This window comes from Triturus cristatus, chromosome 9 (assembly GCF_964204655.1).
Source record: "Triturus cristatus chromosome 9, aTriCri1.1, whole genome shotgun sequence".
NCBI lineage: Eukaryota > Metazoa > Chordata > Amphibia > Caudata > Salamandridae > Triturus > Triturus cristatus.
This window is the reverse complement of record NC_140592.1, coordinates 873,261,247-873,333,335: the sequence shown is the minus strand read 5'-3', so window position 1 is coordinate 873,333,335 and position 72,089 is coordinate 873,261,247.

The window sequence follows — 72,089 nt, the reverse complement described above, 5'->3', positions numbered from 1 at the left end:
GAGATGGCTCTTTGATGGAGAGTCCAGCAAACCACATATATGTTACACTTGGTACATTCAGTGATGTGTCCTTGTCAGATTGGGCAGTGACTGTGCAGGCCAGGTGGGATCACACTGAGGTCCAACGTGGGGCATCAGAAATGTCACATGAAGGGACAATTTGTGAGCGTAAACAGTGCCTACACATGCCAGTCAGTGCACATGCTGGTGGAAATGGAAGGGGCTGTGTACAAAAGTACGACAATCTGCTGTGTCATAGGTGAATGACCACCAAGAGTGTCACCCTCTGTTATTAAAGCCCTGAGCATAGTGTTGAGCCATGGATGATGCAAATTTTTAGTCAGATACAATTCCATCCCTACCCTCTGGATGTAAACCCTTGCTAAAGCCACAGATGAGCCTGTGAAGGACATCAGGGACCCCCACATCCATTCACACAAGCAATTACTGTCCTGACTCCTGCATAACCAACTTGCTGCGTCACTGTATGGCTGACAAGTCAATACATGTCCCTCCAATCTTGATGTGCCGGCACGGAAACGTGTGAAATAGGCTACACACTCCTTACCCCTGGAGACAGCATGCTAGGCAGTGCATGACACAACCCAACACTCTCAGGCACATACTGCAGCAGATCACCTTCATGTGTTCCCCCCTGCACTCACACTTCCACTCTGAAACACTTACCACGACATTTGGATTACCATATAGCCTCGCCTACTGTGTGAGCACCTCGTCCACCAGGACCTCCAGCTCCTCGGTGGTGAAGGAACTGGCCCGGATCTCCTCAGTCCTCGCCATCACTGTGTCCAGGAGACAGGAGCAGCAGCAGTTGGTGTTGAGGGGTGGCAGGCAGCAGGCCCTGGAGACAGCAGCAGCAGTTGGTGGTGAGGGGTGGCAGGCAGCAGGCCCTGGATACAGCAGCAGCAGTTGGTGGTGAGGGGTGGCAGGCAGCAGGCCCTGGAGACAGCAGCAGCAGCAGTTGGTAGTGAGGGGTGGCTGGCAGCAGGCCCTGGAGACAGCAGCAGTTGGTGGTGAGGGGTCACAGGCAGCACGCTCTGTGAGCTGTGGAAATGTGAGGCTCCCTCCCACACATATATAGCCCCCTGGGGTAGTTGCAGTGGTGCTAAGCTGCTGCAATTGGTGTTCCAGGTTAGCCTTTTTGAAATGCATCAAATGACCGGCTCCACAGTGGTGGAGCACTCCTACCCCAATTTTCAAAATTGCATTAGTCTACAGCGATTGTGGCTCCCATTGGCTGTAAGGGCATGGGCCATGGCGGTGACACACCGCAGGGGATGGCCGGTTGCTACCGTGGTTGTGAATCTTGTCATTGCATCCAATGACTGGCCCCGCGGTGGTCGAGCACGCCTACCGCGATTTTCAAAATTGCATTAGTCTACCACGATTGCGGTTCCCATTGGCTGTAAGGGCATGGGCCATGGCGGTGGCACACCACAGGGGCCAGGCGGTTGCTACCGCAGTCGTGCATCTTTCAATTGCATCTGAAGACCGGTCCTGCGGTGGCGGAGCACGCCTACCGCGATTTTCAAAAGTGCATTAGTCTACGTGATTGCAGTTCCCATTGGCTGTAAGGGCATGGGCCATGGCAGTGATACACTGCAGGGGCCAGGCGGTAGCTGCCTCGATATTTGTGCCTTATATTGCTATGATTGACTGTGATTTGGGTGGCGGAGCATGCCAACCACCATTTGACCATGTGTATAAGCCTATCAGTACCGCGATTGTGTTTTGGGCATTGGGGGTGACACACCGCAGGGCCCAGGCGGTAGCTACCGTGATATGTGTGCCATACATTGATATGAATGGCCATGATTTGGGTGGCGGACCATGCCAACCGCCATTTCACCATGTGTATATACCTATCAGTACCGCACTTGTGTTTTGGGCATTGGCAGTGACACATCGCAGGGGCCAGGCGGTAGCTACCGCAATATGTGTGCCATACATTGCTATGATTGACCGTGATTTGGGAGGGTGGCAGTGCATGCCAACCACCATTTGACCATGTGTATTTGCCTGTCACTACCGCAATTGTGTTTTGGTCATTGGCGGTGACACATCGCAGGGGCCAGGCTGTAGCTACTGTGATATGTGTGCCATACCTTGCTATGAATGACCGTGATTTGGGTGGCAGATCACCTTGACAGCACCTATAGACACGTCATGCAGTGTGAATGGCCAATTGCCAGTTCTCAACAGTGCACAGTAGACACATGATTCATGGCAGAAGATTGTACACTCAATGCCAATTTAACCTTTACCCCACTTCTGACTGCACATGCCATGTTGTTGAATATGATTAGAAACATTGGCATGTACTCACTCACATGACACTTGTGATTTAGCTGGGCATGTACACAGAACAGTGTTGTGATGAACTCTCCAATGGGTACACATGTCAAAGTGTGAAAGGGCTAAGCAACTCACAATGATGAATGTCTTATTGCACAATGTGCAGATTTGACTGTCTACTTTTCTTGGCTCATGCACATACTTTTCAATAAATACACAGTCTTGGGTCATTGTATGGTTGATGTGTGCCCTCTGTGACTTATGCCAGAAGGTGTGGCAGGTACAGCAGCTAGGTAGGAGACAGTAGTGTGGCAGTTTCAGACGTATGCTGTTGGTACTACTCTCAGGGCTGCCCATGCAAGATGTGTCCATATCCCTTTGGGCATTCGCATTGTCGGATGTTGTTTGTGAGATGCTAGCTGTGTGAAAAGTGGACAGGTGTACATACGGTGTAGCTGAAGGTGTCCCTACAAGTAAGTTGTGCTGTAAACTGATCTGTGATGCAAGTCATTGTTACCATTGTGTCAGTCAAAACGTAAGATTCCGGACACATCTCCTGGTGGATTGCATTGACCTGTGTCCGCTTTCATCTCACCTAGGAGGAGACCAAATGTGCATCGTCCCTTCACAGTGCTGGCAGACATGGAGGATGAGGAGGTCATACGGAAATTCCATCTGGATCGAGACATCCTCCAGGACCTATGTGCCATTTTGGAGCCCCACCTGCAGCCTCGCAGGACATATCCAGGTGCTTTCACACCAACGTCTAAGGTGATGGCGGCCCTGCATTTTTTTGCTTTTGGATCATTCCAGTACATGGTGTCCAGCGCAGGTGGGATGTCGCAACCTATGTTCAGCATGGTGCTATGTGATGTCCTGCCTGCTGTGATGATCTACACGGACAGATATATCCATTTCCCCAGGAGGCATGAATTGGTGGCTGTGAAGGGAGATTTTTATGCACTTGGGCACATCCCCAATGTTGTTGATGCCATTGACTGCACACATGTTGGCCTGGTTCCACCACGGGCACGTGAGCACATCTACAGGAACAGGAAGCATTTCCATTCCTTTAATGTGCAAGTGGCGTGCCAGGCGGATATGATCATCTGACACGTCTGTGCCAAATTCCCAGGCTCGGCCCATGACTCGTACATCATGCGTAACAGCATTGTGCCATGACTGATGGGTAATCTGCTTCCGGAGCATGCATGGATTGTGGGTGAGTACGAATAGTCCAGTAGCGTGCAGTGTGTGTGACATGCTGTCCTCTGCCCCAGTTACACTGCAAAGTTTCTCTGTGTTTCTCATACCTAGGTGATTCAGCATATCCCAACCGTCCTTGGTTGCTGAGCCCACTTCAGTATCCCAGGACACCAGCTGAAGTCTGCTACAATGATGGCCATGGGAGGACACTTTGTGTGGTGAAGTGTACTTTTGGTCTCCTGAAGTCACGTTTCCGTTGCCTGGACAAGATCGGAGGTGCACTGATGTACTTGCCCAAGAAGGTGTGTGAGATTGTAGTTGCATGCTGCATGCTCCTGAACCTGGCCTTGTGCAAGGAGATCCTCCTGCTCCTGGATGCTGATGATCAGCCAAGGCTCCTGCCTGCAAACCAACCCATGTCCAGTGACGAGGATAGTGGAGAGGAGGAAGGTGTCGACCTGTGTCATCAACCGCTACTTCACTTGAAGGTGAGTGACAATGTACAATGGAGCCATTGTTTGCTGATGTCATTGTTGTTGGCAAGGTGTATGTGAGCTTTGTGACTGCAGCCTGTTGTTGACTTAGTGCTGGCTGCCAATGTTTCTGGGACAGGGTAGTTTGGCAAATCTACAGGATGTTTATGTCAGTACTGTTACTCATTGTAATGCGTGCAGATCAGAGTACCTTGATGCCAAGTGTTATGTGATGTCTGTGATGCCAACACCGGACTATTGACTATTATTCTGTTGTGTTTTCCTAGGTCCCTTCAGCCTCTCCTTGCCTACATACATTCCATACTCCAGGTACATTGTAATCATGTTGAAGACTGCACATCCTGGAATAAACACGGAGCAGACACAACGACATGTGTGTGTAAGGAGTGTTTATTTAAATTGAGAACATGTGACAGGGGGGTGAATATTTACAATAAGGTGATTAGTGAAGCAGTGAGTTGTCAGTGATGGTACATGAGACAAAAGAGTAGCCACCACATTGATGTGGTGACCCAGTCCAACAGATGGATGCCATTCAAAGGGCAGTGTGGGGAAGAACAGTCCAGAAAGTCAATGCAATAGTGAAGCGTGCTGCCATCATGGCTGGCTCAGTGGCATTTGGCAGGTGCTTTGCCACAGGATCCTCCCTGGGATTTCCTGGGACGGCCTCTTGATCATTTGGCTGGGGATGCTCTGCTGCAGGCCAGTGGGGTCTGAGGACTCCCCCCTCTCTGTGGCCACAGGGGAGCATCGTGAACTGTCATCCTGCAGGCCACCAGAGAGAGGTGGAGGTGTTGGTTGTGGCGGAGGCCTGTCCCTTAGTACGGCTACTAGCTGGCCCAAGAGGTCCATAATTAGGCCCATGCGGGTGTCCATGGACCTCATCAGCAGAAGAAGCTCACGTGAATCTTCCTCAGTCCGGCCTGTTCGTCCCTGTGCCCGTTCATAGGCCCCAAGGACTCTGTTGATGTTGTCCAGGGCTTCAGTCACAGTGTCCTGTTGTCTGTGACTGACCCTTGCCCTCCCAACTGCCCTGCTGCCACAGACCTGTTGCCTCACCACCTGCATCCTCTCCCTGTCCTCCTCAGTTGTTGGTGTGGGGTGGTCATCCTCTGGGGCAGGGAGAGTGTTGCAGGCAGCACTGGTGGTGGTGGTGGAGCCTGTGCAGGCCGTTACAGCAGGGGTCTGCGTAGATGTTTGTGTTGCTGCAGATGTGGAGATACATGCATTACTTGTCCATGGTGTGCCATTCAATACATACCATGCGCCACGTGCATATTTTGTGATTACAAGGACATGTTGTCATCTAACGACTCAGGGGTTGGACAGGGGGCCTGGTGTGAGTTGTTGTGCAGGCTTCCCTCCCCCAAAAGAGCCCTCCCTGGGAAGATGGCTACCTACCTGTTAGGTGAGGGTGAACTATACAATGGCTGACACATGCTGCTGGGTGTGGGGAGTGCTACATCCTGCTCAGGGGTGGGACAGAGGGGCCTGGTGACAGTTGTAGTGCTGGTTGCCTGGACACATACAACCCTGTAAATGTTGGCTAACTTGGGGTGATTCAAATGGAGTGAACGCTACATCTGTGTGACCTGTGTTGGGTATTGTGGTGCAGATGAATGTACTTGGGCCTCGGATATGTAGCTTTGAAGTTGTGTAAGACAGTACATGGCAGTGTAATGGTTTACATTTGTTTGTCCTTACCAGCCGGCACTCCCCCCGGCTATTCCTGTGAGACTCTCTGGATGCAGTATGGCAAGCACCGTCTCCTCCCATGCAGTGAATGTTCTTGGTGGAATGGGAGGGCCACCACCAGTCCTCTGAGCCAGCTCATGGTTCTTGTTCCTCTTCTTTTTGACAACACTCTTCAGGTCATGCCACCGCTTTATGATTTCCCATTTGTTGCGAGGGGTGGTCCCTACTGCATTGACCTTGTCAACTATCCTCACCCACATTTGATTTCTGATGGCTAATGGTGTCTGTTGGACCAGGTTACCAAACAATTGTGGTTCTACTCTGAATATCTCATCTACCATGACTGACAACTCACTCTCTGTGAATTTGGGCATTTTCTGTGGTGCCATGGAGTGTGGTGTGCTAATGTTTTGGGGTGCAGTTGTGAGGGTAGTGGGCTGGTGTAGGTGGTGTGTGTGTGTGTGTCTGTGCTGGTGTGATGTGTGCAGGTTCGCCTCTCCTTTGTGCTCTGGTGTTGGGCCCTTCAATTGTGGAGTATTGCAAATGATTTTGATCAGGGAAGGGGCTGGTTTTATGCTCAGCTATGTGGGTGTGTGTTCTGCTTGGGTTTTCGGATCAGATAGAACCCGCTCATCAGAGCCTCACTAACCCAGCCAGAACGTTACCCCCTCCCTAGGGCCTATTTACAATAGTGCAACCACATATATCTACCTCCTAAGGACAGGGAATTCCTACTATACATACCAAGACCTCTTATAATCGGCGGCCTCGCGATCCCATACGGATCCAGACCTCTCTGCCCATACGACAGTATCACAAGTGGCGGCCTCGCGATCCCATACGAATCCAGACCTCTCTGCCCATACGACAGTATCACAAGTGGCGGCCTCGCGATCCCATACGAATCCAGACCTCTCTGCCCATACGACAGTATCACAAGTGGCGGCCTCGCGATCCCATACGAATCCAGACCTCTCTACCCAGACGGCAGTATCACAAGTGGCGGCCTCGCGATCCCATACGAATCCAGACCTCTCTACCCAGACGGCAGTCTCAGCACAATCGGCGGCCTCGCGATCCCATACGAATCCAGACCTCTCTTCCCAGACGGCAGTATCACAAGTGGCGGCCTCGCGATCCCATACGAATCCAGACCTCTCTGCCCATACGACAGTATCACAAGTGGCGGCCTCGCGATCCCATACGAATCCAGACCTCTCTACCTAGACGGCAGTCTCAGCACAATCGGCGGCCTCGCGATCCCATACGAATCCAGACCTCTCTGCCCATACGACAGTATCACAAGTGGCGGCCTCGCGATCCCATACGAATCCAGACCTCTCTACCCAGACGGCAGTCTCACAAGTGGCGGCCTCGCGATCCTATACGAATCCAGACCTCTCTACCTAGACGGCAGTCTCATACGACAGTTCATCCTATGATCACCATAACATACAAAAAGGGAATCAGTCTCACTATTCATCAGATCACACAAGGATTGCCAGTTCGAGCATAGCCTGTTCTCAGGTTCGAGGGGCTCCTCTTTCCCTTATGCAGTTACTACTTACCTGATCAGGGTTAACATCTGTTCATGTAGCCGCAGCTGACTAGAAGAATAGGCTACCCTCTCATACAAGAACACGCAGCACATGTTGGTTCACTACAAACTGGGTACTTTATTACTCATTACATACACAATCACATAACATTACGATATAACACATAACCTGCAAAGAAAAGTGAAAGATTAAGTTGTACACTCTAATAAGAAAGGGTCGACATCACCTTAGTAGTATGTAGCCTGCACTCAGTGGTCATCTAGGTTCCCTTCTCGTCTGTGCCTCTGCTCGCCTGGAAGTCACACCTCCGCAGTCACGGATACATGTCTGCACCACTATGCGCTGTTCTCTTCACCCTTCTCTGAGTCACTGGGACCTCTTCCTTCTCGGCTACTCTCTCCTCTCTGGCTATTCTGCTAGGAGAGTATCTGTCTCTCGGTTCTTTTCCGCCTTCAAGATGGCGTCTGTCTTCCCTGGAATAAGTAGTAGCTTTACTGCTAACGGCTAGATGCCGCCTACGGACTGAACATGTAACTGCCTCAGACTTTCACTAATATAGTGGTGCGTTTCCTCATGGAAAATTCCGGCCTGTAACCTGCCGCCCACCAAATTCTTGTACCTCCCCGTACCAAGGACACGTTCCCAGCCGGCCGGCCTGATGTAGTGTCTTCGGCATGAAGAAAAATACAATCCTTCGATAAGGGCCGGCCTGAACCGGTTCTCTCCAAGCGAATAACACCTCATAACTAAAACATTACATTTGACCTAGAAGCATCCCAAGCTGCCGGAGCAGAAAGAAAGATGGAGTCTCTCCCGTTTGAGGCCTACCAGGCCTGAATTCAGCACAGCTCCATGAAATACCCTCACTACAGGACAGGTTATCCCTAATACTAACGAATCTATCCCCTAGGCTATATGTGCAAGCCCTGATCTATGGGGAAGAGCACAGAATCATGTCGAAGTGCCTAGTAAATAGGCTCCATTCACTACTCTAACCCTTAGACTTGAATGATAAGAGACTGAAGTCACATTCCATCATTGTTCCTCACAAGAAGGCCGGGAAAATCGAGCAGAACATTTCACCCTTGACTTCAGTCTATTATACATTCATTAAACAGAACTAATATCTGTGGAAGAATAATATGAAACAAGACTAACTGATCTATGTCTAGTACCAGGTGTGCAGAATTGAAGTAGTGAAGGAATACACTGAATAAAGCAACAGATAGAAATCAAAATGCCGATAGTAATCAGAATACCTCCTAATATCTGCCGTAACATATGCAAATCAGGTAACCAATTAAAGAGCCAGTCAAACCAGCCCTGGTCAATGTGTTTTCTAACTTCTTCTGTCAAGTCATGTAGTTTCTTGAATGGATTTTGTATGATCCGACAAGTTAAAACAACAAAGACCCTCAAAATCAGCCATGTTTAAGCAAAAGATAATCAATGGCCGCTCGATTTTGCAAGATAGCCCTACGTTCACCCTGGGCGTCTAATAGCATGTCAGACAGGACTGTAGAAGTATGATTGATGGATTTTACCATCCAGCAGGCCATTTTCCCAATAGATTTGGCATTATAAACTGCCAAAGCAGGAACACCAACAATTGAAATAGCCAGGCTAAGGTATTCAGACTTGGAATATAAATGCAAAGATGAGTCACAATCCTCCTGTAACCTCACTGTATCTCGAATCACACGAGAGTTGGCATTCGGATGTGATGAGAACATTAACAAGCTCAGTCTAGTAATGGCACAAGGGCCTCCAGAAATATTTGCGGGAATATATGGCCAGCAAGTATTACCACATGAGAAAAGCCATCCGGCAGGTAGTAACATTGTGCGATAATGACTGGGGGTAACTACCAAACTCTTGCAAGTCATGTTATTCTGAACAGAAGTACATGTTTTCGGTGTCCTTTGAAGGCACAAAGTTCGTTCATGAGCGGTGAATGAAGTGGCACCTTTCAATCTTAAACGCATACATTCAGAAATCGCACTAGGATCACAAGTAAGGAAAAAACACAAATCACCCTGTGTGATATTATAGGTAACTATTTGGGACTGGATGGGGGGTATCGGGTCTGACAGTACAGTACACAAGGGGCAATACTCATGGGCAGCAAAATCGCCCAGAAGAACATTGGGGCGAGCATTCGATATATTAAAAATATGAGTCAAAGTCTCCAATGAAGCAGGGACAGCAACTAAACAAGTCGCTAGAATGTCCGTCACCGATCTCATCGGTGTCAAGCAGAAATGAGGGGCTTTAGTCACTTGTTTGGCTAATGTAATCCAAAAGTTCGACGACGAATCCCACGCAGCGAAGGAACGCGACACTCGGGTTCTCAACTCAGCCCGGGTTGATGGGATCCCTCCTCTCTCGTCGTACCAGCCCAAAAGGAGTCCAACGCCGACAAATCCTGCAGCAACAGTCCAAAGAATGATCTGAAAGAGAATCAAATACAAGCATTATTCATTCTCGCAAGTAACATTTGTCAGCCGGGACTGCTTCCCAGCTATCTTTCCCTGGTCTCATAACTAAAATGGTGTTGTCTTGACCGGTTGCAATGACTTCTGCTTGCTCAGGGGGATTCTTAGGCGACTGCACCCAAACTCTGGCCCCAGGATTATCTGTGGAGCCAAAACCTTTCTGGCCTCGTACAGTTAGCAACGTTGGGGCAGTGCCTTTTGTGATCTCACCACTGAAAACAGGCATTATTAGCAATTGAGCCACTCGGTCAGTTTGATGTATCAGTAAGTCAACCTCACTGCTATTCAGCAGGAGCACCTTAATCTCTCCCTGATAATCACTATCAATGATTCCTCCAAGCACCTGAATGCCTTTTACAGCCAGCCCCGATCTAGGGGCGATTAATCCGAAATTTCCAGTTGGTATATGAACACCAACACCAGTTTCAATGATGACTCGATCCTTACTTTTTATAACGGTGTCATCCATGGCATGCAAGTCTAAACCTGCCGACCCTGGGGTCGCTCTACATGGAGCCAAAGCTCCGGGAGTAATCTCCCAGTACATCACAGTCTCTCTGATTTCATTGGGCTTAGCATCAACATTCGGAGGAAACAAACGCATAAGTGGGGATTCAGCATTTAGAAATGGACGGTTATTCAAAATCAATAGCGCTTGAGGCAAAAAGTCTCGCCAATTTTTATACTTGTCATCTGTTAATTTACGTAGCTGATCTTTCAGCAGGCCATTCAACCTCTCCACAAGACCCGAGGCCTGTGGATAATATGGTATATGAAACACCCATTCAATATTGTTTTCCACACAGAATTCCTGTACCAATCTTCCACGAAAATGGGATGCATTATCAGATTGAATTTGGAATGGCACACCATAATACATCATAATCAATTCCACTGTTTTAATAGTATTCAATTGGGTAGCTTGCTTACAGGGAAGGGCCACCAACAGGCCACTGTATGTATCAACAATAGTGCAAACATATTGACAATTCCTACTCATAGGAAGTGGACCGATGTAATCAATCTGCCAAATTTGAGCGGGCAATTTCCCGCGATGTAAATGACCTTTAACAGTTTGGGGCACTTTGCGCTGCCTGATATGCTGACAAATGGGACAATGTAGAATAACATTTTTATTAAATCTAGGGGAATATAAATTCCTCGATCAGCAGCCCACCTGCTAGTGGCTTTCTCTCCAAAGTGTCCTGCTTTCTGGTGGGCCCATTTCGCCAATCCCGCAATTTCAGAATCTTGCCTGTCCACCACTGCCTCAGCAATTTTAGATTTCTCATCTGCAATGTTATGAAAGAATTTGTCAAGAGAGTCTATCGGGGTATGAGCATCCACATGGAAGATTGTAACAGTACTCTGTGGGAGCATTTCCCAAATCTCCTGCCATAATTCTTTTCCCCACAGTTCTTTTGAATGGATTCTCCAACTATGGGAATGCCAAGTCGGTAACCAAACTGCCAGCCCATTGGCAGTAGACCAAGAATCGGTGAAAATATGACATGTGCCAGGTAACTCTTGTTTCAGAACTTGATAAACAGCATAGAGTTCAGCAAATTGACTGCTCTTACCCTCACCAGTTGTACTCAGCAATTTTTGTGTGATCGGATTATAGGACACTGCTTTCCAATGCCGTTTCGTCCCTATGAACCTTGCTGAACCATCCATAAACCAGACATGGTTTCTGTCCTCCGCCGACAAATCATCAAAAGGTCTACCCCACTTAACAGGAGACTCCTGTACTAAAGGTACGGAACATTCACTCTCAGTCTCAGTCGATGGCGCCCGTTGCCACCTGCTCATGCAAAGATGCAACTCCTTTTTGTCCCACACGTGCCCTGTCTTGTATATACCATTTCCATTTAATCACACTCGCCTCTTGAGCGTGTCCAATTCGGTGAGTTTTCGGCGAACTCATAACCCTTCTCAACTCAGGGGATTGATCCCTATCATCTCTACGTCTGCTGTTAACATAATCATCTCTCCCCCTCTCTCTTTCCCCCTCTCTCTCCCTGTCTCTCTCACGACGGGGGGACAAATCACGTACATAAAGTCGATCATCACGACGATCAGAGCGCCCACGGCGGTCGTCATCACCGCTACCGTCAGAAAAACCACGATCACACTCAGTCGTCCGAACACGCCGGGCACCCTCCTTTCGATCCAAGCCACGTTTGCGAAACATTTCCCACAAACGAGAAGTAGTCTCACCGTCAATGTCCTCCTTCCGCACACCATCGGCCATAAGACCAAAAAACATATCACGTCTAGTAAGTTTATTGTCACCAGGAGTACGAGTGTCAGGCCGGGATTGCCGTTCAGGTTTAAACCACTCACCCAACTCACCGAGTTGGCGTACCGATTCCAGCACCATAGACAATACGTTACCAGTCTGATTAATCAATAAAGTCATCATGACCTGCTTATAAGCAACAGGGGAAGAACGAATAATACGATTCCGCACAGAAGATGTCAACAAACCATCAAGCAACCTGTCAGCAGTATTAAAAAAAATTGCCGTTTTCATCACGTCCTCTTTGAGACGTTGTGCAGCATCGCGCAAAGTATACCACGGTTTGTCATTCACAGGCCAATCAGATTCAGTAGGATATTTTTGATTACAACCCTCAGTCGCCAATTGAAGCAAAGAAATTTGACCACCAACATTAAAGTTACGAAAATGATCCTGGATAGTAGAATCCGAACTCAAGGAACAAAACTTCAAACAATCGCCAGCATCCAACATAATGCCAGCAGCGCCCAGTTCATAAAGGCGCACCATCCATGTGAGTAAGGACTCACCAGCTCGCTGCCGAAATCGCTGCAAAATATCACTAATTTCCTGTTGAGTAAAATCCTCCAAAGAGTCTAAAGCAATACCATTCGGAGCACCGGGAGCCTGCTGCAACTTCCGCCGAAAAACTGGATGCACCGAGACCGCGGGACGAGCATCACAAGGAGCACGACCAGTACACATAGAGGAACAATCAGTGTAAGAAGCATCGACCCCACTCGAAGGACGAGCGCAATCATTGGGTGCACCATCAGAGGCGCAAGAAGTAGACTTACAATCACGGCCGGAGCGAGAGGACTCGCGCTTGGCAGACTCCTCACCTGAGGAAGGAGAATCACTCGAGTTCCAGATATTACCATCCCATTCATCAGGATTCCAATCCAGTCCGGCTTTCGCCACGACCAGACGCACCTTTCGCGTCGAAACCCGACCACGCCGATTCTTGTATTTATAACGAGCTAATCGCACAGCCGCCCTCTCGGCAATAGTTTGGTACGTCTCAAGTTTGTCAGCAAGCAACTTATTTTGACACCGCAACAAAGTATGAGCATTCTGAATCTCAACAAAGTTCGCTTCCACATCCTTATGCAATTTTTGTAACTTCAACAACCTCTCATGCAGAATCCTGTACGCAGACAGAACAATCCAACCTCTGCGCCCCAAAACGGGAAGCTCATCACCCTTAGAAACCGGCGCTTTCTGTAAACAAGTAATCACATTAGCCGGCTCCGCCAGCTCCAAAAAAGAATTCCAATTCTCACTCAAACCAGTAGAATCAGCCCATTCACGGGCTAAGGCTTCATAAGGCGTTGAATCCCAGCCGGGAATATCAACGGGCAACTTAAAAGTAGATTTCGACCTTCTAGAAAACATCTCGGAAAAGAAAGAAAAAGAGAAAAAGATAAATAAGAAAGAAGAAAAAGAAAAAAAAAACTACACTCACAAATATATAGAAATAATATACAAACGAAACCACGCACGCGCCGAAAGCAAACACGATACAACCACAACGCACACAGGTTTCGTAAACGGTTCGTGACGCCAAATGTTCTGCTTGGGTTTTCGGATCAGATAGAACCCGCTCATCAGAGCCTCACTAACCCAGCCAGAACGTTACCCCCTCCCTAGGGCCTATTTACAATAGTGCAACCACATATATCTACCTCCTAAGGACAGGGAATTCCTACTATACATACCAAGACCTCTTATAATCGGTGGCCTCGCGATCCCATACGGATCCAGACCTCTCTGCCCATACGACAGTATCACAAGTGGCGGCCTCGCGATCCCATACGAATCCAGACCTCTCTGCCCATACGACAGTATCACAAGTGGCGGCCTCGCGATCCCATACGAATCCAGACCTCTCTGCCCATACGACAGTATCACAAGTGGCGGCCTCGCGATCCCATACGAATCCAGACCTCTCTACCCAGACGGCAGTATCACAAGTGGCGGCCTCGCGATCCCATACGAATCCAGACCTCTCTACCCAGACGGCAGTCTCAGCACAATCGGCGGCCTCGCGATCCCATACGAATCCAGACCTCTGTACCCAGACGGCAGTATCACAAGTGGCGGCCTCGCGATCCCATACGAATCCAGACCTCTCTGCCCATACGACAGTATCACAAGTGGCGGCCTCGCGATCCCATACGAATCCAGACCTCTCTACCTAGACGGCAGTCTCAGCACAATCGGCGGCCTCGCGATCCCATACGAATCCAGACCTCTCTGCCCATACGACAGTATCACAAGTGGCGGCCTCGCGATCCCATACGAATCCAGACCTCTCTACCCAGACGGCAGTCTCACAAGTGGCGGCCTCGCGATCCTATACGAATCCAGACCTCTCTACCTAGACGGCAGTCTCATACGACAGTTCATCCTATGATCACCATAACATACAAAAAGGGAATCAGTCTCACTATTCATCAGATCACACAAGGATTGCCAGTTCGAGCATAGCCTGTTCTCAGGTTCGAGGGGCTCCTCTTTCCCTTATTCAGTTACCACTTACCTGATCAGGGTTAACATCTGTTCATGTAGCCGCAGCTGACTAGAAGAATAGGCTACCCTCTCATACAAGAACACGCAGCACATGTTGGTTCACTACAAACTGGGTACTTTATTACTCATTACATACACAATCACATAACATTACGATATAACACATAACCTGCAAAGAAAAGTAAAAGATTAAGTTGTACACTCTAATAAGAAAGGGTCGACATCACCTTAGTAGTATGTAGCCTGCACTCAGTGGTCATCTAGGTTCCCTTCTCGTCTGTGCCTCGGCTCGCCTGGAAGTCACACCTCCGCAGTCACGGATACATGTCTGCACCACTATGCGCTGTTCTCTTCACCCTTCTCCGAGTCACTGGGACCTCTTCCTTCTCGGCTACTCTCTCCTCTCTGGCTATTCTGCTAGGAGAGTATCTGTCTCTCGGTTCTTTTCCGCCTTCAAGATGGCGTCTGTCTTCCCTGGAATAAGTAGTAGCTTTACTGCTAACGGCTAGATGCCGCCTACGGACTGAACATGTAACTGCCTCAGACTTTCACTAATATAGAGGTGCGTTTCCTCATGGAAAATTCCGGCCTGTAACCTGCCGCCCACCAAATTCTTGTACCTCCCCGTACCAAGGACACGTTCCCAGCCGGCCGGCCTGATGTAGTGTCTTCGGCATGAAGAAAAATACAATCCTTCGATAAGGGCCGGCCTGAACCGGTTCTCTCCAAGCGAATAACACCTCATAACTAAAACATTACATTTGACCTAGAAGCATCCCAAGCTGCCGGAGCAGAAAGAAAGATGGAGTCTCTCCCGTTTGAGGCCTACCAGGCCTGAATTCAGCACAGCTCCATGAAATACCCTCACTACAGGACAGGTTATCCCTAATACTAACGAATCTATCCCCTAGGCTATGTGTGCAAGCCCTGATCTATGGGGAAGAGCACAGAATCATGTCGAAGTGCCTAGTAAATAGGCTCTATTCACTACTCTAACCCTTAGACTTGAATGATAAGAGACTGAAGTCACATTCCATCATTGTTCCTCACAAGAAGGCCGGGAAAATCGAGCAGAACAGTGTGTCAAGATGGAGTATTGCTTTCAGGTGTGTTGTGTGGGTTGTCCTGGGATTGGTACTTTTTGAATTTTCCATTGGGTATGTCTTTGGGATGTGTTAGGTGTTTTTGGGGGCAGGGCTAGTTTGCTGTATGCACTTGGTGGCCTTGTTGTGATATTTGTCGGCCGCCATTTTTTTCATGGAGCGTCCGCAGCGATGGCTATGCTACAGCCCTTCTGCCGGATCGCCCATTCATCACTGTTAGCGACCCCGGCGGTCGGAAACAGCGGAACATACTGCGGTCACATCGGGGATATCCCAATTTTGCGTACTGTGTCTTCACTGTCCTGGCGGCGGTTGGGTGTGTTTCTGCCATGAATCCGACCGCCGCGGACGGATTTTCGCCTTCTCTGCCCACTACGGGTGGTCTTTGGTGGCCTCGTTCCACCACGGTATGATTTTTTTGAAGGTTGATCCTAATTGGACCGCCGGTTTTGCCTCGGTACCAGCGGAAGGTTGATTTCCGCTACCATGGCGGTCGGGGTGATTTTCTGACCACTATGCTAATAGACCCCTAAGTGAGCACGAGTGACTAGGTGAAAAGTTGTAGACTGTTTCCACGATCCTGAGGGATCAGGGTTGTCATGTCCAATAGTTGCCAAGAACTATATTCCCCTTGGTAAGAGGAGTTTCTAGTGCTGCTGTGAGCTAGCTGGCATACAGGCCAACATACCCTGTAGGGGTAACAAGAAAATGGGGTAGTAATGTATCAGAGGATGCACATCATAGCAATTATTGACATCAAATTGGGTGTGTAGTGATACTTGCTGGAAAGACAGTGAGATCGGTAACAAATTGGATAAGTGGTGCCGCTCGGGATTAGAAAGCACCCTACTACCTGAGTGCTGAATTATACGTGTCATGCAATGCAATCCCCGTAATTAACAGATTTTATACATAAATTAATCCCGGCACTCTGAAGTCATCTAATGCTCTTGATGGTTATTGGCCAAGAAAGAGAAGGACACAATGACAATAATGGAAAACTGGCTGCGGAACATATTAGGTCCTCACGAGAGTATATGTCAGAAAGTGACACGTGTTTCGTCACGTATAGTGACTTCCTCAGGGCTGTGAAGAAAATGTCAAGATCTTAGTTTAAACCAGACACCGTCAGTGTGTCAATTTATACATTTGGTGATTTGGTTCAATCTGTTATTATCAGTTCCATTGTGAAAAATACACAAAATATGGGAGTTTATAAGATAAGAAGAATGGGAGAAGAGAAAGAAAGAAAAACGTGGGTTGGTTTTGGATAGTGCTAATATGGAAATGAAACCAGAAAGTGAAGTGACCAGTAAGATGATTAGATTAAAGGATGGATTGTCCCCATCACCACATCCAGTGTGAAGAAAATAGGACATTGATTCCCAAACAGGAATGTGAGTACTAACCTATAGACAGAGTCTTTGGACGCTTTATAAGACAAACATAAATTGAACTTCTGTTGACGTGTTATAATCAGTGTAGATAATTTCAAGCAAGGATTCTGACGTACAATATGGTTCTGTTAAGAATATATAATGGAGAGCAGAGGTTTAGGAAATAGACAATAAACAGCAACATACTAATAGATGTGCTCAAAGACAAATTATAAATTAAGCCATTTGAAAGGAAAGAGATTATAAATACCCAGGGATTTTAGAACCTGGATTAGGTTTCGAAGGGACAATTCTTGTCAAGGAAAATTCTTCTGAAAATTGTATAGTTGTCTGTAGGCAGTAACAGATCTTCCCCAGTGATTTCTACTAATAGTAACAAACAGAAAAAAGTGATATTGGTTCAATTTTATCAGAAAAACTATAAAGTTAGGGCAATGTCAGGTTCGAAAAGGTCTCAAATACTATACCTATTATTACAGAGAAAGTATACCACAAGTAAAAACTTTTTCACACTTCTAATTCATGTGACCTTGGACGAAAGTTGTTCGACACTCAATGAGAGTTATTGACGGGTTACAGCTTGTTTGGAAAAGAACGAGTCTCCACCAAGGTTTCTGGAGATGATATAGAACAACAGTAAGTAAGTGTATACGAAAGAAGGGACACTTTTTACTCTAGAAATAAGGGATCTTATATACAATACCCAAAATTTCTGGGATGCTGCACCGTGATATAAAATTGATTTTTGAGACAAAGTTGGTGGGACAGTCTTCAAGTAGTCGTCTATATGGTGATTTCTAAATAAAGAAGATGAAGATTGAAGAAATAAGTTCCTCTGAGGATAAATTATATGTTAAAAGGACCTAATATAAGAGGTCTCCTTACTTCGTAAGTTGTTTGTTGGCTTCAACGTATTAAGTGAAGTGCACAAACCGGCTCTGGTAAGCCCTATAGAAAGCAGTGCAAAACGAAATGCATTGTTTGAAATTTTGAAGATAAATCATTAAAAGATACAGCAAACCCCACTTGATAGTATTTAAAAAAATATCTGATGCTGACATTAATTATGAAAATCTGTTCATAAAGGTGGCACAGCCATAAAATAAGCTAAGTATATAAGTTGGTTTAAAAACAATAAACTTGCTAGCTCGTAACCTTCTCATGGTCGCCCAATTATTTGACATTAATTATGAAATTCTGTTCATAAAGGTGGCACAGCCATAAAATAAGCTAAGTCTATAAGTTGGTTTAAAAACAATAAGCTTGCTAGCTCATAACCTTCTCATGTTCGCCCAATTGCAAAAATCATTGTATGCAAGAAAAACGAGAGAAATGCAAAACGGTAAATTATTGGACCGTAAAGTTGGGAATAGTTGCTAAATCAACAGCAAGTAACCATTGCATTACGAACAACACGTAATTCAGTCATAAAACGAAGCGTTTCCCATTACAAAAATTGGTAACTGGGATACTGAAACATAATTGTTGCTGCTCGTCTGTATTAGTATTATAATATATAGTCAAGAAGAATAATGGTTCTTATATCAACAATATAACTAGTAAGAGACAATGATTATCGAAGTACACCCGAAATGAGAGATATAGCTCATGGCCATCTGCCTAAAAGAATAATGTTCCTTGAGGTAGTATCCAAGATGTGCTTACCTACTAGTGTAGTAGTAGTTATCCGGAAATTGACCCCCGTCCCTTCGTATCGGCAATGGACGTAAGGTCAAACAAGTAGCAGCCTCTTATATTATGGAAACCGAATTTGGCGCGAAAATTTGTATACTTCAAACCACGTAAGGGAAGGAAAGAGACGGTCCATGATTGGCCATCTAAAGTTAAGATGTCAAAATGGAAGCGGCCATCTTGGAGCAGTCCAAGTTGTTTATAGAAAAAAGAGGTTTGTAGTACTGAAACAATCCATGATTGGCCTTCGTAACATACGTGGTTCTGGATTGGTTACATCCCTTATGATTGGAGGGAGAGAAGAAGGTAGCCATCTTGGAACAGTACATGTTCCTACGTGTTTCAAGTATGGGTACGTGGTTTAGGACAGTGGCACATATATTTTGGAAATTCTAATACCTGAAATTCACATAGAACGAATTTCCGCATCGTACTTCATGTTGTGATTCAATGTGTATTTTGAAAGATATTTCGTGTATATCTAATGCGGAATGTAATAAACTGTATTTGCGGCGAACACGAGTGTAAACGCTTTTTCATCTTTACCGAGTCAGATATTCTGCATATATAGTGAGAACAAATAGTGATAGAAATCGGAATTTCGAAGAGAAAAGGTGGAATACATACCCTTAATCATTATTACCACATTAAGGTGTATAGTATATGTAGTGAGGCCAAATTGTGATAAAAATAAAAATATATCGGAGAGAAGAAATTTGCAAGTTAAGTAAAAAGTGAAACACAGGAAAATATAATACTACATGTCCAGTTCCACTAGGGCCCATGCATGGGCATACTGTTACATAAACGTATTCTTTGAAGAACATTAATATCAGTGACACAGTTCATTGAGCTGATCACAGCATTATGAGACACAGAGTATTAGCTAGATATAGTTAATTTTCACGTTAGCACAGACATGGAGGAGATAATAGCCATATACATTTCACAGTTTACATGTTTGGACATTTTTGACAACATTCTGTAGTTTCAGTCAGTTTAGACTACTTATAGCGAGTCATGCCTCTCTCAGTTGGTGTTTACTCTAAGAAAACATGCATCTCCTTGTCAAAATTAATGCCCATTTCTACCGCTCGTAGTTTGATAATCCACAGGGCCTCTGTTTTCCTCAGGTTAAGAGTCCTGTCACCACCCCTTAGACCTAAGGTGGTGTGAGATATTCCATGGAACCTGATTTTATTCAGTTCTACTAGAGTGTGATGGGAATTGAAATGGACCGCTAGTGGATAGCTAGTCAGGTTACTGCGTATTGCTCTGAAATGTTCTTGTATTCTAATCTTAAGAGGGCGGATTGTGCTGCCCACATATATTAGTCCACAGCAGCAGATAATGCAGTATACCACAAAGTTTGTATTGCAGTTTATGAATTGTTTTATGCCATGTTTTGTCGTAGTATTATATTGGAAATCAATTGTTTTATTAGCAGCGAATTGGCACATATTGCAAGTAGCACATCTGTAAAAGCCAACAGGTTTTGCAGGTAGCCAAGTTGATTCTTTCTTTTTAGGTGGTAGATAGCTAGGGCAAAGGAGTTCTCTAAGAGTTGTGCCTCTTCGGTGAGTAATCATCGGATTATTAGTCACATGTTTCTCTATTGTTGTGTCTAATTTTAGAATGTGCCAATGTTTCCGAAGAATATTGTATATTTGGTGACTGTGTGTGTTGTAGTCTGTCACTAAGGCGATTTTTCGTTCTCCATCCTTCTTTTTGTTTCTGCGTCCGGATGACAATAATTTAGATCTTGGTGTATTTAATATTTTGTTTTTAGCGTGATCTAAGACAGTCCTAGGGTATCCCCTTATGGTGAATCTGTTTTCCAATTTGTCAAGTTCCATCCTGAAAACTAGGTCGTCACTACAATTTCTTTTTAGTCTGATCATTTCCCCCATGGGGATGGAGTTGATTTGGGACCTGGGGTGTGCACTCTTGGCGTGTAGTACCGCATTGCAAGCTGTTGGTTTTCTATAGAGTCTTGAGATGATTTTCCTATCTTTCACATATAGAATTAAGTCTAAAAATTCTATTTCTCGTTGGCTGATCTTATGTGTGAAGTTAAGATTGTAGGTGTTATCATTAAGATGTGTTAGTAATTCTGAGAATAGTTCTTCACCACCAGACCAGAGAATGAAGATGTCGTCTATGTACCGACCCCAATAGACTATATGTTCTATGAGGCGAGTATCAGACTTTTTCCATACATGGTTTTGTTCAAAATGACCCATATAGAGATTCGCATATGAAGGGGAAAATTTTGATCCCATTGCTACCCCAACTGTCTGTTTGTACCAGATGTCTTGATGCAGAAAAACATTGTTTTCTAAGATAAGACGGGTTAGATCTAGAATCATTTGAGTGTGTTCCCAGAATGTGGCATCCCTATGTGAGAGACAATCCGCTAGGGCTGAGAGGCCTTTTTCTAGTGGGATACAGGTGTATAGAGAACACACATCCATCGTCACAAATGTAAGGTCATTAGTCCACTCCATGTCTTCTAGTTTACTCAGTAGGTCTCCAGAATCCCTAATATAAGAGGGAAGGTTGTGTACCAACGGTTGTAGAAAAACATCTACATATTCTGAGATGTGTTCCGTAGGGGAACCTATCCCGGAAATTATTGGTCGACCCGGAGGAAAGGCACTTGGTTTGTGTACCTTCGGTAACATGTAAATGCAGGGAGACCGTGGCGTTGGGTTATAGAGGTATCTATATTCTACTTCGGAGATGAGACCGGATTCCCGCCAAGCTGTCAATTTGGTGCACATTAGTGATGTAATCTCTTTTAAGGGATTCCCTAGTAGCTTCGTGTAAGACGATTCGCCCATTAGTTGTCTTTCAATCTCTCGTATGTAGTCACTATCACGCATGACGACAATATTTCCACCTTTGTCTGCTTCCTTAAAGATAACATCTTGCTTTGTTGTAAGATTTATTAGGGCCTTGTTTTCTTCCTTACTGAGGTTGTACATAATGTGTCCATGATTGCGATTGTATCTATCTTCTAGTCTATAGAGATCTGATGTTACCGCTTTGTAGAAGGTATCTACCACATTGTCAGCATGTAAGTTGGGTACAAATGTGGACTTTTGTTTGAGACCACTGTCCAAAGATAAATCAGGCATGATGTCTAAGTCTAGAAGGACGTCAGTCAGAGTGGGGGGTGTGTCCGAAAGGTCGTCAAGGGATAGTAGGAGATGTATGTAATCATTATTACCACATTAAGGTGTATAGTATATGTAGTGAGGCCAAATTGTGATAAAAATAAAAATATATCGGAGAGAAGAAATTTGCAAGTTAAGTAAAAAGTGAAACACAGGAAAAGATAATACTACATGTCCAGTTCCACTAGGGCCCATGCATGGGCATACTGTTACATAAACGTATTCTTTGAAGAACATTAATATCAGTGACACAGTTCATTGAGCTGATCACAGCATTATGAGACACAGAGTATTAGCTAGATATAGTTAATTTTCACGTTAGCACAGACATGGAGGAGATAATAGCCATATACATTTCACAGTTTACATGTTTGGACATTTTTGACAACATTCTGTAGTTTCAGTCAGTTTAGACTACTTATAGCGAGTCATGCCTCTCTCAGTTGGTGTTTACTCTAAGAAAACATGCATCTCCTTGTCAAAATTAATGCCCATTTCTACCGCTCGTAGTTTGATAATCCACAGGGCCTCTGTTTTCCTCAGGTTAAGAGTCCTGTCACCACCCCTTAGACCTAAGGTGGTGTGAGATATTCCATGGAACCTGATTTTATTCAGTTCTACTAGAGTGTGATGGGAATTGAAATGGACCGCTAGTGGATAGCTAGTCAGGTTACTGCGTATTGCTCTGAAATGTTCTTGTATTCTAATCTTAAGAGGGCGGATTGTGCTGCCCACATATATTAGTCCACAGCAGCAGATAATGCAGTATACCACAAAGTTTGTATTGCAGTTTATGAATTGTTTTATGCCATGTTTTGTCGTAGTATTATATTGGAAATCAATTGTTTTATTAGCAGCGAATTGGCACATATTGCAAGTAGCACATCTGTAAAAGCCAACAGGTTTTGCAGGTAGCCAAGTTGATTCTTTCTTTTTAGGTGGTAGATAGCTAGGGCAAAGGAGTTCTCTAAGAGTTGTGCCTCTTCGGTGAGTAATCATCGGATTATTAGTCACATGTTTCTCTATTGTTGTGTCTAATTTTAGAATGTGCCAATGTTTCCGAAGAATATTGTATATTTGGTGACTGTGTGTGTTGTAGTCTGTCACTAAGGCGATTTTTCGTTCTCCATCCTTCTTTTTGTTTCTGCGTCCGGATGACAATAATTTAGATCTTGGTGTATTTAATATTTTGTTCCAAGGGAAGGAGCCACCACTCGCTCGGCAGCCCGAAATCTGAAGAACTGAGTCTACCTCCTACCGTGACAGATTGTATATCTAATTTTGCTATCAATGACAATGTATCAATTATCAACTTGTCTGATCTCGAACTGTCTGAAACTGATACTAAAGTTCTTAGTAGGGGCTTGAGTTTTTGTCCTACAAAATTACCTGATTTCACCAGCATACATGTAGATGTATTTAAATTTGTCCGAAAACTGAAATTAAAGAAATTTTTTGCAAACCAAACTGTACCGGTGCTTTCTACCAAACCAGCTCCAATCCCCTGCAACAAAACTATCAAAGAAATACAAGACATACATCTCCTACTATCCCTTGACGACCTTTCGGACACACCCCCCACTCTGACTGACGTCCTTCTAGACTTAGACATCATGCCTGATTTATCTTTGGACAGTGGTCTCAAACAAAAGTCCACATTTGTACCCAACTTACATGCTGACAATGTGGTAGATACCTTCTACAAAGCGGTAACATCAGATCTCTATAGACTAGAAGATAGATACAATCGCAATCATGGACACATTATGTACAACCTCAGTAAGGAAGAAAACAAGGCCCTAATAAATCTTACAACAAAGCAAGATGTTATCTTTAAGGAAGCAGACAAAGGTGGAAATATTGTCGTCATGCGTGATAGTGACTACATACGAGAGATTGAAAGACAACTAATGGGCGAATCGTCTTACACGAAGCTACTAGGGAATCCCTTAAAAGAGATTACATCACTAATGTGCACCAAATTGACAGCTTGGCGGGAATCCGGTCTCATCTCCGAAGTAGAATATAGATACCTCTATAACCCAACGCCACGGTCTCCCTGCATTTACATGTTACCGAAGGTACACAAACCAAGTGCCTTTCCTCCGGGTCGACCAATAATTTCCGGGATAGGTTCCCCTACGGAACACATCTCAGAATATGTAGATGTTTTTCTACAACCGTTGGTACACAACCTTCCCTCTTATATTAGGGATTCTGGAGACCTACTGAGTAAACTAGAAGACATGGAGTGGACTAATGACCTTACATTTGTGACGATGGATGTGTGTTCTCTATACACCTGTATCCCACTAGAAAAAGGCCTCTCAGCCCTAGCGGATTGTCTCTCACATAGGGATGCCACATTCTGGGAACACACTCAAATGATTCTAGATCTAACCCGTCTTATCTTAGAAAACAATGTTTTTCTGCATCAAGACATCTGGTACAAACAGACAGTTGGGGTAGCAATGGGATCAAAATTTTCCCCTTCATATGCGAATCTCTATATGGGTCATTTTGAACAAAACCATGTATGGAAAAAGTCTGATACTCGCCTCATAGAACATATAGTCTATTGGGGTCGGTACATAGACGACATCTTCATTCTCTGGTCTGGTGGTGAAGAACTATTCTCAGAATTACTAACACATCTTAATGATAACACCTACAATCTTAACTTCACACATAAGATCAGCCAACGAGAAATAGAATTTTTAGACTTAATTCTATATGTGAAAGATAGGAAAATCATCTCAAGACTCTATAGAAAACCAACAGCTTGCAATGCGGTACTACACGCCAAGAGTGCACACCCCAGGTCCCAAATCAACTCCATCCCCATGGGGGAAATGATCAGACTAAAAAGAAATTGTAGTGACGACCTAGTTTTCAGGATGGAACTTGACAAATTGGAAAACAGATTCACCATAAGGGGATACCCTAGGACTGTCTTAGATCACGCTAAAAACAAAATATTAAATACACCAAGATCTAAATTATTGTCATCCGGACGCAGAAACAAAAAGAAGGATGGAGAACGAAAAATCGCCTTAGTGACAGACTACAACACACACAGTCACCAAATATACAATATTCTTCGGAAACATTGGCACATTCTAAAATTAGACACAACAATAGAGAAACATGTGACTAATAATCCGATGATTACTCACCGAAGAGGCACAACTCTTAGAGAACTCCTTTGCCCTAGCTATCTACCACCTAAAAAGAAAGAATCAACTTGGCTACCTGCAAAACCTGTTGGCTTTTACAGATGTGCTACTTGCAATATGTGCCAATTCGCTGCTAATAAAACAATTGATTTCCAATATAATACTACGACAAAACATGGCATAAAACAATTCATAAACTGCAATACAAACTTTGTGGTATACTGCATTATCTGCTGCTGTGGACTAATATATGTGGGCAGCACAATCCGCCCTCTTAAGATTAGAATACAAGAACATTTCAGAGCAATACGCAGTAACCTGACTAGCTATCCACTAGCGGTCCATTTCAATTCCCATCACACTCTAGTAGAACTGAATAAAATCAGGTTCCATGGAATATCTCACACCACCTTAGGTCTAAGGGGTGGTGACAGGACTCTTAACCTGAGGAAAACAGAGGCCCTGTGGATTATCAAACTACGAGCGGTAGAAATGGGCATTAATTTTGACAAGGAGATGCATGTTTTCTTAGAGTAAACACCAACTGAGAGAGGCATGACTCGCTATAAGTAGTCTAAACTGACTGAAACTACAGAATGTTGTCAAAAATGTCCAAACATGTAAACTGTGAAATGTATATGGCTATTATCTCCTCCATGTCTGTGCTAACGTGAAAATTAACTATATCTAGCTAATACTCTGTGTCTCATAATGCTGTGATCAGCTCAATGAACTGTGTCACTGATATTAATGTTCTTCAAAGAATACGTTTATGTAACAGTATGCCCATGCATGGGCCCTAGTGGAACTGGACATGTAGTATTATCTTTTCCTGTGTTTCACTTTTTACTTAACTTGCAAATTTCTTCTCTCCGATATATTTTTATTTTTATCACAATTTGGCCTCACTACATATACTATACACCTTAATGTGGTAATAATGATTAAGGGTATGTATTCCACCTTTTCTCTTCGAAATTCCGATTTCTATCACTATTTGTTCTCACTATATATGCAGAATATCTGACTCGGTAAAGATGAAAAAGCGTTTACACTCGTGTTCGCCGCAAATACAGTTTATTACATTCCGCATTAGATATACACGAAATATCTTTCAAAATACACATTGAATCACAACATGAAGTACGATGCGGAAATTCGTTCTATGTGAATTTCAGGTATTAGAATTTCCAAAATATATGTGCCACTGTCCTAAACCACGTACCCATACTTGAAACACGTAGGAACATGTACTGTTCCAAGATGGCTACCTTCTTCTCTCCCTCCAATCATAAGGGATGTAACCAATCCAGAACCACGTATGTTACGAAGGCCAATCATGGATTGTTTCAGTACTACAAACCTCTTTTTTCTATAAACAACTTGGACTGCTCCAAGATGGCCGCTTCCATTTTGACATCTTAACTTTAGATGGCCAATCATGGACCGTCTCTTTCCTTCCCTTACGTGGTTTGAAGTATACAAATTTTCGCGCCAAATTCGGTTTCCATAATATAAGAGGCTGCTACTTGTTTGACCTTACGTCCATTGCCGATACGAAGGGACGGGGGTCAATTTCCGGATAACTACTACTACACTAGTAGGTAAGCACATCTTGGATACTACCTCAAGGAACATTATTCTTTTAGGCAGATGGCCATGAGCTATATCTCTCATTTCGGGTGTACTTCGATAATCATTGTCTCTTACTAGTTATATTGTTGATATAAGAACCATTATTCTTCTTGACTATATATTATAATACTAATACAGACGAGCAGCAACAATTATGTTTCAGTATCCCAGTTACCAATTTTTGTAATGGGAAACGCTTCGTTTTATGACTGAATTACGTGTTGTTCGTAATGCAATGGTTACTTGCTGTTGATTTAGCAACTATTCCCAACTTTACGGTCCAATAATTTACCGTTTTGCATTTCTCTCGTTTTTCTTGCATACAATGATTTTTGCAATTGGGCGAACATGAGAAGGTTATGAGCTAGCAAGCTTATTGTTTTTAAACCAACTTATAGACTTAGCTTATTTTATGGCTGTGCCACCTTTATGAACAGAATTTCATAATTAATGTCAAATAATTGGGCGACCATGAGAAGGTTACGAGCTAGCAAGTTTATTGTTTTTAAACCAACTTATATACTTAGCTTATTTTATGGCTGTGCCACCTTTATGAACAGATTTTCATAATTAATGTCAGCATCAGATATTTTTTTAAATACTATCAAGTGGGGTTTGCTGTATCTTTTAATGATTTATCTTCAAAATTTCAAACAATGCATTTCGTTTTGCACTGCTTTCTATAGGGCTTACCAGAGCCGGTTTGTGCACTTCACTTAATACGTTGAAGCCAACAAACAACTTACGAAGTAAGGAGACCTCTTATATTAGGTCCTTTTAACATATAATTTATCCTCAGAGGAACTTATTTCTTCAATCTTCATCTTCTTTATTTAGAAATCACCATATAGACGACTACTTGAAGACTGTCCCACCAACTTTGTCTCAAAAATCAATTTTATATCACGGTGCAGCATCCCAGAAATTTTGGGTATTGTATATAAGATCCCTTATTTCTAGAGTAAAAAGTGTCCCTTCTTTCGTATACACTTACTTACTGTTGTTCTATATCATCTCCAGAAACCTTGGTGGAGACTCGTTCTTTTCCAAACAAGCTGTAACCCGTCAATAACTCTCATTGAGTGTCGAACAACTTTCGTCCAAGGTCACATGAATTAGAAGTGTGAAAAAGTTTTTACTTGTGGTATACTTTCTCTGTAATAATAGGTATAGTATTTGAGACCTTTTCGAACCTGACATTGCCCTAACTTTATAGTTTTTCTGATAAAATTGAACCAATATCACTTTTTTCTGTTTGTTACTATTAGTAGAAATCACTGGGGAAGATCTGTTACTAAACCAACAAGGGGACACTGTTCCTAGAGCAGGGTGCAAAAAGTCACCCATGCGTGAGGGTGCAAAAAGTCACCCGTGCATAAAGAAAAGAAAGTGAAAAAACAGAGGAGAGGAAAAAGAAGACTTCCTAGGTGAAGAGGGCCCACACATGCAATGGAAGACCACTTATTTGTCCTCTGATGCCCTCACACACCCTTTTTCAAGAGGTGTCATGCTTCATCATCGGGCGTTTGCTCCTCGTAGGGCCGGCGCTGCAATTCCCTACGGGTCCCCCGAAGGGTCTCTTTTTCGGAGATCTTTTTGAGGACTGCCGGATGATGCAGGCGGGTGTGTGGGGTGTGGGTCAAATGAGGGTAGAGAGTGCGTGCCAAGTGAAAAAAGAGTTAATAAAGGGTAAATATGCAGCGAAAATTTAAATTGTATACCCTTAGCAGACAAAACTGCTAAATAAAATCTTGCCCTAGAGGCACTTTATGCCCGGGGGTCAAGAGTCATCGGTCAACATGTTTCGCGCCTGTGTCGCCATAGAGGTCGTTGGCGCTTCTTCAGGACCAACATGTTTCGCGCCTGTGTCGCCATAGAGGTCGTTGGCGCTTCTTCAGGACCAGAGTGGTAAAATATGAAGTGCACGTGAAACAGATTGGATTAAAAATACCCTCTAAAACAGTCAGGGCAGGGCAGTAACCTGTATACCCAAAGTGCGGCTACAGCTGCATGATGGAAACTGCTCCTGATCGCTACCTAGGAAAAGAAAAACAAAATAAACCACAAGTATGAGCATCAGTAACAACTTGATGTCTCATCATGTGCCACTGCTGTGTGCACATCAATTACATACGAAAGATAAAAGAAAGGCACACGAGACATGCAGATCAATCAATTCATTAGTTCTCAGTGGAGCCCTAGCCCAGAGCGGTGTCAAAATAGAGAGACAAACGTAAGCTGGATCTACTAATTATCGCAAATATCCTACATACTTCCACTGTAGGCGCTCTGCCTAAAAAATTCCAGGAAGCTAATGATGTAATGAAAGCGAACAAGGGGACACTGTTCCTAGAGCAGGGTGCAAAAAGTCACCCATGCGTGAGGGTGCAAAAAGTCACCCGTGCATAAAGAAAAGAAAGTGAAAAAACAGAGGAGAGGAAAATTACGGGCAGACGCGTGGACGGGGTAGGTTTAGAGGAGGCAGCACCCGGGCGTTATTGTAAGTAGCTTGTGAAGGGACTTCTACATTGCGTGCGGCTGCTCTAATTGCACGCCGTGCCTGCACATTCTTTTTGACTCCTTTTCATTATGTTTACAGCCCGGTAACGTGCGGGCGTCCATTGCTCCTGCCAGTGGAGGTTTCCCATTGATGGTACTAGGTAAGCACTCCCCACCGAACTAGTATACGCTTTCATTACATCATTAGCTTCCTGGAATTTTTTAGGCAGAGCGCCTACAGTGGAAGTATGTAGGATATTTGCGATAATTAGTAGATCCAGCTTACGTTTGTCTCTCTATTTTGACACCGCTCTGGGCTAGGGCTCCACTGAGAACTAATGAATTGATTGATCTGCATGTCTCGTGTGCCTTTCTTTTATCTTTCGTATGTAATTGATGTGCACACAGCAGTGGCACATGATGAGACATCAAGTTGTTACTGATGCTCATACTTGTGGTTTATTTTGTTTTTCTTTTCCTAGGTAGCGATCAGGAGCAGTTTCCATCATGCAGCTGTAGCCGCACTTTGGGTATACAGGTTACTGCCCTGCCCTGACTGTTTTAGAGGGTATTTTTAATCCAATCTGTTTCACGTGCACTTCATATTTTACCACTCTGGTCCTGAAGAAGCGCCAACGACCTCTATGGCGACACAGGCGCGAAACATGTTGGTCCTGAAGAAGCGCCAACGACCTCTATGGCGACACAGGCGCGAAACATGTTGACCGATGACTCTTGACCCCCGGGCATAAAGTGCCTCTAGGGCAAGATTTTATTTAGCAGTTTTGTCTGCTAAGGGTATACAATTTAAATTTTCGCTGCATATTTACCCTTTATTAACTCTTTTTTCACTTGGCACGCACTCTCTACCCTCATTTGACCCACACCCCACACACCCGCCTGCATCATCCGGCAGTCCTCAAAAAGATCTCCGAAAAAGAGACCCTTCGGGGGACCCGTAGGGAATTGCAGCGCCGGCCCTACGAGGAGCAAACGCCCGATGATGAAGCATGACACCTCTTGAAAAAGGGTGTGTGAGGGCATCAGAGGACAAATAAGTGGTCTTCCATTGCATGTGTGGGCCCTCTTCACCTAGGAAGTCTTCTTTTTCCTCTCCTCTGTTTTTTCACTTTCTTTTCTTTATGCACGGGTGACTTTTTGCACCCTCACGCATGGGTGACTTTTTGCACCCTGCTCTAGGAACAGTGTCCCCTTGTTGGTTTAGATATAGGTATGAGGAGCATGGACACTGGACCTTAACCAGCTCCTGGGTCCCCCCCTCTTTTTGTTGATAGAAGATCTGTTACTGCCTACAGACAACTATACAATTTTCAGAAGAATTTTCCTTGACAAGAATTGTCCCTTCGAAACCTAATCCAGGTTCTAAAATCCCTGGGTATTTATAATCTCTTTCCTTTCAAATGGCTTAATTTATAATTTGTCTTTGAGCACATCTATTAGTATGTTGCTGTTTATTGTCTATTTCCTAAACCTCTGCTCTCCATTATATATTCTTAACAGAACCATATTGTACGTCAGAATCCTTGCTTGAAATTATCTACACTGATTATAACACGTCAACAGAAGTTCAATTTATGTTTGTCTTATAAAGCGTCCAAAGACTCTGTCTATAGGTTAGTACTCACATTCCTGTTTGGGAATCAATGTCCTATTTTCTTCACACTGGATGTGGTGATGGGGACAATCCATCCTTTAATCTAATCATCTTACTGGTCACTTCACTTTCTGGTTTCATTTCCATATTAGCACTATCCAAAACCAACCCACGTTTTTCTTTCTTTCTCTTCTCCCATTCTTCTTATCTTATAAACTCCCATATTTTGTGTATTTTTCACAATGGAACTGATAATAACAGATTGAACCAAATCACCAAATGTATAAATTGACACACTGACGGTGTCTGGTTTAAACTAAGATCTTGACATTTTCTTCACAGCCCTGAGGAAGTCACTATACGTGACGAAACACGTGTCACTTTCTGACATATACTCTCGTGAGGACCTAATATGTTCCGCAGCCAGTTTTCCATTATTGTCATTGTGTCCTTCTCTTTCTTGGCCAATAACCATCAAGAGCATTAGATGACTTCAGAGTGCCGGGATTAATTTATGTATAATACCCTGTAGGGGTGTCTAGAATCAGTCTGACACCAATCCTACACTGTATGTTGTCTAAATTCGCAGATCCTATATAGGTTTTATAAGAACTACACGACATTGCGCCGCCAACAATGATTGGGTACTTATCTAACTGTCAAATCTGAGCCGTGCTATTCTCAGAGACCCCTACTCATATTTTCCCGGAGACGCCTGGTGTGGAAGGGAACAAAAATCTGCCACAGCTGAGTAGGCAAAATCCTATGTATTGACTATTGGTTAATCAAGCTTGAAGGACACATTGTTCCTATTAAGCATAACACATAATCTTAGTTCCCTTAAAAAAACTCTTCTTACTAAAAACAATGACTAAGCAGCAGGATAACACTGCGCATGACCTAAACCTCTCAGCCGAGGACGAAGATGCAGATGCAATACAAATTTTAGAAAATGTTAGAAATGCCATCACCCTAAAACTAGCAACATCTGGTTTAACACCTAGGGGTTGATTCCAATCCCAGTCGGACAGCTCTTCAAGAGCTGTTCGTAGCCTTACCTTGCGACCGACCAGTACCCGAAGACGGTCTGTCCAGTTGATGAAGTACGATGGCCACAACTGCCAAAAATCCGACCGACACATAGGCTGTGATTCAAGCTTCATTCTCCGTCCGAGCTGTAACTCCTAGCGCCCAACCGAGTCACCCAGAAGCAGTATCCATAGCAGTTTCCGCCTGGACAAGTACAATGCTTACTTCCTACGCGCTGGACGGTTCTCCATGTACGGCACATCACAGCAGCCAGAAAACAAGCATATCAGCTACAATTCGCGCCACAACTCAATCCATGGCTACGAGACGGACCAGCTTGCAAAAGGTACAAGACGGAGCAACAAGCAGCGTGTACGACATGAACACATCATGAAACCCATTGTGCAGGTCATACCAGTACTCTACATCTATGACCGGATCAGGAACCGACGGCGCAGACGGTAAGTCAGACACCTACCACACAAACAAATGACACGTACCCGCAAATTGTCACACACACACACAGGAGATGCATATCCTGGCCACTAACAACAGGCCACCATAGGGGTTGCATGGCCAGCACCACTACCATCCCCACCCATAGGGGACCTGTTGCCCAGCACTACAGCCACCCCCACCCCTAGGGCTTATGTTTAGGCCTGGGCCAAAATTCCGTTCCGTTCGCGGAAGTTGCGATATTTTGGCATTCTCGCGTTCCGCGGAAAGCGCGAAAATGTCAAAATTTCCGCATTCCGCAGCTTAGCGATAATTTTTTTCTTGCCCGCGCTGTAAAACAATACATTCTCGCGCGCGCGCGATCGCCTTACCTGAATCCCTGCGTTCTCCGACAAGTTTTCTTGACCTGGTCGCGTTCTCCACGAGATGTTGGATTTTGGTAGCCATTTTGCGCTGTCTCGCGAGAGTTCGCGGCCGCATTCAAGTCATTTTTCACGCGATCACGTCATTTGTCGCACGATCAGGTATTTCTTCTCGCGATCATGCACCGCGCGAGTATGAGAAGATTGAGATCTCGAACATGTCATTCTACATCGCGAGCCAGAGAATGAGGACGCGGGGACATGAAATCGAACGCGAACAGGAGAAAGAGACCGCGAACACGTCATATCCAACGCGACAGGGACAAAGAAGAGAACGCGATCATATCGTTTTCGACACGCCGGCGGAAGTAATGTGAAGCTGGAGAACTCAACAATGTAAAATTTACAATTTGGAGAGGAATATCGGCTCTAGCAGCATGAAACCATCTGCAAATACTGATTTTGGATGAAAAGAACTCCTTGCATTCACATTTGGCTTTCCTTTTTTGTGCAAGGACTCCAGGATTCATTTTTTTTTTACAAAGTGGAGAGAGGGAGGAAGTGACACAGATTCTCCAACTTCCTGTTCCTGTCCAGCAGGCTCCTCCCAGTGCTTTGTCCATCTCCTGCTCATTCTGCCTTTGGATTTGGAGCTGGAAAGATCTCTCTTTTTGTCTGCTGCATCATTGCAATTGGATTTCAGGATTTTTGGAATAGGATATTTTACAAGTAAGTGGTTGTTGTGTTTGATTGTGGGCATTGCAGTTGTTGTGTAACTACAATTTATTTTTGATAATTAATTATCATCATTCCTTTTTTTTTTTTTTAATTTATTTTAATTTTGTGGGTTGTAGTAGTAGGCCCGAGCTAGCCATGGGCATGGCCTCATGGGTGTGTGTGTGCATGATGAAGCAACTGTTCCTTTTGTTTTTTGAATATATTTCATTTTCAATCACATTTAGGGCATGGATGGCATTGGATTGAGTTGGGGAAGTGTGTATTTTGGGGTGGCCTTGCTGATGTTGTTGGGGCTCTCCATGTGGCTGGTGGCCATTTTGAGGCCTAGGCCTGCAAGCTTGCCTGGCCTTGTCTGCCAGCAGGCCTGCTTTCATCCACTGCTACCAGAGCAGGTAGCCACAGCTTTAGTAATCTACTGTTTTCTGTGTGTTCTGTTGATTTTAGACATCATTTTGGGCATGGATGGCATTGGATTGAGTTGGGGAAGTGTGTATTTTGGGGTGGCCTTGCTGATGTTGTTGGGGCTCGCCATGTGGCTGGTGGCCATTTTGAGGCCTAGGCCTGCAAGCTTGCCTGGCCTTGTCTGCCAGCAGGCCTGCTTTCATCCACTGCTACCAGAGCAGGTAGCCACAGCTTTAGTAATCTACTGTTTTCTGTGTGTTCTGTTGATTTTAGACATCATTTTGGGCATGGATGCCATTGGATTGAGTTGGGGAAGTGTGTATTTTGGGGTGGCCTTGCTGATGTTGTTGGGGCTCGCCATGTGGCTGGTGGCCATTTTGAGGCCTAGGCCTGCAAGCTTGCCTGGCCTTGTCTGCCAGCAGGCCTGCTTTCATCCACTGCTACCAGAGCAGGTAGCCACAGCTTTAGTAATCTACTGTTTTCTGTGTGTTCTGTTGATTTTAGACATCATTTTGGGCATGGATGCCATTGGATTGAGTTGGGGAAGTGTGTATTTTGGGGTGGCCTTGCTGATGTTGTTGGGGCTCGCCATGTGGCTGGTGGCCATTTTGAGGCCTAGGCCTGCAAGCTTGCCTGGCCTTGTCTGCCAGCAGGCCTGCTTTCATCCACTGCTACCAGAGCAGGTAGCCACAGCTTTAGTAATCTACTGTTTTCTGTGTGTTCTGTTGATTTTAGACATCATTTTGGGCATGGATGCCATTGGATTGAGTTGGGGAAGTGTGTATTTTGGGGTGGCCTTGCTGATGTTGTTGGGGCTCTCCATGTGGCTGGTGGCCATTTTGAGGCCTAGGCCTGCAAGCTTGCCTGGCCTTGTCTGCCAGCAGGCCTGCTTTCATCCACTGCTACCAGAGCAGGTAGCCACAGCTTTAGTAATCTACTGTTTTCTGTGTGTTCTGTTGATTTTAGACATCATTTTGGGCATGGATGCCATTGGATTGAGTTGGGGAAGTGTGTATTTTGGGGTGGCCTTGCTGATGTTGTTGGGGCTCGCCATGTGGCTGGTGGCCATTTTGAGGCCTAGGCCTGCAAGCTTGCCTGCCCTTGTCTGCCAGCAGGCCTGCTTTCATCCACTGCTACCAGAGCAGGTAGCCACAGCTTTAGTAATCTACTGTTTTCTGTGTGTTCTGTTGATTTTAGACATCATTTTGGGCATGGATGGCATTGGATTGAGTTGGGGAAGTGTGTATTTTGGGGTGGCCTTGCTGATGTTGTTGGGGCTCGCCATGTGGCTGGTGGCCATTTTGAGGCCTAGGCCTGCAAGCTTGCCTGGCCTTGTCTGCCAGCAGGCCTGCTTTCATCCACTGCTACCAGAGCAGGTAGCCACAGCTTTAGTAATCTACTGTTTTCTGTGTGTTCTGTTGATTTTAGACATCATTTTGGGCATGGATGGCATTGGATTGAGTTGGGGAAGTGTGTATTTTGGGGTGGCCTTGCTGATGTTGTTGGGGCTCGCCATGTGGCTGGTGGCCATTTTGAGGCCTAGGCCTGCAAGCTTGCCTGGCCTTGTCTGCCAGCAGGCCTGCTTTCATCCACTGCTACCAGAGCAGGTAGCCACAGCTTTAGTAATCTACTGTTTTCTGTGTGTTCTGTTGATTTTAGACATCATTTTGGGCATGGATGCCATTGGATTGAGTTGGGGAAGTGTGTATTTTGGGGTGGCCTTGCTGATGTTGTTGGGGCTCTCCATGTGGCTGGTGGCCATTTTGAGGCCTAGGCCTGCAAGCTTGCCTGCCCTTGTCTGCCAGCAGGCCTGCTTTCATCCACTGCTACCAGAGCAGGTAGCCACAGCTTTAGTAATCTACTGTTTTCTGTGTGTTCTGTTGATTTTAGACATCATTTTGGGCATGGATGCCATTGGATTGAGTTGGGGAAGTGTGTATTTTGGGGTGGCCTTGCTGATGCTGTTGGGGCTCGCCATGTGGCTGGTGGCCATTTTGAGGCCTAGGCCTGCAAGCTTGCCTGGCCTTGTCTGCCAGCAGGCCTGCTTTCATCCACTACTACCAGAGCAGGTAGCCACAGCTTTAGTAATCTACTGTTTTCTGTGTGTTCTGTTGATTTTAGACATCATTTTGGGCATGGATGGCATTGGATTGAGTTGGGGAAGTGTGTATTTTGGGGTGGCCTTGCTGATGCTGTTGGGGCTCTCCATGTGGCTGGTGGCCATTTTGAGGCCTAGGCCTGCAAGCTTGCCTGGCCTTGTCTGCCAACAGGCCTGCTTTCATCCACTGCTACCAGAGCAGGTAGCCACAGCTTTAGTAATCTACTGTTTTCTGTGTGTTCTGTTGATTTTAGACATCATTTTGGGCATGGATGGCATTGGATTGAGTTGGGGAAGTGTGTTTTTTGGGGTGGCCTTGCTGATGCTGTTGGGGCTCGCCATGTGGCTGGTGGCCATTTTGAGGCCTAGGCCTGCAAGCTTGCCTGGCCTTGTCTGCCAACAGGCCTGCTTTCATCCACTGCTACCAGAGCAGGTAGCCACAGCTTTAGTAATCTACTGTTTTCTGTGTGTTCTGTTGATTTTAGACATCATTTTGGGCATGGATGGCATTGGATTGAGTTGGGGAAGTGTGTTTTTTGGGGTGGCCTTGCTGATGTTGTTGGGCCTGGACATGTGGCTGGTGGCCATTTTGAGGCCTAGGCCTGCAAGCTTGCCTGGCCTTGTCTGCCAGCAGGCCTGCTTTCATCCACTGCTACCAGAGCAGGTAGCCACAGCTTTATTGATCAAGTGTTTTCTATGTGATCTGTTGAATTTTTAGACATCACCTTCCTGAGAGTGTAGTGTGGCTGTACACAGTACTAGTAGTATAACATAGCTCTAGTTAAAAAAAATTCATAAATGGCTAGACTATCTTTTGTTTGCACTAGTACAGTACTAAGTAACTGAACCACAAAAACAAATGCAACATTTCACTGATGTTCTTCTCCTGTCTTCTTTGCTTTTAGGTGCACAAAAGACAGAGTAGGAGGTGTCATCGGCATCACCTGGCTACCCGTTGTACTGCCAGCCAGACAGAAGTCCTGCTGCGCATCACGCCCACGTGTGACCAGAACTTGTTGTGCATCTGCCTCCTGCCTGACGTCGGAATAAGATGGCCCCAAAGAAAGGTACCAGGTCCAGTACCAAGAAAGTTGCTGGTGAGAAGAAGGAACAGAAAAAGGAAGTGCCATTAACCACGACTGGTGGTGTGCCGGCCAAGGTTTTTTTTGGCACCAAAGCGTTGTCCGGGAACCAAGCTGGGAGCAGCACAGCGGTCCAGCAACCCCACCAACCTAGGCCCAAGGGCTTTACTGTCGCAGAGGTAGCCAGTCTACTAACGGGCAGCGGTGTTGAAGAAATGTCATTACCGCAAAGTAGTACACAATCAAGTTCAACGCAGGCGCAAACTCAGCAGATCAGTGTGCAGCCGGCGCAACCAGAACAGCAGCAGCAGCCGGCGCAACCAGATCAGCAGCAGCAGCCGGCGCAACCAGAACAGCAGCAGCAGCCGGCGCAACCAGAACAGCAGCAGCAGCCGGCGCAACCAGAACAGCAGCAGCAGCCGGCGCAACCAGAACAGCAGCAGCAGCCGCCGCAACCAGAACAGCAGCAGCAGCCGCCGCAACCAGACCAGCAGCAGCAGCCGCCGCAACCAGACCAGCAGCAGCAGCCGCCGCAACCAGACCAGCAGCAGCAGCCGCCGCAACCAGAACAGCAGCAGCCGCCACAACAGCCCACCATAGTAGTTGTTGCTCCTGACGTAGGGGCATTTCAGGAAATCGAGCTTCCTGCAGACAAAGCGGAGCGAAGTCAAACCACTGTTCCAGAACATCTATTGTCTTCCAGACCACCAGCAAGGAAAAGGAGGCTTAGTCCATCATCTTCTTCTTCAAGCCCCGCTTCTGATGATCGTGATGACACTTGGGTCCCACCAGCTCGGTCTGAGAGTGAAGTACGCCACAAGACATTGCTTCTGAAAAGGAAGGTCCCAGAAAAACTTAGAGTTATGGAGGTAGATGTAGAAGAGGGGGGTGATGATGTTGATGAAGACGAGCCAGTCATCACGCACATTACTCCCGCCCCAAAGGGATTGGAGACCGACATTCTAACCCTATCCAGAAAGGCTGCTACTGAGCGGGATGCAGCACGGATCTCACCAACACAGGTTACACCACCACTACCTCCAGCTGCCATATTTTCCAAGGCCCGGCAGGGACCTACATCCAGCTCAACCACCTCAGTAGGAAGTGGTAGTAAAAGTCACAGTGTAGGTGGACAGGGTCACATATTTTCAAGGACCCCCTCAAGTTCATCTGGTGTTGAAAGTGGCACATCCAGCAGTGCCAGAAAGTTCTCCTCCCCAGTTTGGGACTTCTTTTCTGTTAGCGCCAAGGAGGAGAACGTTGCTATATGCGCAATTTGTCGGCAAGGTGTTCGGCGTGGTAAGCTTGGTACAAACTATGGTACCGGAGGACAAGCAAGTCATCTCAGAACACACCACACTATTGTGTGGGAGGATCACCTACTTAAGTTAAAAGAAAGTAGGAAAACTAAACCCTTTGAAGTTGGTCAGGAATCAGGGAGCGATATTATTGTGGTGGCAGGTGAAGAACAGGGAGGCATTTCTAGCCCTGTCTCCAGTAGTGCAGTCACTGCAGTGGTAACGCCCACATCCTCCTCAGTAACATCAGAGTGGCACCGCAGTAAGAGCCATACTCAGAGTGTGGGTGAGACACCAAGGCGACCGGCGGCGAGTACCTCAATGAGACAATCTGTGTCGTTGAGCCTTAGTGGGTTAATGGCACCACTAAGGAAAGTAAGCCAGCCTACCATTGACAGCATGTTTAGGTTGGAGGGGCAGTTCCAACGCAACCACCCAACGGCACGATTGTACAATGCGAAGCTGGCTAAAATGTTAGCGCTGGACCTTCTTCCTTTTTCATTTGTGGAAGGGGTGGGTTTCCTTGAATTTGTGTCTGCCATCTGCCCGAAATGGAAAGTTCCAAGCCGGTCCTATTTCGCAAGAATTGCTGTTCCGGCACTACATCATGATGTGCTGGAATTGGTTGGACAAGCTTTGCAGAAGAGTGCTGTGCACAATATCCACCTGACAACAGACATGTGGACCAGTTGCCAAGCCACAGATTACATGTGTATCACTGCACACTGGATCTCTTTTGTGGGGGTTAAAGATCTACTATCTGCACGAGGTGTTGTTGACACAGCTGCGATTTTTGAAGGTACTCGGAAACATGCAACTGTAGCCATGTTCGCCATGGAGAAATCTCATACGGCTGAAAACATTTTAGAAGAGTTTCGCACCAAGGTTTTGGAATGGCTGCAGCCCAGAGGGCTTGGTATTGGTTTTGTTGCCACAGACAATGGCAGTAATGTACTTAAGGCCATGGAACTTGGTTCCTATTTCAGGGTTCCGTGTTTGGCACACTGCATAAACATTATAGTGCAAGACTTTCTGAAAAAAGAACCCATAGTAAGCAATTTACTGTCCATCTGCCGAAGAATATGCACTCATTTCAGCCATTCTTTTAAAGCTCGGAAGCAGCTGAGGATCTTCCAACGTGAGCGTAGGGTGCCAGTCAAGGCACTCATCCAGGAGGTGGCAACACGTTGGAACTCAACGTATTACATGCTTGATCGTCTGTACGAACAGCACAGGTCACTCAATGATTATGTCTGGTACAAAGGCAGTGATGCTAGTGTTAAAGGCATGACCCTTCAGAGGGAGCAATGGACCCTAATTCAATGCCTGACTGAGATGCTGTCTCCTTTTGAGGTCTTCACACGTGAAGTCAGCAAGGAGGACTGTACAATGGGCCAAGCGATCCCATTGTTGCAAATGCTAGAGCATGAGCTGAATAATGTGTCTGAATCCTACAAAGGTGTAGAGGACAGAAGGCAAGCCCATGACTTGGTGGAGAGCTTATCCAGGCGCTTATCAGAAAATGTAAGGATACAAAATAAAATTTTGTCACAAGACCATTACATTTGTGCCACAATTCTGGATCCACGTGCAAAATTAGGACTATTCCGTTCTTTTTCCGACACTGATGTTGCCCGCTACAAAAGTTGTATAGCTGAAGCAGCCATCAAGTTTGAAAACGAAGGGCTGCTAATTAAAAGCCCGCCACATCAACCCACAACAAGTACTGATACTGAAGCAGGCCATGCAGAATCAAGTGCAACTTCGTCGGCTGAGGGCAGTGCGGTTGGCTCACAATCGCAACACTCACCATCACCATCGACTACAAAAACAATAACTGGATCATTCGGCCGAGTACAATCATTATCAGATTGGTATGTAAAGATGGGCCGTAAGCACAGTGCTGATGCACAGAAAAAACAGCACAAAAGCTTACCAGCAGCAACCCTGAACATTGAGCGGATGGTCCAGGCCTATCTGGACGATCCAACAGAGGTGTACGTTGATCAAAACCCAGTGCAGTATTGGTATAGGAAAAGGTCTGAATGGCCACAGCTCAGCAGGCTGGCGATAAGCTATCTGGCTTGCCCTGTCGCAAGTGTCTCTTCCGAACGTGTTTTCAGTGCTGCTGGTTCCATTGTAACCTTGAGAAGGACCAGTCTATCTCCCAAAAACGTGGAGAGGTTAACAATGATCAAAATGAATCAGCACTTCATACCACCGAATTACACAATGCATGAATCAACAGAGGAAGATGAGGACAGCGGCTCAGGTGACGGTAGTATTGTGTCAGATGATTACCTACTACTGGAAGATCCCCCAGAGTTTGAGGACGAGCTATACTTCCCTGACAATTAGGCTCGCACTTACTGTCTTCCTCCCTTTTTTCCCCCTTTGTTTGTGTCTGTTGTTCCGGTTATAAACTTGTGAATCGCAACCAATGCATTATCACCGTCTTCTAATCTTCTAATTTAAGATACAAGTTTCAGGTGTCTGCCATTTGACACTACAGTCCTCAGAATCCAGCTCCTCCGCTCGATCATACTGCATCTCCTGGTCAATTCCATTTCCCTCATGAATGATGATTGGATGATGGTAACAACAAATTCAAACTTTCCTCGTCCTTCCAAAACAAGTGGACCATGAATCTGATGACTTCTATAGCTATCCTCCTTCAGAGCCGAGAGAGACTGGCCATTAACTGAAAATAAGATGCAACAGGTAATGATTGATGCCATGCATTGTCCGCAGAAAAGCAGACTGAGTGATGTAGATTTTGTTGTGTGTGTTGCGCATGAATGAATTGATGTAATTGTGCACTGCCACTAATCAACTTTCTACAGAACACACTAGTAATTACTAATTTTCCTCTTCTGGCAAACAAGAAATGTGTACTTCTCTCCTGCATCTTGGTGATACATTGCTTTTAATTCAATACAGGAAGGGCACTCACTCAATCTGCTGCGCAATGCAAATGACTGTGACTTAAACAGCACCGTCCGTCATGATGATGGCGAAAGAGACGGCCCGTTAACTTAAGATGAGAAGTAACAGGTAATAAATGATGATAATTAATGGCATGCATTGGACACCTGACTCTGAGCTATTGATCTTTGTGTTGGCGTTGTTTGTTGTGCACAAAGTGAATGATGTCAAAGTGTACTAGTGTTAATCTATCTTTCTGTACACAATAAAGAATGACTCAAGTCAGTAATATTTATATTTCTACTCTTGTTGTGTTCTAAAAATTACACTTGTACTGCAGGCCGATCTTCAGTCAGTAGAAGTATCAGAGCTGATGATGAAGTCAGGAGGATGTTTCATGAGTGGCATAAAACGGAAAAGCCTAAAGGTAAACACGTGAACCACAACCACAGCACACCCAAATGTCTGTGTAGAAGTTGAATAGAGTGTAGCGGTGGGATGACTGCAGTGCATTGATTTTACTAACTTTAACTGTAAAATGCTATGTCTGGAATGGATAATGTGCTTTGCGTTTGTCCAACTCTTTGAGAGAAAAAAAAAAGGACTCTAAAGTGGTAACGTAGGATGTGCTAATGGTAAGCACTGTGGGCCTGATCTCTCCTGTTACTGTTGAAGGTCTATGCTGGAAACAGACTACAGTAGAGATGATGCATATGCATACATGCCACCTCGGAAAGTGTTCTTGTTGCACTACACCATCACTTGTGCATTTGTTTTCACTTTCTTTCTGAATATCCCCTTTGGTTTTCAATCTAAAATTACAGGCCGGGCCTTGTCCAAAACTTTGTAAAACATTACAATGCATATTAATTACCTTACCAATCAATCACCTTTTTATTCCAGCCGGGCAGTGGCGAGTGGTGAGGCGACACACCCTAGATTGATGGACGAGAGGAGCAAGAGGAATGCCGAGATGCAAAAAACCAGTCCACATTTTTGACCAGGATAAGACAGTAACAGTATCCACTTTTCACTTCTTTTAAAAAATTTGATTAATATCTTGTATACATTCTTTACAACAGTGTGTTCTTGGAGTTGTTATTATCAATCATCATTACGTTTTCTCTGTGTTTACGATTCTTCACTACCAATATTTAAAATTTCTATTTGCTATCTGTTAAAGTTTTAAGGCCGGAACAGAACAAGAAATAGAAGTGTATGTAATCCGGGTCTCATCATGCATGCATTTCCTTTTTTATACCTTAACATATGGAATGGATATGGTATGGTAGTCTTCAATGATTGTCGTTTGTTTGTCTATGTATGCATACTGTTTTTCTATGTCAAACCTTTCCCAAAATCCCCCTTCCCATCCAATCAACGGACCCTAACCCTCTTCCCCCGGGCTGTGTGACTTATTGTCGAGGTGTAACTAAATTAAAAGTACACCAATACTTAATCACACACTTGCTGGGGCGGATGTGGTGAAAGCAACACTACTTCAATTTCAATGCAGAGCGATGATCTTCTTCTGCTTGCCCACCCATGAGTAGGATATTTCACAGGTTATTTTATTTAACAAAGGAACATATACCTCAGCATGAATTGCCGGCATTGATTTGATTTGTTTGTTGTCATTCCTCATATACAGCACTAACTGTTAGACTGTAGGCATAGCCAAGTCGACAAAACTATAGTTTGTAACTCTGTCTAGTAGGCTATCCTCATAATATCCAGCATTCATTTTTTTTGTCAAATATTTGAACATATAATTGTTGCTCGGTAAATTCTGTGATGTACTTCATTCAACTACTCCTCTAACAGTCTCTCAAAGGCGATTGACTATCTCCTTTTCTTTTTTTGGAAATGCTGCTACCCTGCCAGTGTATACTACTACTATACTACCACCACCACCCCAATCATGGCATGTATGAAAAAGGAAACCATCTTCACCATGCAGCCAGTGCTGTGCCACAGTTGGACATAAACATCAAGCACCGGTAAGAGAGAAGTTTGGGGGAGGCAGAATCAATAATGGACATGTCAATGATGTCAGTTTCAAACACCACTCCAAAGAATGCATAGTAGGACCAGTCAATGAGTGAGGTGTGTCGCATCTATCTGTTTGTGTCTTATACAGTCAGCAAATTATTGAAATCAAACACACGCTATGGGCGGCCATGCACCAGCAAAGAAACAGTGTGATGTAAAACAGTTACCCCACCTACAAAACATTAACAACATTGCATGTAACATAGAAAAATATATTTAATTGACCCTAACAAATAAACTAAACCCACAAAAGCTGACCCACCCCCCTCCCTAACCCCAACGACTGTCCATAGAAATAGAGAACGCCCAAACGAGTGAGGAAACAAACAGGAATTAAAAAAGGGGCAGTGACAGGGACTAACTGGTGGGGCGGGACTGGAGGAGGACACGAATCTGGTCCTCTAAATGGGCGACGCGGCGTCTAAGGCCGCGGCAGTTGCAACCACAGTGGGGGGGGGCACCGGAGATGGCACGGTGGCGGCGGGCAGCCGCCAGACGGTGGCGCCGTACCGCTGGAGGGCGGTGGCTGGGGCCCGGGGCACTGGAGGAGGCTTCAATTGCTGCTGCACTCTCCTCCTCCTCCTCGGCTAGGACCACCAGCCGCCGGTATTCCTGCTGGATTGCCTCCAGCTTCCGGCGCCGTGCCTTGGCGGCCAACTCCTTGCGGTTGATTTTCGGAGTAGCTGTGTATCAAAAAGAAAAAAACACGACAATTGTAAAATATAGTCTTAATAAAACAGTAGGACAAGGTAATTATTTATACACATAGTGGCATGGTAGAGTAGCACTATAAAATAAAGCACAGTAGTACATAACATTTTAAATGTCGCCCGTCCTTCTTCCTTCCACCTGTCTTACACTTTTTAGTTGAACAGTGCACCAGGTGCTCTTCTCCATAAAACTTTCAAAGCGGAGTTGAAATCAGATAGATGAGGCCATTGGTTACTCAATACTCTGGCTCCTAGTCCTATACCAATTAAAGGGAATTCTAGTCTTCTAGTTCACTCTTCAAACGTCCCCAAGAACTCATACTTACTTACGACATCGGATAGCGGGCGGACTTTGTCCGCCCGCCATCCGACTGCTAAAAAGGGTGGGGGTCCCGTGGGGACAATTAATTAGGATGATGCGCCCGGCACAGTGGCGGGCGCACCCTGTTATTTTAATTTTAAATTCTGGTTGGCTTTGCTGAAAGCAATGCTAAAATGTTGTGCTGCTTTTCCAAGCACAACATGACGGGCCTCGCACGGAGCCTGTCACGTTTTGCTTTGAAAGTCGGGGGGTACCATAGCATCGGTAGGTACCCTCCATGGGGGCCCCCAAGCATACTCTGCAATGTGTGCATGCCTTTCCGTGGCGGACGGTAATGCCGCCACGCAAAGGCATTCCAAAATGCAGATTATATGGCTGCCGGTGTGGTGAGAGAGACACCACCGCCATATTGAACCCTTTTCCGCCTAGACATGTCTGAATATTTTCTACAGGGATGGCGGGAGGTTTGCCCCTGCTGTGACGGCAGTGAATTCCAGCCAGCCCGGCGGGGGCAATACGCCCACCATCCTAATGGGGCCCTAATTCACAACTTTACAGTATACATAGACATACAGTACACCTTTGCAGTGAGTGTGCTGTCAAGTTCAACAATAGTTAAAGATTATGAATCTAACTTACCACCGCCTGCCACTGGTGCTGCCACTCCCCCTCCGTTGCTATCTGCAACTGCCGCATCCTCGCCCTCGGCGTCGCCTTCGCTGGCCCCAGCAATGGTGGTCGGTAGTGCGCCTAGAAAACATTACACATTTATTAGGCAACATATACACCTCCCCCCTATTGATCAGTAGCAAGGTTGAAAAATGAGTTAATACTAACATAAATCACTAGTACAAATCAGGTAGTAGTAGAGTAGACACTAAGTTATATGATCATTGTAGCATTTGCTTGATTAGCCCTAGCCATGCACATGTGACGTTACCTTTACCTTGCAGCTTCTTAAGACACCTTTGAGCCCACATGACCTGCCTCACACTGCTACTGTCTAGTCTACGCGCTGCGTACAGGCGGTCAACAAACATTAACCAGCCACTTTTTTAGGAAGAACTGGTGTACTACTGTTACTGTTAGTCCATATTGCTTATCCATAGATGCTACACTTTTTGGCACGGCTGAGAAATGCTTGCAAGTTGCAATATACTAACGCACACCATTTCTTTTTTCGCATTACAGACGCAAGATTCGCTTCTACGAACCAGAGCTTCTGAACGATGCACCAACTACCAGTACTAGGTTCTTCTGAGGTGAGGGGTCCCTTCACTCACATCTTCATTTATAAATGTATATAAACTAAATTGCTATGGGATGGTGGTGCTGCCTTCCACCACTTCAGTTATCATGATTTAATTCCCAACTGTATTAGTGTAACAATGTATTTTGTTTTAATGTTATTGATTTGCCGGTTGGTGCTGCTAAGATAACAGTGTACAGACCTTCTCAAATTGAAATAAAAATTTTAAACTTACATAGACTTCGTGGTATTTGGTGTGGAGTGGACTAACTTACACGATTGAGCAAATTAAAGTAAGGGTGTGCATGTGAATTGCTTCCACGACAGAGGTTGGGTGTGTTAATGTTCTGGGTTGTCTACTTGTTGGTTGTCTTGGGGGGAGGGTTCCGAGACCTAATAGGTATGACAAGACAGTACTATAGTCAAGCAGTGGAATTGTGGTGGGTGCGGAATTTCTGATTGAGGTGTGCAAGGAAGGTCCAACCTACCATCACCAACATCCTATTTTCTGGTGCAAATGTATGTGCAAGATCCCTACAACAGTTGTATGTCCTATAGGGTATCATATCAAAATATTAAGAAATCTGGTAGGGCTGTTGCTGTGAATTTTCAAAGCCTAAACATCAACAAGAGTAAAAAGTAGTACAAGACAACGACCCAACGGATTGTACGAGCTACTGGTGAATATGAGTTTTATATTACAACCTTTCACAAAGAGTGCCACTGGGCAAGACTAGCTACTACAGTACAGACAGACAGACTGATAGTATGTAGTAGTACTCAGTCATCGTAGCGGAGGCAGGGATAAGCTTTTTGAAACCGTACAGATCGAAGGATAATTGGTGGTAAAAAAATAGCATTTGGAAACACACTATAGTTCGGGAGAAATGGGGCAGTAAAAGTTATGGAATAAGAAATATTATTAAAAACAAGAAGACTTACTGGGGCCAGCAGAGGAGCCCTCAGCGGTGTCCTCCTCGTGGTGTTCCTGTCCCGCCGACTGCCCAGTCCCTGCCCGTCTGCCCCTGGGTGCTGATGAACAGGAAAGATATAAGAAAGACAAACATTGATGGATGGTGTCAACTTAAGCAAATACAATTTTTTTCAACAACGGTCAAAAAACACTTATCTAAACAATTGCAATAACTACATTGACCGATCTCATCTGGTCAACATGTAATATCGGGGGATTCGCAGTTCGACTACTTAAGTTACTATTTATCAACAGTAATCCATTCTTCCATTCTGATTCCAGAAAACTAAGTTACAAGTAAGCCTAAGTATTAGTACAACCTACCACCCAACCTAGCCCACCTATTCCAGGCATGCCAATTGTACATTAAGTATGCATTTCGACTGTATTCCTCAACAATGTGTATGATCCAATCATGGAGGACACATTAACATGACTACATTTTTTGTATATACACAATTTTGGTTTGATTGATGCTCATCTGCTACTGCTAAGTAACTGCAAAGCCTACCTCCACTCATTGAACAAACTAGAAAGGTTCTAAAGACTGGCGTACTAGCAGCACGTCACGTAACTGAGTGAGGGGGCATCACGCATACCACTAACCAATTAGAAGCTCATACAAAGTACCTAAACCTATGTATCAATCCGCCCCTATCTATTAGTGACAGGACAAAGTAAGGAGTGGACATGAGTCACTGTAGCATTACGTAACTTAATTTCTCTAAAATAAACTCGTAAAGAATCACGCTAAGCAAGCGCAAACGCAAAGCTGCAAACAAGTAAGATTAGTAGTAGCGCAGAAGAGCACCTGTGTCATAATCACAGAAGACTTTTAAACATTATTAACCTGGAATGTATTGCAAGCAGCAACATTCTATCTGGTTGGAAGGAAAAAAAGATATTCGCAATATATAACATAGAGCAGAAGAACAGACACAAAGTTGTAATAATTAAATAGGTACTCACCAAGCCCCGGGACCCCCACTCCTAGCAGGTCCAGCAGGTCCTGCTCACGGTCCAGGATGTCGGACCACCGGTGCGTCAGCTGTGCCTGGGTGCGCCGGACCCCAGAGATGCGAGACACTGCCCGGCGCACCTTCCCCCACCGCTGCCGACGCTCCCGGAGGCCGTACCCGGACCCAGGCCTGCCACCTGCTGCCAGGGTTGAGGGGAGGTGGCGCTGCACAAAGAAAATTAGTGCAGCCAACTCCGCCTCCCCAAATAAGGCCCGTGCATGCACCCCTTGTGGGCGCCGCCTTCCGCAAGGAAGGCGGTCGCGGCTCTGGCTGCGCCGGCGAACAGCCCTGCCCTTGGACATGGTTCTGGGGACGGGGCGGGAAAGAAAAGGTAAAATAAATAAAGGAGTAAAGGAAATAAATAGCAGGCAATACAAAGAGAAAAAGTAGCTAAAAAACAAAAAAAAAGGTACACAAAAACCAAAAATATAGAGGCAGGAAAATAGTTAGAGAAATAATAAGTAATAAAGATCCGAAAAAAGTGGCTATAAACAAAGGATTGAAAAGATTTAGGGAGGATTGAAAATCAGGCCCCAGAACCATGCAATAGAGTGGAAAACAAGATGGCCGCGCCCGTTGCGACCACGTGGGCAAGTTCGCGCGATATTTTCTCCCTGAGCAAGCAAAAAGCAACGCGATCAAGTAAAAGCGATCGCGAACAGGAAATATCGACCGCGAACATGCATTGCGCGACCCGGAACAGGAAGTAAACAACGCCAGAGGGCGGGACAAGTGAAAACAAGATGGCCGCGCCCATGAGCGACCGCATGGGTAAGTTGGCGACCCGCGAACACGCAAAAAATACCGCGAACAGGCGGCAAAAAACTTCCGCATCTTCGCGATATTTCCGGCGTGTTTGCGGAGATTTTCTGCAATCTCGCGATAATTTGCGGAGGTTAATTCCGCAAATTCCGCCCACCCCTACTTATGTTGCCCATCACCCCTGCCACCCCCACTCATAGGGCTTATGCTGCCCATCACCCCTGCCACACCCACTCATAGGGGACCTGTTGCCCATCACCCTTGCCACCCCAACCCATTGGGCTTATGTTGCCCATCACCCCTGCCATCTCCACCCCTAGGGTTTATGTTGCCCATCACCCCTGCCACCCCCACTCATAGGGGTACAAAAGGGGGGGGGGGATAAGAGGGGGGGTACAAAAGGGGGTGGTGATGGACGGAGCATCAGAACCAATCAAACACTCACACCCAGTCAACAGATCTGGGTTTGATCCATCACCGTTCTTTAGCCCACTCTGCCACCCCAGTTCAGACATGGCCATATGCAAATCAGTCTGACCCTGTGCCTCATGGGAACAGTCCAGCCCGAACTACCAAGCCATGCCTTCCCTGGACCAGAAACAAGCTTCCTAGGACCGGTTTCTGGCATTTCAGCCATCTTCAGCCAGGCTTGCTTGAATCCAGTGGCAAAGTGAGCAAGGGACTCACGTCTGAGCATACCCTGCCAACTTATGGCGAACAAAGCGGTACAAAAGGGGGTGGTGATGGACGGAGCATCAGAACCAATCAAACACTCACACCCAGTCAACAGATCTGGGTTTGATCCATCACCGTTCTTTAGCCCACTCTGCCACCCCAGTTCAAACATGGTCATATGCAAATCAGTCTGACCCTGTGCCTCATGGGAACAGTCCAGCCCGAAAGGCCAAGCCATGTCTTCCCTGGACCGGAAACAAGCTTCCTAGGACCGGTTTCTGGCATTTCAAACGTCTTCAGCCAGGCTTGCTTGAATCCAGTGGCAAAGTGAGCAAGGGACTCACGTCTGAGCATAGCCTGCCAACTTATGGCGAACAAAGTGGTACAAAAGGGGGTGGTGATGGACGGAGCATCAGAACCAATCAAACACTCACACCCAGTCAACAGATCTGGGTTTGATCCATCACCGTTCTTTAACCCACTCTGCCACCCCAGTTCAGACATGGCCATATGCAAATCAGCCTGACCCTGTGCCTCATGGGAACAGTCCAGCCCAAACTGCCAAGCCATGCCTTCCCTGGACCGGAAACAAGCTTCCTAGGACCGGTTTCTGGCATTTCAGCCGTCTTCAGCCAGGCTTGCTTGAATCCAGTGGCAAAGTGAGCAAGGACTCACGTCTGAGCATACCCTGCCAACTTATGGCAAACAAAGCGGTACAAAAGGGGGTGGTGATGGACGGAGCATCAGAACCAATCAAACACTCACACCCAGTCAACAGATCTGGGTTTGATCCATCACCGTTCTTTAGCCCACTCTGCCACCCCAGTTCAGACATGGCCATATGCAAATCAGTCTGACCCTGTGCCTCATGGGAACAGTCCAGCCCGAACTGCCAAGCCATGCCTTCCCTGGACCAGAAACAAGCTTCCTAGGACCGGTTTCTGGCATTTCAGCCATCTTCAGCCAGGCTTGCTTGAATCCAGTAGCAAAGTGAGCAAGGGACTCACGTCTGAGCATACCCTGCCAACTTATGGTGAATAAAGCGGTACAAAAGGGGGTGGGGATGGACGGAGCATCAGAACCAATCAAACACTCACACCCAGTCAACAGATCTGGGTTTGATCCATCACCGTTCTTTAGCCCACTCTGCCACCCCAGTTCAGACATGGCCATATGCAAATCAGTCTGACCCTGTGCCTCATGGGAACAGTCCAGCCCGAACTGCCAAGCCATGCCTTCCCTGGACAGGAAACAAGCTTCCTAGGACCGGTTTCTGGCATTTCAGCCGTCTTTAGCCAGGCTTGCTTGAATCCAGTGGCAAAGTGAGCAAGGGACTCACGTCTGAGCATACCCTGCCAACTTATGGCGAACAAAGCGGTACAAAAGGGGGTGGTGATGGACGGAGCATCAGAACCAATCAAACACTCACACCCAGTCTACAGATCTGGGTTTGATCCATCACCGATCTTTAGCCCACTCTGCCACCCCAGTTCAGACATGGCCATATGCAAATCAGTTTGACCCTGTGCCTCATGGGAACAGTCCAGCCCGAACTGCCAAGCCATGCCTTCCCTGGACTGGAAACAAGCTTCCTAGGACCGGTTTCTGGCATTTCAGCCGTCTTCAGCCAGGCTTGCTTGAATCCAGTGGCAAAGTGAGCAAGGGACTCACATCTGAGCATACCCTGCCAACTTATGGCGAACAAAGTGGTACAAAAGGGGGTGGTGATGGACGGAGCATCAGAACCAATCAAACACTCACACCCAGTCTACAGATCTGGGTTTGATCCATCACCGTTCTTTAGCCCACTCTGCCACCCCAGTTCAGACATGGCCATATGCAAAGGGCTTATGTTGCCCATCACCCCCTGCCACCTTCACTCATAGGGCTTATGTTGCCCATCACCCTTGCCATCCCCACTCAAAGGGGACCTGTTGCACATCACCCCTGCTACCCCCACTCATAGGGGTCCTGTTGCCCATCACCCTTGCCACCCCCACTCATAGGGGAACTGTTGCCCAGCACTACTGCCACCCCCACCCCTAGGGCTTATGTTGCCCATCACCCCTGCCACCCCCACCCCTAGGGCTTATGTTGCCCATCACCCCTGTCACTCCCACTCATAGGGAACCTGTTGCCCAGCACTACTGCCACCCCCACCCATAGGATGGGTGATGCACCACACATCCATCACACTCCAACATTAGGTATGTCAGCAAAATACATCTCCCCTAACATCATGACAACAGTATGTAGTCTGTGACAAATGCCCACAACAGTGATTATGACTTCGAACATACAATGTAACTAACAGCACATATGTGACCAACAAATGAGTGTGCCCTACACAAAGCAAGCATCATTATAGCACTGTGTTAATGTAAAACTAACACCCCCTCACTGTGTAGAACAAACGTTAAGTGTGGGGTCCAAACTGCAGCAGATGTTGAGCATTGTGGTGATGGGGTCGAAACCCCCCCTCATCACAGTGACCAAAAGGTAAGTGTCATCATGGTCAAAGCTGTAAATAACAAACAGCATGGATGATTCCTGCTCCCAACACATTAAACACTTCTGGGGCAAACTAGTGGTTGTGTCCCATACCCACAGAGATGTGGTGAGGCTAACAGTGCTGTGAAAACAAAACATACTCGTGGCCATGTGCAGACAAGCACCACACATGGGGGCTGACAATGCATACAGTGTACAATGACACAAGAGCATAAGTGACTATCACAAAGCATACACACATCTCGAAAATAGACACACCAATCAAGACAACCTGTGTAGACTATAGGTGTCAGCTCACAAACTCCCATACCATGTCAGCAATGGCACCTAACAACCAGGATGAATGTGCACAATAATGTGATATGACTCACAGGGACTGCAGGGAAATCACAGAAACAGCATCCAGACAATGGCCCACAACAGCAATAACAATGCACTGATGCAGATGCACAAACAGGCGAGCTCACAAAAAGTTAATCCTTATAGCTAAGTCTGAGTGGGAAGAGGAAAGATGGGTCGCCTTGAGACAAGCTCTCGTGGCAAAAGATCCAAGAACATTCTGGGAACTCTGAGGGCAATACCATGATCGACCCAAATGTTTCCGAAGACGCTTGGGCTTCTCATTTTGAAAAACTGTATTCGATTAACACAAGTAGGTGCATCGATCCCCCAGCTATCATAATGTCCAAGGATCCTTCCTGGCTGGCTCCCCCCTGGACCCTATCAGAAGTGGACTTGGCATTGGACCAGCTCCAAGCCAATAAAGCTCCGGGGTTAGATCGCATTCCAGGGGACCTTTACAAAGATGGACCAAAGGTTTGGGCCCCTTATTTCCAAATTCTCTTCAATACCATCCTACAAGGCTCACCGGTTCCTTCTACCTGGATGGGTGCGGAAAATATTCCCATTTTTAAAAAGGGATCCCCCTTCGATCCAGGTAATTATAGGCCTATAAGCCTAATAGATGTGAGCCAAAAAATCTATTCTAGGCTTCTTCTCCAACGCCTACAGAGTTGGATAGAAGAGAATAATATACTAACCCACTTCAAGCTGGATTCAGGGCCGAAACGTCTACTATGGACCAACTATTCAGGCTCCAGTTGCTCCATTGGAAACATGTCGTATTGGATGGGGGTAGCCTATATATGACCTTTGTGGACTTGAAATCCGCTAGAGCTTACTTAAAGTCACTGATTGTATTGTAAGCCCCCACGATCGCTCCAAAATTTGTTTGCCTGTTACCAATTTGTAATTGCCTCTCATTTCCTGGCTTTTCTCTTTCCTCTCTCTGTTGAAAACTCGGTACAGGACTGTGCCCCTGTTTCATCAGCCTTCTCATTTCTCACTTACAATTCTTTGACCATTTAAGATTAAATGCTCCTCTGTCCGGCTAGACACAGGAGGAACTCACATAGGTCTCATTGAAGTCTATGTCAAAACATTGTCTCCTAACTAGAAATTAAGCTAGGACCTTTTGTTAACAAAATAACTCATGTTTGCTGACGACACCCTGCTGCTGTCCAAATCCCCAATGGGCATGCAGCGGGTGTTGGACCAGTTTACAACCTTTTGTAAAAAAAGGAATCTGGTGGTCAACATAGGCAAAACCAAGTACATGGCTTTTAATGTAAAATCCTCTAATTATCCACATCCTAAAATGGAAGGAGTCGCCTTGGATCGGGTTTCTATTTTCGAGTATCTAGGCTTGACCCTAAACGACAAGATGGGTTGGTCCCCACAAATTTCTAAAGCCAATTTAAAACTCAACCAGGCGGTGGGGGGCATCCTTAAAGTCCATAAGAACTGTTGCTCAAAAATTATAAGCGCCCCTTTAGAAATCTACTGTGTTCAATCTAGATCCTCTACACTGTATGGGGCTGAGCTATGGGGTTTTACTAGCGCAAACGACTTGACCATTACCGAAAATAATTTCTTGCGGAAACTCCTATCACTTCCAATAAATACTCTGCTTATGCCACTGAGGATGGATCTTAATATCCGTCCAATTTCTGAGGTTATTGCCACACGTCCGGTGATGTACTGGAAAAGGCTTTGGAGTACACCAGAGTTGGCATGCTACAGAGACGAATTGAAAGTAATCTTGGGCTTACTTGGGGCTGATAAGATTCCCTGGCTCCAGTATGTTAGGCAGACACTAACCAACATTGGCCTCGCCCATCTCTGGACTAACCCAGAGAATTCTACCTTAGGCATCTCCAAACAAACTCTTGCCCTTACCCTTAAAGATTACTTTCTAACAAAAGCTTATCGTTTAGTCAGGCCTTCTAGCCTGACCGATCTGTTTTTGGATGTTAAGTGTTACTACGCCTTTGTACCCGACCTCGACGTTATCCAGCCCACTTTAGCAAAGAAGCTGTTTCTACAGTTCAGATATGGGACACTCCCCCTCTATTCTTTTACTGACAAATGTGTGGGTGCCCTTGAGCACAATTGCCCGGGGTGCTTATCTGAACAGGAAACTATGATACATGTTGTGCTTTTTTGCCCAGCATATGTCGGTATTCGGAAGAAATGGATTATTCAGCTATGCTTGAATCTAGGTATCAGGAGCTACCTCGATTTTTTCAGGATTCTGCGAAGTGATTTAAATCCACTTGTCGTGGTAGCAGTTTCCAAGTTTTTACTTGCGATGTGGTTAATTCGTAGGAAATTAATACGCAATAATACAGATTGATTGATTGCTTTAAACAAAATGGGGGGCCCTGCTTGTTGATAAAACAGTATGTTATTTCATTCTTATCATGTTTATTGTATTAACCGAATATATCACAATGAATTGTTTTACTTATGTACTTTTATGATTTTAAACAATCGAAATAAAGGATTTGATGATGATGATGATGACAAACAGGCAACCTCACACTGCACATCTGACACAACATGTGTGTGTGTGTGTGTGTGTCTCAGTATCCCCAGGCAAATACACAACACATGAGGGGGGCTGAACCACAGTGACACACATGTGGACACAGTGCCATACAAAAGTAAACCACCATTGGGACTCCCTTAGTGGGCAATCAGGCATTGTGAGATGAGAGGGAACACAACAGACACATGTGACACAAGCTGGAATGAACAGCAACTGGACACAACAGCCTGGGTAACGGAGTCTCCCCTACGTCATCTGCACATACTCAACACATATGTTCAGCAAGTTGCACAAAGGACCCAGTTGCTTCTATACCAATGATGCCCACACCTGTAGGTCCAGTGGAGATGCGCCCAAAGTCAGGGAAATAGACAAATTGGACAATGGGAAGCACATCATATGTGCATGGGTGCAAGCCACAGATGTGACCATGCAAATGAAATGTTCACAGAGATGTTATTGAATTGTTAATCATGACACACCCGGTTAGCTGCAAAGGATGACATGGATACCCACCAGAATAGGATACATATCTCATGGACCACATGGAGCACCTCACATCAACACCTCAGTATTCAACATTGGAAACCAAGCATTACAGGTGCAAGGGCATGCTAAACATCATCAACCTAATGTACAGCTAAATCGAGTTCACAAGGATAAAGAAAAAAGCTTTATTCAGCAGATGAAAATTGAAATGTCCGTTCAAACAAAAGGCCAATGACCAGTCCATCATCAAATTTCAAGGAGTGAACTTGAATGACAACTGTCACATGTTGCTTGCCTGCACTGCTTAGGACAGGGGTCATCCCCTCGGAGGGGCATACATGGGGGCCGGCCAGGCACCGCAGGGACAGGATCAGGGCACAGCAGAAGAAGGCAGTGAAGGGGTGGTGGATGCAGGAGAGTCACTTGCAACTGCAGTGGAGCTGACTAGAGTGGTGGGTGCAGTCGCAACTGCGGGGCACAAGTCAGACTGGGTGGGTGCCGTCACAACTGCAGTGGGCAGGTCAGATGGAGTGGATTGGGTCCCCACTGCAGTGCCCAAGTCAGACGGGGTGGTCGTGGACTCCACTGCAGTGCCTAAATCCATGGGAGCGGAATGGGGTGCAGGTGAGGTCGGCAGGACAGAGGGGGGGACACGGTTCCCACATCAGTGGCACTGACCGTCTGACCGGGTGTGGAGGAGCAAGTGGTAGGAGGGGAGGGCCTCAGCATTTTGGGGATGGTGTATCTGTGGGTGGGGGAACCCGGGGCAGGGTGTGGTGGGGGAACCTCTGGAGTGGTGGCCTGGGGGATGGAGGACAAAGACTTTGCCTTGGAGCTGCGTGGCGGCGGTGGGTTCTTGCTCTCCCGGCTCTGGGGGGACTTGCGGGTGGGGGTCTCAGTCTGAATGCGCCTAGGGGAGGGTGTCCGGGTGTGAGGGGCACTCCCGTCTGTGTGTGGGGACTTCCTCTTCCCCTCGTAAAATGGATCTGCTGGGTCGGTGGGGAATAGGCCAAGGTCACAGAGGAAGAGCTTCTGGGGAGATGGGGTTGCAGGTGAGGTAAGGGAAGGGGGCTGGGAGGGAGAGGTTTTGGAGGAGTGCGGAGTGGTTGTGGATGACTGTGTCTGTGTCTGCAAACCAGCCCCTGTGAGTGTGGTATCAGCCTCATGCACTTGCCTGTGTGCACGTCTAGCCCTTGGCTTGGGTGTCTGTGTGCTGCCTGTGTCTGTGGCTTTGTGAGAATGTGCAGGTGTATGTGTGCTTGGGATAGGTAGGCTGCTAGGAATTGTGGGTGGTGCAGGGGACACTGCTGTCATCAGGGATGAGGCCATGGACTGGTTGGTCCTCTGTAGGGCAGACATGCCCGATGAAATGCCCTCCATGAACGACACCAGTTGCGTCAACAGAGTGGTGTGTGCATGGAGGACACTCAGCATCGATGTCTGCCCTACATGGATCTGTCTAAGTAAGTCCACAAACTCCTCACTCAGGGCAACAGGGGACACAGGGACAGGGGGTGTGGTGCCTGGCACAAAGGAGACATGCTCCCAAACACGGGAGCCTCCACGGACCTCCGGGATGGGAGCCGATGGGAGGGCAGTGATAGTGGTGGTGGGGCGCTGGCAGGGACAGCCTCACTAGCTGGGGTTTGGTGGCTGCTGACACCCGCCTCCACAAGGGAGTCATCCTCCGAGCTGCTGTGGCCCTCAGATGGGGGGGATGGTGCTGACGACTCCTTGGTGTGGCTCCACTCGCCCTCCGTGCCACTGGGTCCCCCTGACTTCTCTCCTTCTGTCCCTGTCAGGCTCTGTGGCTCCTCCTGGTCCGTGGAGCTGTTCCCTCCTGTGGCCGTGGATGTATCTGGATAGGAATAGGAAGAAAGAGAACAACATCAGTCACCTGCACTGACTGCACGCACCACAGTGAGTACATCACATCACAGGACAAGCCCTGGCAGCATCAGCTGAACACTGCTCAAAGAGCCAACACTGTTTAGAATAAGCCAACTGTCATTCTCAACATCAACCATGGCACACATATCCCTCCTTGACTTGCACCCATATGTCTGTTGCATTTTGGATGCTAATACCCCAATGTCCTGACATGCACCACCCACACATCAGTTGGACATGCAAGTGAACATGTAGGAGTATGTCACTATACACATAGCACATCCCTTGCCACTGACTCAGTACAGGTGTCCGGATGAAGGGATGGTCAGAGACTCATTTCACATGCTTCTGATGCATGCCAGCAACACACACTATGATGTTCCCATGTCCTGATAGTCAATGCCATAATGGGGTGCATGGTGCACCCTTTAACTCAATGCAGGATCACTCAAAGCAAATTAAATGCCATGTCACTGGTATGCCTGGAAAGTCAGTCAACACTGTCTCCTGTCACAGGGGCAGGGCATCCATACAACAACAGTATGCACTGTGTCACATTCATAGCTCAGGGGTCAAGCAAACTCTGCAGCTGACAAGTGCACTTGCCCATCCCCTGAAAACAAAATATCCAGGACCTAGAAGACCCCACATCATACAAATCAGACATATGAGTCTCTGCAAACACAACTCCATGTACATTAGCACATCACAGTCTACCGTGCATTGTAACCCAGCAGCCTGAAGTACACAGTTGTATACACCATTGTGCGCGGTCAGATGATCACACACCTATATGTCACACAGGTCTTGTCTCACACAGTCACATCTCAGATGTCCTGCTGACCCTCAAAATCATGGACAACCCAGTTGTACGTAACAGGAAGCCACACCATAATGACACAGAGGCAGACACCTGAAGGCACATGTCACGAAGCACAACCTGTAAGTTGATACACAGGAGTGGGATTACAGAGTGTTTCTAAATGCCCTTGAGGAGGCATGACTGCCCAGGTATACGTGAAACAGTGTTTGGCTCTGGACAGTAGTCAGTTGGCTAAGCAAGTGGGACATACTTGATATACATACTCCTGAGGCCAACAAATTGGAGTCCCCTGCTGCATGGTTTTGTTTGAAATACCCCAGCCACATGTGGCAAGTCAGACCTGCAATTGGAACACATATCAAGGGCACCCACAGATCACATGTCAGATAACAGCCATTGGGCAACAATTGAACCACCCATGAAACACACAACAGAGTCACGGGGACAGATGTTGTCCGTTAGCTGAAGCACAGCTGACTGCAGGGAGACAGTGCCCTAGTGACACAAGCAACAGACTGTAGGGGCCACACCTGTGGAACAGATGAGGAGGGTGCATCACACAATTGAGGGACCTGAGTATTGGACTACAAGACCGACGTAATGTGGAAGTGTGACCAGGCCGAAAGACTGCAATTCTAATGTCAGACATATTACACAGATTAGGCATGGACTTACCCCCTTCCTGCTGCTGTCTGGCCTTCAGCTGCCTATCCAGGCCCGGGAAGACCACCACCAGGATCCGGAGCATGTGGGGGGTCAGGGTCCGGTGTTCACCCCTCCTGCGTGGAGGTGACAGCTTCAGCTGGACTCTAGCTATCCTCTGGGTCCAGCCCCGAAGGGCCTGGCCCTGCCACCTCTTCTAGCAGTTGCGGATCCGGCGCTTGTAGACCCCCACCGAACGAACTACCCGGGCGATGGTCAGCCATATCTCCTGCTTCTGGTGGGCATCAACCTGTGGGGATGACAAAGTTAAAAGTACATTAACACACATGCCCCATATTTGTGATGCACACATTCGGATATGCATGTCATCATCACAAAGGGAAATGAGTTACACAGGTAGTGCAACCATGGTGAAGGACAAATCACCTGCATGTCTGACATGTTAACAATGCCTGGGAAGTTTAAGCTTACACTAATGCACTTTAGCAGCAGAACACCTGTTCATTACATGTCCCTACACATTTGGGGGATGAAAGTAGTCAGTGAGAATGCTTGCCACTGGTGCACACACTGCTAGTACTGATAGTCAGACAACATGCACAATTAGGAAAGCACTGGACTGCACACTCACCTGCTCCCCTGGTTACCCATACAGCTTGCTGTACTGTGGAAGGAGCCCGTCCAGCAGGGCCTGGTTCTCCTCCTCAGTGAAGGCTGGGGCCCTCTCCAGAGTACGTGCCATAGCAGGAGCCAGAGGATGCAGAGACAGCAGCAGTGGTAGCAGGGATGTGGTCCAGGAGCATGTAGTGCAGGCAAGTGTAGGCATCCAACTGAATTTCCAGCGCACAACTCGTACAAGTTTTGAATCCGCATCCGTCTCCATGACAGTCCAGAGCCAATGGATGCGCCCGGCTCGGTCAACTGACAGTAAAACGCATATTTTGAATATACACATGCACCCGTCTCCATACGATTCAATGGCCAAGCGTACGCCTGTCTCGGACCATGCCTGCCCGACGCGTATGCATGATAGTCACCCGTGTCGGAGCTCATTGCAATCAATGGCAAAGCATACGCACGGCTCGGTCATGAACCGTGCAATGCGTATGCATTGTCACCCGCGTTGGAGCTCATTGGTATGACTATTGGATGGATTCAACACACAATTACTTGCCAGGGGCACCTGTGCACACCTACCACACTACAGCATTGCCCACAGAGTGTCCCATGGAATGTAAGGCTGCATTCCCTGTGTGTTGGGGGGGCACATTTGGTTTGTTGGGTGGCACTTTTGTTCAGCCACCCCCAGGCTGTACATGAGTACATGGGGGCAGAATCGTTTGTGTGTCATGCACATTACCACTGTGATGTGCAAATGTACAGTAATGGGCATGAGTCATGGACACAGTTTCATGTTGGATCTGTTTAGGGCATGTCACATACACTCTGAGTCCTGGGGGTGATGGCATGTACGTCACAGTGAGACCTGTAGCCACAATTCTGATGTGCACCTACAGTCCGTGTGCATGTTGGGTCTCAGATGTGGCTGATCAAATGTGCCCAATGGGAGACAGTCTCCACATCCATGTGGTATATGCATCTACCTTGATGGTGTGTGTGTGTGTCTAAGAGACGTACATGTAGGGCCTGCAGGGACAACAGTGGCAACTACCTGTGGGACTCACGCTTGCCTTCTGGTGTGTACGTGATACACCATGTCCATGGCATTGTCGAAGTGGCAATAAAGGGACCCTGGGTATCTGCATGGCAAAGATCTGTGATGCATGGGAGATATCAGGCCTCACTTGTCACTGTGGTGTGTGTTTGTAATGGCACAGCAGTACATAGGTCGGGTGACACAGCCAGATGATTAGCCATTGCACTACATGGGACTCATGTGGAAATGTGGAATTGAGATGTGAGGTGATGGTCATGTAGGTGACATATATGTCCATGCACAACAGAACACACCTCAGTACATTGTGTAATGTCATGATCTATCATGTGATATTGAGCCTGGTCATGGCCACATGGGTGGATGAACCGACAATCTTCCTTTGTTCATCTCTGTTCTGCAGGGCACCAGCTGTCCATCGACCACTCCCAGACCTTGCAACTGCTTCACCAGGCCACTGATAGAGGAGTTGGTGGAGCAGTTGGCGCCACATCTGCTACCTGGCCAGACATACCCTACAGCACTGACCCCAGAGGTGAAGGTGATGGCATCCCTGCACTTCTTTGCTACTTGTACCTTCCAGTACACTGTGGCTACTGCTGGTGGTATGTCACAAACTATGTGTAGTCGGGTGCTACGCGATGTCTTGGAGGGGATGTTGCATTTCCTAGACCTGTACATCAAGTTCCCGAGCCCAGCTGAACTACCTGAAATAAAGGATGCCTTTTATACACTGGGGAGGATGCCGAACGTCATCGGATCTATTGATGGGACACATGTGGCCCTGATACCACCACAGGCACATGTGCAGGCATACCAGAACAGGAAACATTTCCACTCGATCAATGCTCTGGTGGTATGTCTTGCAGACATGTCTATCACACATGTGTGTGCACGGTTCCCTGGTTCTGCGCACGATGCCTACATAATGAGAAGTAGTCGCATTGCAATGCTCATGTCACAGATGCCAGCTCAGCATGCCTGGCTTGTCGGTGTGTACTGACTGTTTATCATTGTGTGTGTTTGTCAATGTTGTATTCCGCACTCCTACAAAACTCAGCTACTTGTTCATTTGTGTGTGTAGGTGACTCCGGATACCCCAACATGGCATGGTTGCTGACACCCCTCAGGAAGCCTGTGACACCACCTGAGATGCACTGCAATGAGGCACATGGTCGGAGCAGGAGGGTGATTGAGCGGACATTCGGCCTCCTGAAAAGCAGCTTTCGCTGCCAGGACAAGACTGGATGGGCACTCCCATATGAACCTGCAAAGGTGTGCAAAATAATCCTTGTATGCTGCATGCTACACAACATGGCAGTGCGGAAGAAGGTGCCTCTCATCCAGGATGACGATGACGATGGCCAACCTCCTGCACCTGTGGAGGATCCCGGCCTGGGCCAAGATGCCAGTGATGATGAGGATGAGGGTGACCTCCACTCACAGCTCAACAACTTCTTCACCTGAATGTGCGTTTCAAGGGTTGTAATGTGAATGTATGGAGGTATCCTGGAATGTGTTGTGGCAGCTCTGCTGCTGTCTGAGTGTGTCTGTGTGGCACTTAACTGGATGCGTGCAGTGATGTGCCCATTCAGGTGGTGTGCACTTCACAATAGGGTAGTACTGCTAACTTGTTTTTGTGTAGGTTTATTGTGACATGTTTGGTGCATGTGTATTGCATTTCTCTCCTGTTTTGCTGTGCTTTTGACTGTGGCTTGTGTCTGTCCTTCACAGGGTCATTTGCCTGTTGTTTGGTCAACACTGACCCCCAACACCCAGAATCCGACACCAGTGTGGGAGTAGTCAATTTTCAAGTGATGTGCTACTCACCCCTGGACTACAATTCTCAGACACTCTGTGACCGTGTGTCCACTGTAACATACAATTGCCTTGCAACTATTGTGGAATAAACATGTTGCTGATGTGTAATGAACCTGTGCTATGCTTTGTTAGGTGCGTTGTCTGTCTTCCCACATCTGAGTGACATTTGCTTACCTCACCTGTGGACTTGTAGTTGTTACCACTGACAGTGGATAGGTGTTGTGGTTGTGCTTAACTATGTGTTTGAGGTCACCATCATTGTGTGTGATGAGTAACATGACCATGGTGAGTATGTGTTGTGTTGCCACTGTGGTGTGTCTCCCTCACATGTGTCATGTCACCATGACTCACCTGACGTTGGTCACATTGTTGCAGTATTTGGCATGCACTGTGTTGTCTAGCAGATCGACATCTCCATAACACATGACAGTTTGGAATCACAACAGAGGCAAGTATGGTGTACTGGTGAGTTTATTTTCGAACATGTGTGAGGAAAGTGCACAGGATGGTGGGTGCTGTACATTGGTTTTGGAATCCAAAGTTCACATTAGAGTTGGAAGTGCTGGTAGATGAAATGTCCAGAGTGAAGTCCACAGTCATATGCTGCATTGGCCCAACATGAACCCTTTATGTCATGTGGGCGAGTTGGGTGTGATTGGACAAGGTGAACGGGTTGCGCACAAAGAACATTGTCCAGAACAGGTTTAGAGGCCCTGGGGGATGTGCTGGGACATCTGCCTCTCACATGTCCTTCTTCGGACGACCCAACTTCTTCCTGGGGGGGGTCCTCAGGGGCAGGCCTCTGCGGTGCAGGGGACTCTCCACCAGAGTACTCCTCCCTGCCTGTGGCGCTGGCAGATGGTGTTGCGACAGATGTTGTGGCCACACAGGGAGGTGTGGACAGGTTTGTGTTGATCTGGCGGAGGCATAGGAGTATGTCACGATGCACCACAGTAAGGGCATCCCACTTGGCCTCCATGCGGGCATAGTGGGCGGCCTGCTCCTGTTGCATGTCCTTGAGGATCCCCACTACCTGGACAAATCCTCCAGTGGTATCCTGGTATGCATCTATGATGCGTGCCAGTTGGGGGTCATCATGCAGTCCAGACCCCTCTGCAAGGCATACCCTCTGCCTTCCACCCCTCCCAGCACCCCTATCCACCCGGGCAGGACCAGCGGCGGAACGCACAGGTGACACTGGGACCCCTTGAGTGGTGTTGCTGGTGGTATTTGCTGTAGCTTCCAGGGGGTCCTGTGTCCCTGTGCTGTGGGTGTTCAGTGGCCTTGGTCTGTCCGTGTTGGCGGGGGTGCCCTGTCAGTGTCCAGATGCTAGAGGCATGGGTACAGGGGGTGCAGATGTTGATGCTGCTGGTGCTGCATGATGACTCACACCAGAGGGGCCAGGTTAGTCCTCGTCATCCGAAGAGGACAGAGACAGAGTCAGACCAGAGAGCTCAGTGTCCACCAGAGTCTGGGCCTGGGAATCCTCCTCATTTGGTGCTGGGTCCCCAGCACCACCTGTGTTTGGAAGAGACACACAATGTGAGATATGTTTCTACAGGTATCAATGGTTCACAAACATGACATTTTCTACTGTACGAACAGATGCTTGCCTGTGCACTGCTTTTTTCTAGCTTGTTACGGACAGAGTTTGAGATTGTTGTTGCCCATTTCCCAGCAGGGCCATGTGCTCCCCATAACAGAGCCCAGTGTCAGACATCTTGTCAGTCCCTTCCCACTCCCTGTGAGGCGAGCATGGTTCAGTGTATGCTTGCTGGGCCATGTGGGTGAGTGTAGATTGTCTTTGACTGTGACTCCCATCATGCTCTTGCCTACTCCCCCTTCCCAGCATGCCCATACATCCTCCCTCTTGACTCTGATTTCCTGTGAGGGGGTGTGACAGCAATGGCAAGATGGCTGACTGTGAAGTCCTGGTGTGTGTCGTTGCTCATTTCCCAGCAGGGCCTTGTACTCCCCGAAACAGAGCCTAGTGTCAGACATCTTGTCAGTCCCTTCCCACTCCCTGTGAGGCAAGCATGGTTCAGTTTATGCTTGCTGGGCCATGTGGGTGGGTGTAGATTGTCTGTGACTGTGACTCCCATCATGCTCTTGCCTACTCCCCCCTTCCCAGCATGCCCTTACTTCCTACCTCTTGACTCTGCTTTCCTGTGAGGGGGTGTGACAGCAATGGCAAGATGGCTGACTGTGAAATCCTGGTGTTAAGAGAGCCACTGTGCTTCACACAGCAGCACCCAGTACGGGGTATCTTTTGCTGATATTTCACTGAGGTGTGGGTCAATGCATTCTACCTGGTGAGTTGTGTGGAGTTTGTGTTGAGGGGGGGTCTCCACCTGCTGGTAAGTATGGTTAGAGCTCTCAGTCCTCCTTCTCACCCGGCCAGACTTCCCATCATGAAACGTGCTTCCATTGGAGGGCGTGCAAGGTGTCTTTCAGGATGTCAGTCAGTGGTGTCCTGCTTCTGATTTGCGCACATGCCCTTCCAGGGCCTTGTGCTCCCCACAGCAGGGCCCAGTGTCAGCCATCTTGTCAGTCATTTTCCACTCCCTGTGATGTGGGCATGTTTCAGAGAGGTGTTGATGGGCCAATCAGGAGGGGGAGCATTATCTGTGACTACAGACCCCATCATGTTTTTGGATACACTCACTTCACCTGCATCCCCACTATTCCTTCCTGTCAGTCAGTTGCACTGTGAGGTAGTGTGTTTTTGTTGTGGCAAACTATCTGGCAGTGTCGATTTAGCTTTGTGCCACTGCCTTGCTCTATTTGTTTGTAGGTTGGTGCATGTCATGACACAGTTGCAAGTCACTATGAGATGGCAGGTATTGTGTTTGTCTGACTGGCATACACATCTTGGGATGATTATCTATTGGTTACTGTGGCTTTGCTTGCGGTGCATGGTTTCACTGTCCCCTTGTCACACAATCTTGGGTATGTTGTTTGTGTACTCACCAGACTCTGGTATGTCTGTTAGCCCATGGACGCTCTCTGGTGGTAGGATGTCCCGCACCTTCTCCTCCCAGGTCCTGAAGTAGACTGGTTTGGCAGGAGGTCCACCACCGGTGCACTGACTCAGGGCTTGATCTTTTTCGATGAGTTTCTTGACCCTCCTGCGCACGTCATACCACCTGTTCTGGATATCGTCCTTTGTGCGCCTTGCTGGTGCTTGAGCATTCACCTCGTCCAAAATACTCACCCACATCTTTGTTTTCTGTGACATGGGGGTCCTTTGGACCAATGTACTTAACAAATGTGGCTCTACTCTAATGATCTCGTCTACCAGCACTTCTAACTCACTATCTGTGAACTTTGGATTCTTCTTTGGGGGCATGGTGATGGGTGGTTTTGCTGGTTGTATGTGTGTGTGCTTTTGGATGAGGTGCTGATGGTGTGTGGGTTGTGTGATGGTTGAGTTGTGAGTGTGTCTGTGGTTGCTGTGTAGTGGTGTTTGCTGATGGCTGTGTCTCCTGTTTGCAAGGGATGATGGTAGTGATTGTAGTCCTTTATATAGTTGGAGTTGTGGGTGTGTCTTTGTCCCGGGTTTTTTAAATTTGATATTTATTGGCTTTGTCATTGCTTGTTTGGTCCTTTTTTTTTCTTTTTTCCTTTGGGTTTTGTAGGCATGAAGGAGACGTTCATCTGATGGAAACGGACGCTGATGTTGTCTCGTGTGGGCTTCTCTGCCTCGTTCATGCTGCCTATCTTCTGTGTTTCATACGCGTCGGTCGCGGAGGTCACTATTACTTGTGGGACGGTTTTCTGTGCATGTCGGTCGTGCGGCTTGTTCTCCGTGCGAGTTGGTCTGGTTTTACACGCATTGCAACGTACTGCGTGGGTCGGACATCGTGGGTACGGGTCAGTCAGGTTCATTCCGGGTTCGTGTCGGTCGTTGAAAATCACGTCAATTTTCCGGCCGGATCACTATTTTCCCTACGGCTCGGTGGTACGGCTTGTATTCCGCACATGTCGGTTGTAATTCACATGCGTTGCATCGTACTGCACGGGTCGTACGGAGCCGGTCCATGTCGGTCGGTCTCCGGTTCGGGTCCGTGTCGGTCGGTACGTTTTGCGGCCAGAATCGGAATCGGCCCCAAAGAAGATGACACACCGAATGGAAATTGTCCATACAAGGACATTGAAGTTCCGCTCACTTACCAGGAGCATGTATACTGGTTTAAAGGCGCCCTCGGTCTCGGTTCGCTCGGAAGAGATGGAGCAATATGGCCAGTACTAGCGGCCTACACACCACACCCTGACATTGAAACAATGCCAGCAGGAGACTCACTTACAATTCATAAAGAACTAATAAAACTTTACAGAAACATAACACAGTTCGTGATGAGAACACTCACACTTCAGCCAGCAACGGCTATACCAACAGGTCTTATTCAAACATCAACAACTAAAATAACACCACAAACATTACACGCAGTGATGGGTAAATTGCCCACTAAACGTGAACAAATGCCATTCTGGACAGCTCAAAAAATGGAGGCAGTATTTCCACACACTGGTCCACCAGCAAAGCATAGAATGCTAGCAATGTGCTTGCCCATGAGGTTAGCTCCCCCGATGGAGGATTTTACCACTTGGGGTACAGTCTACGCTGCCATATATACCAGGACACATGGTATCCCTTCATTAGCAGTAATACCAGATGTGTTAAGACAAATACAGAATGAGTACGGGGCAGAACCTGCTATGAACTTAGCGGTGAAGTTTCTAGGTACCTTTGCCCAGGTATCGGCTATAATATTAGTGAATCATTCGGAAAGCTTTACAGGACTGAGTGGGCCGTAGGGCTTTCCCAACGAGATCGGAATTGGGCCCTTCGTATTAAAATGAATACTCGAGCACTAAAATGAAGACTTGCATATTATTTTATTTAAAAAACCTAACCACTGGCACAGGATGCAGAGAAAAAAGGGTTTTTGGGTGGGGTAGTGTATTAATACACAGTATTTTAAAATAGTACTAAATATTAAAATTAATACTCGAGTACTAAAATTAATACTCATGCATTTGTTTTTCCTTGAACAATACAATAAAATAAATGTATACCTCTAATAAAATATAATTTCATTTTATATGATAAACATATATTTATCACACAAAATGCATTTTAAAATTACTAAATAAATAAAAATGTAATTTTCAAATGAACATTTGAATAAAATACAAATCATATTACATTGTCAAAAATGTTTTTAAAATGACAAACACCGCAAAAAACTAATATTAACTCACTTTACTAAAAAATCTACCATTATTTTATGAAAATATAAAACATAATTAAACGCACATAACACAAAACTAATCAAAAACACAACACACAATCCACCATTTTAAACTTCACAAACACGAAAGTCCTACAACACATTCTATGAAATCACCTTGACCCGCAGATCGCCAATATGGCGGACATAACAGATATTGAAAAAATTACCGAAGGTTTATAAATCCCAAAAAATAATTACACTTTTACCCAGCATTAAAAAGATGACAGAAAAATATACCCAAACCATATTTTGTTTACAGTTACCATACAGCACAAAAAAAGTACAAAAGCCGCTGTCCACCATTTTAAAAACAGTGGCTAATTGACTACCAGACACATCACACGCGTTTTGCCTGCCAGAAAAACATCGACATCAAACAGTGCCATCTACAGTTCCAAGTAAGTATACCATATAATAAATGTAATAAATTAACAAATTAATCCAAGCATGATTCTAATAACATATACCATTTAAAATATTTTACAGCTTTTTTGGAAACATATTCAAAGTTGCTTTAAGCACAATCGAAAACACAGTCCCATAAAAAATAATGTATGATGTAAGTAAATCAAACTTTATTTATTATAATATTTAACAATATTAAATTAAAAAAACATTTATCAACATTAAAAAAGAGTAGAATGTTGTAAAGTTTAAAACTAATAATAATATTCAAACAAATGTTTGCTGCAAGTAAAAGGCAGAATGGTGTATTTTGCAAATGTACTACTCTTACTCAGAAAGGGTACATACCTCAGGAAAATGCAGGATTGTACTAGGGGCAAAATTACTATTCCTACTCGACTGGTGCCTGCCTCATGGAAATTAATGGATAGTGGTCGGGGCAAAATTACTATTCCTACTCCAAAGGGGGCTTGCATTAGAAAAAATGCTGGATAGTGGTGGGGGAAAAAATACTATACCAACTCTGAAGGGTGCTTGCCTCAGGGAAACTATTGGATAGTGGTGGGGATAAAATTACTATTCGTATGCCAAAGAGTTCTTGACTCAGGGAAATTAATGAGTAGTGGTGGGGGCAAAATTACTATTCCTCTTCCAAAGGGTGCTTGCCTCTGGGAAAGTGTTGGATATTGTTTTCTCTTTCAAATTTTTTTAATAAATGTAAATATTTATTATGCATTTTTATATGTCAACAAATAACTACATCAACAAAAAACAGCTGGAAAAAATACCCATATATTTTCTTTTAAAGGAATCAACAGTAGACCATCACAAAGTTATTAAAAAAGGTACATTATTTGAAAAATATACACAAAAAAACACAAAAGCAATGATATTGTAACTTAAAAAAAGTTTACTGTGGGGCCGATTCCTATAGCCGGTCGGACTGCTGTCCGTAGCCTTACCATGCGACTGACACATACCCGGAGCCGGTCCGTCCTGCAGAGTAAGTACGATGCGCATAACTGGCAAGAACACGACATGTAGGCTGTGATTCAAGCTCCATTCTCCGTCCGAGCCGTAACTCCTAATGCTGAACCGAGTCACCCGGAAGTAGTATCCAGGGCAGTTTCCGGCATGACAAGTACGATGCGTACTTCCTACGCGCTGGACGGGTCACCACGTACAGCACTTCACAGCATCCGGAAAACAAGCATATCAGCTACGATTTGCGCCACAACTCAATACACGGCTACGAGACGGACCAGCTTGCAGCGGGTACGAGACGGAGCAACAAGCAGCGTGTACGACACGAACACATCATGAATCCCATCGTGCAGGTCAGACCAGTACTCTACATCTATGACCAGATCAGTTACCGACGCCGACGGCGCAGGCGGTAAGTCAGACACCTACCACATAAACAAACGACACGTACCCGCAAAATGGCACACACACACAGGGGATCCACATCCTGGCCACTAACAACAGCCCACCATAGGGGTTGCATGGCCAGCACCACTAACACCCCCACCCATAGGGCTTATGTTGCCCATCACTACTGCCACCCTCAGCCATAGGGCTTATGTTGCCCATCACCCCTGCCACCCCCAGCCACAGGGCTTATGTTGCCCATCACCCCTGCCACCCCCACTCACAGGGGACCTGTTGCCCATCACCCCTGCCACCCCCACCCATATGACGTATGTTGCCCATCACTACTGCCATCCCCAGCCATAGGGCTGATGTTGCCCATCACCCCTGCCACCCTCACTCACAGGGGCCCTGTTGCCCATCACCCCTGCCACCCCCACCCATAGGGCTCATGTTGCCCATCACTACTGCCACCCCCAGCCATAGGGCTGATGTTGCCCATCATCCCTGCCATCCCCACTCACAGGGGTCCTGTTGCCCATCACCCCAGCCACCCCGAGCCATAGGGCCTATGTTGCCCATCACTACTGCCACCCCCAGCCATAGCGCTGATGTTGCCCATCACCCCTGCCACCCCCAGCCATAGGGATTATGTTGCCCATCACCCCTGCCACCGCCACTCACAGGGGACCTGTTGCCCATCACTACTGCCACCCCCAGCTATAGGGCCTATGTTGCCCATCACTACTGCCACCCCCAGCCATAGGGCTTATGTTGCCCAACAACCCTGCCACACCCAGCCATAGGACTGATGTTGCCCATCACCCCTGCCACCCCCACCCATAGGGGACCTGTTGCCCATCACTACTGCCACCCCCAGCCATAGGGCCTATGTTGCCCATCACTACTGCCACCCCCAGCCATAGGATGGGTGATGCGCAACACATCCAGCATACTCCCACGTCAGGTATGTCTGCAAAATACCTCCCGCTAACATCATGTCAATATTGTGTAGTCTGTGACAAATGCCCACAACAGTGATTATGGCTACAAACACACAATGTAAGTAACAACACGTGTGCGACCAACACATGAGTGTGACATACACAAGGCAAGGATGACCATAGCACTGTGGCAATGTAAAAATAACACCCCCTCACTGTGTAGAACAGAAGTTAAGTGTGGGCTTCCAAAATGCAGCAGATGTTGAGCATTGTGGTGATGGGGAATAAACCCCCCCTCATCACAGTGACCAAAAGGTAAGTGCCATCATGGTCAAAGCTACAAATAACAAACAGCATGTATGATCCCTGCTCCCAACACATTAACCACTTCTTGGGCAAACTAGTGGTTGTGTCCCCTTCCCACAGAGATGTGGTGAGGCTAACAGTGCTGTGAAAACATAACACACTCTCTGCCATGTGCAGACAAGCACCACACATGGGGGCTGACAATGCATTCAGGGTACAATGACACAACAGCAGAAGTGACCATCACCAAGCATGCACACATCTCGAAAATAGACACACCAATCAAAACAACATGTGTAGACTGTAGGTGTCAGCTCACAAACTCACATTGCATGCCAGCAATGGCACCCAACGACCAGGATGAATGTGCACAATGATGTGATATGACTCACAGGGACAGCAAGCAAAATCAAAAAACAGCATCCAGACAAAGGCCCACAACAGCAATACCAATGCACTGGTGCAGATGCACAAACACAAACAGGCAAACTCACACTGCACATCTGACACAGCATGTGTGTGTGTGTGTCACATTATCCCCAGGCAACTACACAACACATGAGGAGGGCTGAACCACAGTGACACAGATGTGGACACAGTGCCATACAAAAGTAAACCATCATTGGGACACCCTCAGTGGGCAATCAGGCATTGGGAGATGAGAGGGAGCACAACAGACACATGTGATACAAGCTGGAATGAACACCACAGGGGACTGACACACAACAGCACTACCCCCAGGGACCAGACATTGGGGTGACACAAACATGCATGACACCTCCACTGGGATGACAAAGGCAGATGTCGTACAAACTGGGAAACCCAGACATGTGCCCTGTACCACAAACGTACATCACACATACACAAACACAAATCACTCAGCATGGCCCCTCATCCATGGACAAACGGGAGCTAGGGGACCATCCATTCACATCAGTCCACCCTCAACACCACACACCCTGAACTGCAACAATGTGTATCTGTAAAGCCCACATGGACAGGTGACATTGCACATGCACCCATGACACACACAGGAATGTTGGGAGGAACTAAGGTGCACAGACACATCACACAAGGACAGTTTACAACCCTGGGGAATGACAGACATACTGCACAGTATGCGGTACATGGCCATGACCTCAAAGCTCACATAACCTTCAGAATCACTGCCACAGTCCCAGGACAATGCAGAAGCCAAGGAGAACCACAAGGCATACATGCTGACACCTGCCAGCATCGCAATCATGAACCCAACAAGTGGGAGCAGACACACACACTTACAAATGTCTCAATCAATGAAAACTACCACCTAGGGTCAACAACATGATTTAGCAAATAAACAGGTGCCTTGAGGAACCCTGACTGTGTCCCATCTGTGTCTGACAACATCATCACCACTCAGAACTGACAAATCCCAATGATGATACACCAATTAACAGTAGTGTGTCATGCACCCACACATCTGGTAGCCCATTGGAAAAGTATTGGGATGAACCCAGTACCACTCAGCAAGCAACAACAACAGGAACTTATCAAGGGAACACTGTCTGTGTATGAACATGGGATGTGCACACACGCACATGCTCATACAACACACACCATGGGCCCAGGCCATGTCACTGAACAACACACTTACTTGAGGGAACCCAACTCCTGTGGGAGCCCAGCTGTGCCAAACATATTCACCGCAAGTCTCACTCATGTCTGCAGAACACTTGGTCAGTCAGCCATCAGTTACCACACAATGAAGGCTCTGGTCACAAATCGCCTGGGTACGTGAGTCTCCCCTAAGTCATCTGCACATACCCAAAACATATGTCTAGCAAGTTGCACAGAGAACCCAGTTGCTTCTATAACAATGATGCCCACACCTGTAGGTCCAGTGTTGATGTGCACAAAATCTGTGTAAGTGACAAATTGGACAATGGGAAGCACATCATATGTGCATGGGTGCAAGCCAGAGATGTGAACATGCAAA